Source organism: Prionailurus bengalensis, chromosome D1, assembly GCF_016509475.1.
Source record: "Prionailurus bengalensis isolate Pbe53 chromosome D1, Fcat_Pben_1.1_paternal_pri, whole genome shotgun sequence".
Taxonomy (NCBI): domain Eukaryota; kingdom Metazoa; phylum Chordata; class Mammalia; order Carnivora; family Felidae; genus Prionailurus; species Prionailurus bengalensis.
Window position 1 is genome coordinate 24,320,653 of NC_057346.1, and position 72,089 is coordinate 24,392,741.

Genomic DNA, 72,089 nt, shown 5'->3' on the forward strand with positions numbered 1-72,089 from the left:
TGGTGTCAGACATTTTTGTCTCCCTTACAGCCATGCCTCCAACTCAAGGCTTTCCCTGAATTTAATTTTTCAGAAAGTGTTAATCAATCTCTCCTTTGTATCTTGTATATATGTCTATTAAAATTGCTTTGACAAATGTTTGTTGCATTTATGTGTTTCCTTAACAGTTTTCTCTACTAGACAATAAACTCCTTGAATGATGATGTCTGTGACCTAAAAGATGCTTAATAAAGGCTTGCCAAATCGAAGTGGACTTCACACACCTGCTCTTGCCATAAGCACGCTGTTCTCAAGTAAGCGTTCTCTCTTTTGGCTCCACTCTTGAAATACAAATTGACCTCTCAGAATTTGTCTTCTAATGCCCTTGTTGGAAAATGTTAATAACTGGCCAGTGACAGGCATGATTAAGCCTTCTCTTCTCCTTTATTTACATTGGTGTCACTGCACTGGCTCTGAGAGAGCTGTAAAGAACACTAACACTGCATCCACGGTGACAGAACAAACCATTCCCTAGAAATTGATAAGGACTTTTCTTTCTGGAAATGAATTTGGTTGTGGCAAAACAAACAGTTGTCTCAACTGCAGCCCATCCCTTTTTCTTTAATAACTTCCATTTATTTTATCACATCCCTTTCTCCAAGTAGTATAATGAACGCATTTATCTTTAAAGGATGGGGATTGGCAGAATTTCCCCCAATTTAGAGGAAATCTAAATGACCTTTAACAAAGCCTCTTTACATGTTTTAAGCTGTCTTGGTTTGGGAGTTTAGGTGAATCATGTTGGATTTTGGGTCTTACGTCTTAAATAAGAATCAACGATCCTGAAAAGAAATGAAACAGCAAATTTTGTTTCGTTGACCAGGATAAAATACTCAAACTAGTAGTATATTAAAGAACTTCTCAAGATGATTTCATGTGAGTATTATTGGCTGGTATGATTACCAAAAAAAAAAAAAAAATAGAATTTCTCTCCTGGTTCTGGGGAAAAAATAAAACACAACTAGTTGGTATCTTAAAACCCTAAAGTAAATTACCTGGCAAATGAGTATCAAGCAGGCATTTGTAAACTCCTAGTATGTTCTGGAAAATGTGGATCTTTTGTTCCCTTCGATTTTATCTGCCAACAAGGAGTTAAGAAAAAAAAAAAAAAGAAAGAAAAACTAGCACATCTTGTTGGAGTGACAGCTTTGCCCATATTTCCTTTGATTTAAAAATTTCTGTTTTTTTTTTTTTTTTTAAACAAAACTTTCTGGTCAGTAGGTCTCAAACATTCCTTTTTCTCTAGAAAATGAGAAAACAGATCTCAGCAGAAAAATAGGTTTAAATATATTGCTCATCTTTGAAAAACTCTGCCTTATTTAGATTCCTTTCAGGCCATTGATTTGAGGAAATATTGACTCAGGAAAAGCACAACACACACACACACACACACACACACACACACACGCACATGCACATGCACACACACATTACAAAACCAAAGAGAAAAGCAGACAAATAACCAATAACAGCAGCAAGTAACCATTCTTATTTCAATCTCACCGAATTAACCCAACTCTGAAATTTTTCCATAAAACTTGTCAATGGAATGATTGCTTTAGAATTTCTATGTTCAATGACAAAAGAAGTAATCATGTGTGGTTTCTGGGTTACCTACGAGCTCTGGCGATCAGACACTTCAACGAAAATGCTGTTCCATGCCTTATAATATGCCTAGTTTGCATTTAGAGACTAAGAATGTCCAGAAAATTCCATTTTCCAAGAGATTCTCCACTACTCTTATGACATGCTTTTTGATATACAATCAGTAGGACTTCCAATCCCCTTCTGAAGATAAGAAAGCTTATATTAAGTGAACGGATTCTTTGCCTATGGTCACTCGTTTGAACTAGGAACAGAAACTAGGAACATAAATATTCTGATAAATTGTTTCACTGGACTCATATTTATATTTATTTAAAAGACAAGTCCTTCCTGCATCCCTGCTCTAGCTAACTAGTAGAATACAATGATGCCCTATTAATCTGGAACCATGCAGGAATAAAGACGGTGTGGGGATTTTTCAGATGCTTATAATACCTAACATCTATACAATGCTTTTCCATATACACAGGGCTTTCACAGCCACTGTTTGATTTTATCCTCAAAACTTAGGGCATTTCACAGTTGTGAGAAAGCTGAAGTTAAGAAAATAGAGGTGAAAAAGCTTGCCCATGTTACAAAATTAGTTGTCAGGGTAAGAAGTGAAATCTGGTATTTTAACTTAGAGTAAAATGTTCTTCTTCAGGGAACTCTTTTTTAAAAAAAATTTTAAAAATGTTTATTTGTTTTTGAGAGAGAGACAGAGCATGAGTAGGGGAAGGACAGAAAGAGAGGGAGACACAGAATCTGAAACAGGCTCCAGGCTCTGAGCTGTCAGCACAGAGCCCCATGCGGGGCTTGAACTCACAGAGCCATGAGATCATGATCTGAAGTCGGAGGCTTAACCAACTGAGCCACTCAGGCACCCCCTTACTTCAGGGAACTCTTAAAGGTAAATGTCAACTCTACAAGTATCAAAATAAGTTTTTGTTTACAGTTCTGTCACAAAAATTTTTAAACATTTATGGTGTCTTTCCTGGTATTCACAGAGAAAAGATACTGAATACGATTTAAACTTTTTTTTGTTTTTTGTTTTTTGTTTTGCCTTTGAGACAGGATGGTCATAATTAGCTTCCATTATTGTACTTTACTGTCACAAATACAGGGCTGTGCTTACATTTTAGCGTTTCTTTCTTATTTCTCAGTAGGAGTTTGTCAAATATCACCCCTCCTGATATGTGTGCTCACCTCAAAAAGCCTTTCATTTTCTTTTCCATTCCATCTTCTAATGTATGCTTCTAATATACTCTAGTCTGAGAGACTAGGTCATTAATCTTATTAAATGTGTTGGCTATGGTAATGGGTAAAGCGATCAGCGAGGGACTAAAATTTCCAAACGTTAGTGTGCACAAACACTGCTTGGGGAGTGTGTAAAATACAGATGCATGGGACCTACTCTCAAATCTGGAAGATCTGGAATGGAGACTAAGAATGGTAACCAATTCTCCATGTGGTTCTGAAGGACGTTTTCTCCTGTCTGTCATTTAATAACACCAGTGTAGGAGCAGGATACGTGTTTCGTGCGTGAAGCATATGATATCAATTCCATATCTTTTAAGTTGTTTACTTTAGATTCTAGAAGAGGCAACATGGTTCAGTAAATAAGATTTGGAGTCAGTCACACCTGGAATTAAAATCCAGTTCTGTTACTTTCAAGTTAAGTGACCTTGGAAACAGGTTCTTAACCTTCCTCATTATCATATCGTGTGGGAAATGCTTCCTCACCTCATGTCACAGGGCTGCTATTTATGATGAAACGCCATCATGCCTGTGACAGTATCTTCATATACTGTATAGTTCCATACAGTTATTTAGAATTTTATAGTTTGTTGCTGCCAGAACACTTACTGAGAGATGAATCAATTATTAGTTTTCTGAAGCTCAGTGGCTTTTCAATTGGTGCAGCCAAAATGCCACTAAACTAGCATTCCTAGCTGCATCAGCAACCAAGATAGGACATTCAAGACCCAGACACCCTGGCTATCAGCCCTTCAGGGCACATCAAGAGCCAAATTTGTTCAAGACCTTGCCAGAATGCGGGAGAAACACACACACACACACACACACACCCCACAAAAGTGAAGGGAGAGCAAGGTAGAGCCTGCTCTCGGTGAAATGAAAATTGAAGGGTTTTCTGCTGCAGATTCTTCCTCCAGGTTTAACACCTGCTCAGTCACCCAACCCTCCCAATTTGAATAAGTGATTAACAACTCATTAACAGATCATTAGCTAAATCAGCCCAGTGTAGTGAAGAGGACCCAGGTTCACTAATTCCCCTGGATTATCACCAAATGCAGACCAAAAAGGAAATTAAATATGGCTGATAAAAATGCGAGCAATTATGCTATTTTTATATTAGGGTGGGGGAAAGTGGTTTGTAGAAATGACTCTTCTCCTTTCCATCCAGGAAAGCAGGAGCTTGGCCCTGTACTTGTTACCTTCCTGAGTGTAATTCAGGAACCGTTTTACTACCCACCCCCTCCCCCCTTCTCAGATTTTCCCAAGTGGCTGAGTGGATGCCTGATTACTCCTGGACCATTGGGTATTTCAGGTTTCCGGGGGGGGGGGGGCGGTATTTCAGGTTTTGAAAAATTAATTTATTTCTAAAATTCCAGCATAGTTAAAATACAGTGTTCTGTTAGTTTTGGGCATACACTGTAGGGATTCAACAATTCTGTGCAATTTTGTTCAATAATTCTATTGATGAACACTTGGATTGCTTCCATATCTTGTCTATTGCAAATAATGCTGCAATAAACTTAGGGGTGCATATATATCTTTTTGAATTAGTGTTTTCATTTTCTTTGGATAAACACCCAGTAGGGGAATTACTGGACCATATGGTAATTCTACTTTTAACTTTTTGAAGAACCTCCATACTGTTTTCCACAGTGACTGCACCTGTTTGCATTCCCATCAACAGTGCATGAGGGTTCCCCTTTTTCCACATCCAGGTTTTTTTAAAAGTTTATTAATTTATTTATTTATTGAGAGAGAGAGGCAGAGAGAGAGGGAGAGAGAGAATCCCAAGCAGGCTCTGCAGTGTCAGTGCAGAGCCTGATGCAGGGCTCGAACTCACCAACCATGAGATGGTGACCTGAGCCGATGTCAGACGCTTAACCAACTGAGCCACTCAGGTGCCCCTCTCCATATCCAGTTTTAAGTCTCTTCTCTCAATAGCTCCCTGTGCACATGTCAGATGTTGGTCTGGCTGCCTAATGACTGCTTTCTGCACTTCATATAAGAAATTAACTTTTCCATTTGGTTATAGTCTGGTGAAAGAAGGGGGCAGATGATACAAACTGAGCCAGTCAGATACTCCCTTCCTGGATTCAATTTCTTGCACAGAGGTTCAGAAACACTGAAAATGGTGGCCCGAATTAGTCACCTGTCTTTCCTGCCTCGTCAGGTACCTTGGTTTCTGCTTATTTCCAAACCTGGATCTCCAACTTCTCCTTGACTCTGAATCCCCATTAGCTTTTCCATCCATTGCTTTTACCCAAGCCATTCTGAATCCATTTCTCTTGCTTTCCACTAAAGAACTCTGATAATGTGGATGTTTTCAAGGAAAAGAGGAGAAAGACTGAGTTAAGTCTTACAAACTGGAATCAATTGCTCTTACCTTTCATATTTTGATGGCTTTTTGTCTGAAAGTCTTCTCCAGCTCAGAAGTGGTCACCACACTCCTTACATTTGGCCGTCAGCATAGCTGATTGTTTTATCTCTAGGTCGTACATTCATTCTGTCCATTTGTCTCAGTCTTTGCTGCCACCTTTGCCCCCCTGCTAAATACTTTCACAAGACAGCTCCCAGCCCCCACCCACACATGTTAACATAAATTGGATTATCTCATTAGATTAGTTAACCATCTCAATGACTTCCTATTGCACTTAAAATAAAAATCCTGTTTGACCTACTGGTTGTCTCTTTATGCCCAGCCTCTCTCATGCCTTTCCCTCATTGGGGCCGTCAGACCCTCATTGGGGCCGTCAGACACATAGCACCCTTTCAGTTCCTTGGACAGGCAGAGTTCTTTCCCAGATCAGGTCATATGAAAACGTGATGCTATTCCCTCTTCACATGAATATTTCCCTTTAATCCTTTAGATAGTAGTTTAATGTGACCTCCAAAAAGAATCCTTCCCTGATCACCCTATGCAAGTAAATTTTGTTTCTATTAAGGGACTCAGAAACTTGTAATTACATAGTTATTTATTTTTGTCTGCTTATTGACTATTTTCTTCATTAGGAGGATGAGCAAAAATTATAGTTTGTTCACAACAGTCTAAGTCTATGCTGATTATCCCAGCAAATTATTACAGGTCATTTAAAATACCCAGGTTTGAAAGGTCACCCTAAACTTCAGATGATAAGCATCATGAGAGCAAAACCTGGTATGGTCTTTTTGTTATGTTGTTCTTATTTCTAAAAATTTAACCAAGACCTGTTAAGTTCTTGGGCAAAGAGTCCTCTTAGGGACCTCGTGAGCTTATGATCAAATTATCACCATGAAAAATCTCACAAAAGGCATTTTCTGGAATATTGTAACACTGTAATCTCCATCCCTAATTTACAATGGCCTGCAAGATTTTTTCTCTCCCTCCCGATAAAATCTTGTATTTTCCCACCCTTCCTAAGCTGTTAAAATCGGATTAAATGAATAAAAAAAAAATAATGCCACATTCTCCTTTGTTTCTTATTCACCATCATCTTTCTCTTCCTCTTCTTTTTAAAAACTAATACAATCATTTATCAGACCATCAGAGCTTTGCCTCTCTTAATCTTCCACAATGTACTCATCTTTCCTATATCATCTCTTTAAAATTATACCCTTCTAGAGTGCCTAGGTGGCTCAGTCAGTTAAGCATCCAACTTCAACTCAGGTCATGATCTTTTGGTTCATGAGTTTGAGTCCTGCGCCCGGCTCTGTGCTGACAGCTCAGAACCTAGAGCCTGCTTCAGATGCTGTGTCTCCCTCTCTCTGCCCCTACCCCACTCACACTCTGTCTTTCTCTCTCTCAAAAATAAATGAACATTAAACATTTTAAGAAATTATACCCTTCTAGGTTCACACGCTTACTTCCTTACTGACTTCAGGCTTCCCACCCGATTTCCAACAATTTGAGCTTTGTAGCAAAGCAGTTAAAACCGCAAACAGGTTCCATAGTACCCCTTTCCAGATTACTATTATTTCTGTGCTGCTTGTTAGCTTTGTGACCTCGGGCAGGTTACTTAAACTTTAGAATTCCTAATTTCTGATATGTGAAGTGGACATAATATTACCATAGTGTTATTATGAGGGTGAATCAAGACATGTATGTAAAGTATTTAGTGCAGAGCCTGGAACAAACGAATTGATTGATGAATGGCATCACCACCACCACCCTCCCCCCTACCCCATCGCCATCATGATCATTATCATCATCTTCATCATCTCCATAATTGTTATATGAAACACTTACTACAGTGCTTGGGAAAAGTAGACTTTCCATGCATGTTATCATTATAGTCAACAACACTAGCATCCATCCTGACCACCCAGATGATATCCAAGAGCTCCAACATTCACGACTTCCTGCGTCTCCATTCACATAGCGACTACCTGAGTCTTACAGCGGTAACAGCATCAGACTCTAAATCCCATCTTCACATAGTGGCTCAATTTTAATTGTTTCTTTCCCTTGCTTCCTTGCTTTTTGTCCCTTCCTATTTATCCATCTGTCTTCCCTCCTGATATTTACACCTATGCCAGCATAGTTTCAAAGATTTTATATATATATATATATATATATATATATATATATATCCCCAGAGACTTAATTTGCTTTAAATTCTTAGCAGAAGCATAATTAAAAAAAAAAACAAAAACAGAATTAGAAGCTCTTTAAGAAATCAACTTGGATAGTTTTAAAAATACTTACAAAGTCGTATTTAGTATAATCCTAACCTAATAACCAGACACTAGGATGGCCCCAAGTGGATCTCGCCTCCTGTATCCACACCCTGGTCTAGTGCCTATCTTTGAGTGTGGGCTGGACCTAGTGACTCGTTTTAGTCAATGGAGTAAGAGAAATTTGATGGAATGTCACTTCCATGGCTAGACAGCAAAAGCTTGTGACTTCTGTCTTGCTGCCTAAATCTCTTCTATTGTCTTCTTAGACTGCACGCTTTGATGAAACAAACTGTCACAGCGTTTGAGACCAGCATGATAAGGAAATGAGGGCAGTCTTTGGCCAGCACCCAGTGAAGAACAGAGGACATTAAAACAGCCAGGGAGCAGCTAAATCCTGCAAACAACCACAGAAGTTTAGGAGTAAAACTTTCCCCAGTCAAGCTTTGAGATGACTACAGCCCAGTCAATACCTCTATTGCAGCCTCTAAGACACTTGAGTGGAACGTCTAGTTGAGCCGGGCCAAAATAGTGTGACATTTGAAGCTGCTAAGCTTTGGGATCATTAGCAAGAAGACCACTAATGGACCAGGGTAGCCTTTTATATTTCGTCTTTCTTATCTCAAAGGCAGGGTGTTACACATACGTGTTTCAAAACCCTGCTGCCCAAATGCCCGATGTCTCTCTTACTATCAGCCTTCATTTTATCTTCACTGCTGCCTGGAAAGAGTTGGACCTCTTCATGAGTTTCTTTCTGCGACTCTACACACATTTCGAACCTGCTCTACACCAGCATTCTCAGCCAATAGCCCATCCTGCGTTTTTAGTGAGGAGTTTAACCTCAGGCATTCCTGACTCTCCCAGGTCTCTTCTCGTAACTTTGGTGTCTCCCTGTGCTTCTAAACATCCCCCGCCTTAGCTCTCCTCCTTTCTGACGACCATGCTTCTACTTCTCATTATTTTATTCCCTTCTGCCTTCTCCTGGGCTTTGTTATAGCAATTCAACTCTCCTCCCTCTGTTCATTTTTCCCCGTCCCTATCTAGCAACCCCTATTCCTTTGACACAAATATTGTTATATCTCCCTATCCTTTAAAAAATAATAATAATGAGCCCCAGCAAATACAAGTTATCTTTGTACCCTAAGTTCTTCCATTCTTTATCAGGAGTGCTTGACACTCACTCTTTCCCCCCTACCTTGGTTTTCTCACTTCTTTCTGCAACCATTTAAAAATGGTTTAGCCTACTTTCCTAGCAGAGCTGCTGTCCCAGCGATATGTAACTTCTAATAGTCTCTCTTCAACTTCCATCGTATCGATACTCTATCCCCTACAGTCTCTTTGAAACTTACAATTATGTATTTGGGTCCTCTGATCATTGCATTTTTATCTCCAGTTCTGGGCCTTCCTTTTCTGTTCGTTGAAAGGAGACCCTAGAAAATATTCTGTCCTCTGCTCCCCTCCTTTGAAAAAACATATAGTAAGCACTTTCTGTGTACTAGACATTGTGCGGTACTATGCCTATTTGTTGCCTTAGATTTTTTCCCTTCTCCTTTGCCTGCATCCTTATTTTGTTTTTCACTGTTGCCTGGAAATTGATATATGACTCTCTTGTTAATGCTCCATGGAAGCCCTTTTGATCACTCAATTTCACATTTTGTCTCCTTCAAACATCAAACTTTCCTCACACTCTTCATCTCTCTTGGCTTCTGACTAAATCAGTGTGTCCCGGGCATTATTTCTTGCACTGTTTCCTCCATTCCGTCCCTCTGCCATCACCCTACCTTATGTCAATCCCTTATTGATCCCTTCCTAAGCCTCTGTGATAATCTAACAACTTCTCCTTCCTTCAGCCTCCCTGTGTTCCGTTCTGTTCTTTTCTGTTCTAGCCCATTCCAGTTCTTTCTATTTTTTCTCTCCCTCCCCCCCACCTTGCTCCCTCTTCCCTCTTCATTCCCTTCTCTTCCTTTTTCCTCCCTACTACTGCCATCAGATGAGTTTCTTTTACTTACGATATCTCAAAGGATTTGTTCTCAGACTTTGTTTACCAATGCAAGTCGAGAGACTCTGATTTAACTGGTCCAGGATGGGGCCCAAGCATTGGCATTTTTAGTTTTAATATGCAGCCAGAGTTAAAAACCACTGACTCAGGTCATAGGAGAAGCACTCGTGTTTTCCCATCGATCACTGAATGAAGCCCCACTTTCTTATTCTGGCATTTAAAAAGGTCCACACTATAGTTGCAAAGTTTAAAAAATCTTAATTCTTGGTACATTTTCATACAGATACTTATCTGAATAAACTATCTGCTACAGTCATACATCACTTGAGATCTCCTGTAAGTATATGTCTGCTCATAAAATTTCCATCACCTAGAATTTGCAATTATAGCAAACTTGATATCACTGCCTCATCCTCATTTCTCCACTTGTCAAAATTCTGGTTCATGCATTCAAAACTCTTACAAGGTGTTAAGAAACAAACTAAAACTCCAGCACTTAAAAATTTGGGTAAAGGGCATGGACAGATATTCATAAAAGATAAATTGCTCATGGCTAATCAACTTATGGAAAAAATTACTGAATCAAGTACAGATTTAAATGGCAATAAGATACCTGCTTATTTCAAATAAAATAATAGTGTTTTTTTTAAATAAAATAATATTTAGTTCTGGCCAGGAGCTCCTGAGACTAGGAATTTCATTTACTGTTATTAGGAATATAACTTGTATTTTCATTTTTGCCCAAATGTAATGAGAATCCTAAAATCATTTTTGATCTAGTAATTTCACTCATATAAATTTATCCTGAGGAAATGATCAGAAATTCAGACAAGGATTTATATGTAAGTTAGTTAGAAAAATGTTATTTATCATAGCAAAACAGTGGAAAAAATGAAATGTCCAATAATAGGGCAATAGCTACATAAATCACTGGAAACATGTTGGAATGTTTCCATTAGAAATAACATTTACAAAAGACACAATGATGTAGTAAAATACGTTTGATTTCCGTGATAATCATCTAACAACTTCTGTACAATATTGTTTGCAAAGGGGACTTATTCCTTACTCACAATGTTCTCTTCCTTACATGGAATGAGAGATACATCCATTAAGGATACTTCTGGTCTTTCTCTGCTCCCTCACACACTTACCTCTTGAAAGGAATAACTTGAGGGGCACTTAGGTGGCTCAGTCGGTTGGGCGTCCGACTTCAGCTCAGCTCTTGATCTCACGGTTCACGAGTTTGAGCCCCGCATCAGGTTCTGTGCTGACAGCTCAGAGCCTGGAGCCTGCGTTGGATTCTGTGTCTCCCTCTCTCTCTGCCCCTCCCCCTCTCATGCTCTCTCTCTCTCAAAAATAAATAAACATTTTTAAAAATTAAAAAAAAAAAACAGAAAGGGGTAACTTGAGAGAGGGGTGAATTTGAACACTCAGTTCTTCCTTTGTTTTTCTCTTTTCGTATCTTTTGTTTCGGCTCAGAGAACTCACATTCTGTAATTTCCTGTATGTTAAAGTTTTACAGGGGCAGTCCCAAAGATAAGGAGTCTCATAGATGTCCAGCATGTGGGTAAATCTTCCAAATTTTGTGTTCAAATAGGCTGATGTGAGCCAGTACGTATGTATGTACATAACATTACCTCACTTAATCCTCACAGAAGTTCAGAGTAAGTCACTCTTCCCATTTTGCAGATGGGGAAATTACAGCTCTGGAACACGTTTATTCACCTAACGTCCCCTAATTAGAAAACAGACTGAGAAAATAGTAGGCTTTCGGTCCGTCTGCCTGCGGAGCTTGTGCGTTTAACTTTTAGTATCGCCGTCTTCCTGGCTGAAGCCGCTGGGTCCCACTTACCGGGCAGCAAACAACAAACAGGCAAACAAACAAAAAAGACAACACAGCAACACCTGAATGTGGACTGTAGGAAAGGGACTTTCAAACACTTCCGTTTCCGGAATTTCTAGGAGCCTTCAAGTGGAACTTGAAGTGTGGGAAAATTACACAGCAAACATTCAACTTGCAGGTGCTGGCGGTGCAGGCTGAGAAGCCTGCGGTGAGGGGTGATTTGTGGGAAGCGCTGCCCTTTCCCCTTCCTCCCGCAATGGTGGAGAAGAACAAGGCCCCGGGAGTTCCCTCTGCCACTGGGTGTTCTTGGGTAAGAAGCTGCCTTCAGAACTCCAGTAATTGCTTGTAAATCCTACTAAGCCCTGGAAACTCTTGGTCCTTTTGTTCCGCTCCGATGCGCTGTGAGCTAATAAAGCAGAACGAGACGCCCGTTCCTGGAATCATCTCTTGAGAATTAAACTCCCCAGTCAAATGCAAGTTCGTTCCCATCAGACGTGACGGCTTAGAGCAAACATCCATTGTCCGGGGGACCAGTGCGCAAATGTGTGCGCAGCATGCTTTCATTTGCACGGGAGCAAAAAGTCCCCGGCGCCTTGTGTGGTCACATGATCAGCGGGGCGCAGCGGAACACAGATCAGAGACTAAGTCCAGGAATAATCACACGTCTCCGCAGTGTCAAAAGGCGTTTGAAAAGGGCTCGTTTGCGCATAGCACTGAGCTGCACACGGAGCCTCAAGGACTGTACCATACGCTTACCATCTCGGAGTTTACAAAGTTTTCAACATGGCCACACTCCAATTGAGAAAATGGAGGGCGAGCTCCAGAGTAAAACAAAAGCAGCACCCCCCCACCCCCACTTTGTCTCTGCTCCTATTAGATACTATGAAGTAATAAACACCAATCCACACTCTTGTCCGCTTACAGCTTTCACTCCATACCCACCATGGATCCCATTCCAGATGCAAAGTCTCACTGGACGGGCTTCCTGGTTCTTTGTATTCGTCTGCATTTCTTTCCTCGACTTGTAACCTAAACTCTATAGAACCCTTGAGAGAAATCTTTCAGAAACAGTACTTCCCATCAAGCCAGCCTCCTACCTATAAGCTATCAAATACTCGTTCTTCAGTTATTTGCAAAGTCCAGACATGTCAACCTAGCATGCCAGCTTGAAAAATCATCTAGGGGTATACTTTATCACCAATATTTCATTTCATGCTATTGTTACACACAAAGTTTTCCAGCAGGGCTAGATTTTTTATTGTCTCCCAAACATACCAGGTTGTGTTCTCTTAATATATATATACATATATATACATATATATATATACATTACTATTCTATCATATTTTATATATTAGAGCTCAGTATATTTTCATCAGCCTAACCTTTCTTCTCCCATCTTTTCTGCCCATCCAAATTCCATGCTGCTTTAGTATCTCAAACCTGAGTAGGAAACACTATCTCACGGAATAGCCTAGTAAGTATGTAGATCTTTCCAAGCATGACAATGTTGAGTCTTTGGGAAGCAATGTCTTGTGTTTCGCAGGATAGTTTAAATTATACACAAATACTAATGCAGATTGGTGTTTTTCATTATCGTCTAAAAGGAAAAGAAGAATTATAATAATCGAGGCTTTATTCTGCAGGAGAGATAGACGAATGAAAGTAAGGCTGACACAGGAGGTGATCTTATGATCCTTCAGGTAGATATCCAAGGGCATACGGAAATAGAATGTTTCCCAAAACGCATCAAGCGTGTTGACTTACTTTTCTGCTGGCTGACATGAGACCAAATGATATATGTAATCAGAGCAAAACTGATAGGTGTCCTTAATGATTCTGATGTTCTGGATATGAGATTTTATTTTATTTTATTTTATTTTATTTTATTTTATTATTTTATTTTTTAATGTTTATTTTTGAGACAGAGAGGAACAGAGCATGAATGGGGGAGGGTCAGAGAGAAGGAGACACAGATTCTGAAACAGGCTCCAGGCTCTGAGCTGTCAGCACAGAGCCCGACGCAGGTCTCAAACCCATGGACCGCGAGATCATGACCTGAGCCGAAGTCAGACGCTTAACCGACTGAGCCACCCAGACACCCCTGGATATGAGATTTTAACAAAGAAAATAGTGGGAATAGCAAGTGTTGCTTTTTCAGCTCCTTTTCCAATTCAAAGTTTGAAGTTTGGCAGGGAAAGTAAGACGTGAGTAGGAAACAGCTGGCTGTAGAGATGGTGTCAATGCAGGATTTGTTTTCCTGGACCACAGCTTTCCAGAACAAAGAGTTCCTGGCAGGAGATGGTGCTCATCTCACAGGGAACATGGGAGAAGAGTGGCTGACCCGACCAAAGTGCTTGAAAATGAAATTTGTAGAAGAAAGTGAAAAATGTCCAAATAAAACTGCAGAGCCGGATGCTCTTGAGAATAACAATGACACAGAAAGAACCATCACGATGCAGGTTCTACTCTGTTATTTTTGAGAGAAAATGAGAGGGCAGAAGATCAAGAGGCTCTGGCCCCAGATGTCTATATTCCAGTAAAGGTCAGCCCCTGTCTTCTTCCCCCAGGTTTGCTCTTTGCCAGCCCTTTGCAACTCTACTTGTTGGCGTGCTTTGGCTGCAGACCCAGACTGTTCAGACTTCGGATTCGATTCTGATGGGGGTGAAATGCAAGTCATATGCTTAAAACGTCTCGGTCTTGAAACCAAAGGCATGGTGCACCTTGTGGCCCACCTCCATTGCCAGGCTTCTAAATGTCTCTGCTCCAGGCTTTCTGTGCTATCAAGGAGACAGATCTGAAGGGCCTAGTGGTGAGCTTGGGACCTGTGGATAGATCTCAGCTCAACCTGTGCTGACCTGCTCTGTTGAACTGAGTTTCTGCCTTGGTTGCCTTCTTTAAAATATCCTTGGTTGAATCACTTAATATTTTACCCTTCCTTTTTAGGGGTCAAACTGGCATGGAATCCCACGCATGCCATTGACTGGTCTCTATGTCGATCTCCTTATTTATAAAATGTGGATTATTGAATACTGTAAGTCTTAAGAAGTTACCACCTGTAACAGCTTAGTTCAGTGCTTCATTGATCCTTCACTACTCCTATTCATTTTATTATGATTTTCATCATTATTATCAACCCAAGGTTCTTCCTGGTTTTTCTTTTTTCCCCAAAATTGGTCAGATGCTGGAAATCCAAACACTTATTTATGTATGGATCTCTCATTGCTTCTGAAAGCCCCACCCATTGGCATATTCATTTGCCACTTGGAATTTGTTCATTGGGTGCTGTTCTTGCATCCTGGACATTTAATACCATTGTCCATCAGATCCGTTCCTACTTTAACATTATGCAGAAAATTGTGGTCCATGCTTTTCAGCTAGGTAAGAGCCACACAGCATTTCCTTACACCCACATAAATGGGTCTCTACTTACCCCCAGCATTTTACTCTACTCTGCTGGCCTCATTAAGTCAGCTCACAAGCATGGGAAAAAACAAAATCAATGGGGATTTTTTTTTTCACAAGACAAAAGATACCATTTCATAGTCAACCCTGAGGTTTTAACTGGGTGACATTAATGACTGGAATGTGGTAAGAAAGAAGAAATGCTTATTTGAGAAGGGTGGGGGGAAAGATCATGCTAAGTGTATCAGAGATTTATATTCAAGTACTTGAGGACTTGTCACAGAGACTTAGCCATGTATTTGTTTTGTGTGATTTTAGCCAGCAGATCTAGGACCAATGAATAGAAATTGTAGGGGGTCTAGTGTCAACTAATAAAAGATGAGCTCTCAAAGTTGGTGAAGGGTAGTATGAGACGGCTCGAAATCTTGATCTTTCTTCAGGATACAACACAACAATAACAACTACCTTAAATAGTTATCATGATCATAATTAATTAATTCCCCCTTGAGTTTAGGGCCAGTTTAACAGTGTGATCTCCATGTTATATCTTCTGTGCCCACACCTGGGCCTTTCAGCCTCCAAAAATAAAGTTATTTCTGAAGGCAAAAGTGTTCCTAATGCACATGAACGCTATAGGCGTAGAAATAAAAATATACTCTGAAAGAGGACTTCAACACATGGGGAAAAGTCAGCAGAATATCCTACATCCATAACAGAAACCAGTTCTTCTTTGAAGCCTCCAAAAAGTATGCTTACCCCTCTCACTACTTTGGGTGCTGAATTCTTTTATTCTACCTAACCTCAGGACATGGCTGAGATTGGTCTAGTTAAAGGAATAGTTAGCAGATGTTTGGAGACCTAAAGCCAGATCTGCTCACTTGGTGAGACAGCTGCTGGGGGCGGAAGGTCGGTTCGGCACACAGAGCACTGTGTCCTAATATGAGGCTGGAGCAGAGCTTTCTTCCAGCCCAGGTCACAGGTGACAAGCTCAGCACAGATCTAAGTTGCCAGACCAAAGACTGGTTAAGAATGTGCCTGAGAGCAACGATAAGGAAATCCTGGAATGGATGGTATTCAGAAATCAGGGTGGGCAAGAATCTGTTATCAGCCACCACTCTACCTCTCCAGCCCCCAGCCTCTGGTTTAGGGGAGGAAATCAGTCACCTGAAAAGGATATTGAAAGAAATCAAGACCTACAAGGACAATGGAATTAGTGAGGCTATGATAACACAAAATCGGGTAAGGTGCCAAAAAAGCAAAAAGGCAATAGCCTTTATTGCCAGACACCAGGTATCGGGTAAGGGGATGGGGGAGGGTTTAGGTATGAAAAACCAGGTAGAATCCCAGTTACCAGGATCCAGAGCTGACCACAGACATCCATATATTTCCCTGAATCTCCGTGTTTCCCTGTCTCAGTTCCCAGTCCTGATCATGGGACTAGTGAGACAGGCAATACCTCCATTCTACATTAACTTGGGCGGGGGGGAGGGGGGCGGTGGTTAGGCACTATTTTGTCATAGTTGAGAGCACAGACTCTGCAAGCCAAATTGCCCATTTCAAATTCCAGCTCTGCAAGTGAGTGGTCTCAGAAAGCTACTTAACCTCTCTGTAGTCCATTTTCCTCATTTGTGAAATAGTAATAGTAATAATACCTATGCTATACGCTTGCTTCAGGAGTAAATGAGTTAATGTAGGTAAAGCTATAAGAATAGTGTCCAATACATAATTGGTTATGATTGCTATCTAACAAATGCAACAAAAAAGGGAAGAGGCTTCTGCTGAGAGTAGTTATGGTACAAACACTTAGGTCCCAAATGGGGACATGATAAAGATAGTGGTCATCGTTGGCAAACACTTTGCCATTATGAACTTCATCACCTCTCAGGATCTTCTTCATTTCCTCTAGGTGTGTGTCCTCTGCCCCCTGTTTACAATTTCACTTAATCAAGGAAAGCTTGACTATGGTATCTTAAGAGGTCTCAGTCATGTAACATTCTACTCTAAAGGAGGCCACATACATGAGACCCACTGATGAATGGGTGGAAGAGGGTGGGACTTGGGGGATAACCCAAGCTCTTGATTGTGCAAATGGGATACAATACCTTCCAATCATCTTTGATGTTCTAATCCTTTAACACAGAATAGAAATAGAAATATATGTGTCCTGTTTGTGGTTTTATGATCCTTGTACTAGGACATACAGAGAAACAGAACCAATAGAAGGTCTGTATCCACATCCATATCCATATCCATAGCCTAGCCATAGCCATAGCCATAGCCATAGCATATCCATAGCCATATCTATATGTATATCTATACTCTATCAAAAAGAGATTTCTAGGTATCTATCTATCTTCCTATAGATATATATCTAGAAAGAGGTTTATTATAAGGTGGTGGCTCACAAAATTATGGAGGCTAAGAATTCTCTTCATCTGCCATCTGCAAGCTAGAGATCCAGAAAAGCCAGTGGTGTAGCTTAAAGGCCTGGGAGATGGAGAGCTAGTGGTGTAGATTCCAGTTCAAGGCTGAAGATCTGAGAACAAGGAACACCGAGGGCAAAAGAAGATCAATGATCTAGCTCAACAGTCAGGCAGAGGGTGATTCAGTCCTCCTCAATCTTTTTCTTCTATTAAGTCCCTCAGTGGAATGTATGATGCCCACCCACAATGGGAGGGCCAGCTGCTTTACTTAGTCCCTCAATTTCAATGCTGATCTCTTCTAGGAACAGCCTCACAGACACGCCCCAAAATAAAGTTTAACCAGCCATGTGGGCATCCTTGGTCTAGTCCAGTTGACCCATAAAAAAAAAACATCACAATCCTCAATGGTCATGACAGAGCCAATGTTGTTTAGCAGGAAGACCATGGGCCCAGCTTAAACCCTGAACCAATCTTAACTGGGTATCCTTGGGTGAGTCACCTCATCTTTCTGAATCTCCATTTTTTTAAGTCTCCTAAGTGAACTGAACATTATCCATTTTCTGGAGTTGTGGCTGTTAGATTATATCAGGTATACGGGGCTAATAGTCAAGTGCAGACAATCTTCCGTCTCTTCTATTTAATTATTACAGAAATGGATATAGAAGCACAGACAGTTTTTCCAAGTGCTTCTGTCTTCAAGCATCCCTATTCCAGGTGTTAGCAAAACATCCTGAAGAGAGGCAGATTTGATTAAGTAGAGACAGTTGATGTCTAGGATGCAGTGACTGAGTGCTCCATATTTCCTCTGGGTCTTTGGGCATTTTCTGTAATGGAATGGAATATAATCAGAGAAGGGCCACTTCAGTGATCAAGGAGGTAGAAAGATTGACAATGAGAAGATACTTGTTATACACGAAGGGTACAGAAATAGGTTTATGGGAACTCTGGGAACTGTTGGCAAGGCTTTACTGTAGAAGAACGAGGGGCCCCCTCTGGAACCAGGAAGAGGCCATTCGGTAGTCAAAAATATTTAGTGTGTGGTAGGAGGTGAGCTTGTGCAATTCAGTCCCACAAAAGGTAGTACAGGTTAAAAATGTCAAAAGTTCAATGAGGGTGAGACAGACTCACTGGGTCATTACAGAGGGAAATGAGGCCAAGAGGGTTCATGTTTAGTCACGTGTTTCTGCTAGACAGAATACTGTTAATGGGTCTCATGGCTGATTTGGATCCCGTCTTTAAGGGCTTTTGTTATTGGTGTAGAAAAGGGCAAGTCTTTCCATGAATTTCAATGCCATGCCCAACGAAGTAGACAGTATAGAGGCCTGGAGGGAGGCCTAACAACAGGAATTCTGGAATTTGATCACACAAATTCACATCAAGGCTCCAACTCTCACTATAAATGTGATCATGACAAGTTTTTAACGTCTCTGCTTCAGTTTGCCCACATGTAGAACAAGCATGATAGTGGTACTTACCTCCTAGATTTGTTGTAAAGATTAAATAAGCTGTCTCATGGAAAGCCTTTATCACAGTGTTCACTATGTAGTAAGCATCCCATCAATGTTGACAGTTGTTACGGTCGTGGTCGTTATCATTGAGATTGAATCAAATACTAGAGATCAAGGCAAAGTCAGGGAAAGAGGGATCCAAGCTCTCCCAAACAGTTTTTAGCAACCCACCCTACCTATTTTGTTGGGATCACTGGAAGTCCTGTGTAGTATGTGGAAAACCCAGACTGAAAGCACCTTGCTAAAGGAGGTTCTATGAGCAATACTGCTTATGTGGTTTGTCCTGTTTGGGCACCAAAATCTGTATTCTAAGGGTCAGGTAAGGTCAACCCATTTTGGAGTATCACCTTTAAAACTACCTAGAGCTTTATGAACACACACAAAAAGATTTTGTGAGATTATATGGGCCATCCCTAGGGCCCGAGGACAAGATACATTTTACTGCACATTTGATTTAGGCATGAACTTGTACCATAAAGTGTAAGTTTCACAGAGGGGATTGATAAATTTCCAATTCCTCTCATTGGTTCCACCCTCAGCTCAGACTAAGAGAATAGCCTCTATCTGGTGTATTTGTGTTCTGTTTCTTCCAGGCTATTCTACCTAGTCTTGTACTGGTTACTTTCTAAGGCCGTCATCTTGATAACCATCAAGAAGTGGTTCTTAGTTTATAGCGGAGTTACGAGCCTCTGCGCTGTCGACATTTTGGGTCTGCGGCATTTTTGTTGTGGGGAACTGTCTTGTGCATTGCAAGATGTTTTGTGGCCTCTCTGATCTCCACTCACTAGATGCTGCCAGCTTGTGTCCCCCATTCCCAAATGTCTCCAGACTTTTCCAAATATCTTCCCCCACTTCACTGTGGGGGCAGGGTGCAAAATCATCTCTGAAGAAGAATCACTGGTCTCAAAGTATTATCCAAGGATCTCTTGAAGAAAATAAAATGATGGATGAAATTAAGAGAAAAAAAATAATGACAGCACAAGATGAGTGCTGTGTGGGCCAATGTGTAACAAGCAGCCTTTGCAAAGATTCGGTACTATGGCGTCGGCATCGGTATAGTGGTTGCAGAGCATGAGATGTGCTCATGAGAAGAGCCATTATAGCCTGGCATTACAGTCTGTATGCCAGTTTTCTCCTTTGTAAACTCGGGATAAGAATACTCCACAGACGGGCACCTGGGTGGCTCAGTCTGTGAGCGGTCCCACTTCGGTTCAGGTCATGATCTCATGGTTCACGGGATTGAGCCCTACGTCACACTCTGTGCTGACAGCATGGAGCCCACTCAGTACTCTCTCTCTCTCCCTTCCTCTCTGCCCCTCCCCTGCTCTCTCTCTCTCTCTCAAAATAAATAAGTAAACATTAAAAAAAAGAATACCCCACAGAAAGGATGTGTGTACACGCATATACAGTGTGCACGTGTGTGTCGTACTTAGAACACGGCCCATAAAATGTGTTATGTAAATGTTCACTCTTATTACCTTATTTTGTCACAGAAACCTTATGGCATAGGCATTACTATTATTCCCATCCTATTGATGAGGATACAGAAGTTCAGAGGGGATAAGTAATACGTGGCTTGCTCCTAGAACTACGTGACACAATTGAAATGATAACCCAGGTCTGTCTAACTTCAAATTCCGTACCCTAATGGCCCCTGTTCCCCAACACTTAATTATTTATGTCAATATACCCTGCCTTCTTTCTCCGTTTATGTATAAAACAGGGTTTATTTAAAATATTATTTTGGTTTAGCCCTTTGAAGGTATAACTGACACATACGAATTTTATGTATTCATGATGTACAAATTCATGTTTTGATATCCGTATTCATTGTGAAGTGATTACCACAATCAAGCTAATTAACATATCCCTCACCTCCCATACTTACTGCCTGTCTTTCCTTCCTTCCTTGCTTTCTTCCTTCCTTCCTTCCTTCCTCCCATCCATCCATCCTTTTTCTTCTGTGAGAGCACTTAACATTCATCTTCTCAGGAAATCGCCAATATCCAATCCAGTGTTTTTCAGTGTAGACACCATGCTGAATATTAGCTCCCCAGGGCCCGTTCATTTTGTGTAACTGAAAGCCTGGATCCTCTGACGAACATTCCTACAGATCTCTCTAATACATGCTCTGGGTTGTCTCTCATTCTTCTACTCGCCAAGGTTCCATTTTGCATTCCTTTGGGTGGGTACCCATACTCATCTCCTAGTTTTGAGGAATTAAGTAAAACAACATACTTACAGCACTAAGCACAGTGACCTGAATGTAGTCAAAACATAATAAGGTTGGCTGTTACTGTTGAAGTCACCCTCCCATGGGAGGAAGTTCCAAAGCAGATGACTCTTCCTGCATAATATTATCAATCTCTACTCTTGGCTGTAGCTCCTCCTTCCACGACCAATAAGCATGTTGACTACAGCCAGATTCCCGGAAGCTGCCCAGTCGCCTGTACTTGTGTCTCTGTATTTAGCTATGCTAAATGCAAATCCCAGAAAGAAATGTGACTGTTACTGCTGTGGGGCATTGTGACAGACCCTGTTCATTGGTTGACACTGCATCCCTACCCTCCTCGTCCCCCATCCCCAGCCCCCCCCCCCACCTCCTCCAGTATAGAGACAGGGAAAATTAAATATAAATTTTCCGCTGACTCCTTTGCAGCTTGCGGTGCCGTAGTCCTTTACCATAGTTCTGACCTGGAAGTTGCAAGTCAAAGTTTTCTGGGATTTCTGGGAAGACTTTAAGTTCTCCTGCTTAAAGAACGGGCACAGCTACCAGCTGTGGGTTTGTATTGGTTCAATGCCTCTGCCGTATGCGAAGATGCGTCAACCGTCTTGCTCCATGAAGGACAGACTCTCGACAGAGTCTGTTCACGAAGACGTGGCCATGGACCAGATCAAGGAAATCAGGGACAGCTGCCCTGACCCGTACTGCTACTGAACCAATGCCAACCAAGCCCTCATCCAGATTATTGTGTGATAACATTAAAGCCCTATTTCCTAAGAACTCAGAGTCTCTGTTATTTGTAGCCAAACACATCCATAATAGATACAGACACGCATTACGCATTCTCATGGGGCAGGAAGGCAGTGGTTTGGAAGGATACGTATTGGGGGTGAATTCCTTCCCTATGAATGAAGAGGCAGAGGATGTGCAGAAGGAATTCAACAGTTTTTCTCGTGTTCCTGGCAGACATACAGTGATTTTATCATTGTGACCTTCCTGGTGTTAGGTATTATTTTCTCCCTTTTACAGATGAGAAAAGCAAGGCACAGTGAGGTTGTATAAGTTGCTCAGAATCACACAACTAATAAGTGATAGAGTCAGAATCAGCCCCGAGAACTAAATCACGATGGCACTTGTGCACAAAGCATGCTTTTCCTGGCACATCAGAACGAATGCCTTAAATCTACCAGATGTGCAAGAATTAGACCGAGGAATGTCTGCACCTAATGACCCAAAATGACTGCCTTTATCACGAGTGGGGCGTCATCTCATCTCAGGCACACAGTTTTGCTCCCCACTTTCCTCCAATAAATTCTATGAAATCTGAGGATCTGTATCAGTCTGAATAGAAGGAAATCTTCCCAGGCTCATGTGGCTGTCCTCAGAACCATTTTGCCAGTCTCCCTCCCTGCTAAGTTCTGGCTGGAACCCACGCTTTTCTTGGTCCCTGCAGTAGATATGCTCTTTTCTGATGAACAGAATTTACAAACCTAGAAGCTTCGTATCCAGATTCCCGAACAGTCTCAAGGAAATGATTTTGACAGCTGAGTGATGTCAACCAACTGAGAAATGCAAAATAGAACACGAAGGAAAAACCCAAGGGATGCTGTGCCTGAAGGATCACAGCAGTTTTATTACACCCCAGCAAGTGTCTCCGGAGGACAGGCATGGGGCTGGCATGAAGACAAGCCTCGCCACTTTTCCTGGATGGTCATCACAGTCCTCTTTTGGGCAGCAGGTGCTCAGAAGAAAAGAGGATATCAGCACCCTGGGTTTCTACACTGGGGGAGGGGCGACCATTCTCTTGGAGCTCTACAGAATTGTAATGGGTGTATATTGCCTTCACTTGATAGGGGATGGAATTGGAGGTGGGGGACACAGGTGGGGGGTGGGGGGCTTCTCTTGGCAAGCCAAATCCAAGCAGAGTCTGCCAGAATCTAATTAGAGGCTGACAGCTTTCTAATGTCATCTCAAGCCCGGGGTCAGCTCCGTAATTATACTTGCCATAATGCCGGAATGCACCCTTTAGAAAGGTAGCTTGTCCCCAGCTCTGCTTCTCATCTTTTTTTTAGTCCTTGGATTCAGCCTGAGCCCTCTCTCAGCCCTCATATCTGCGGGACAGCCGTGCTCTTCTCTACCCCAATCTGGTACTGCCATATTTTCAATGGATTGGTCTTGGTGAGATCCCAGCTTGGCTTTGGGGATCACTTCTCGCCGAGTAGCCCCAGGACCAGTCTCCAATGAGTGGGTGGGGGAAACACAAACCACAGAGTGGAGCCGAATGCGAAAGCTGCCACATCATAAAGTATTCTGAAATAATTTTGACTTCTCCAAGCCCAGTAGTCACCTCTATGATATTCTGGGTTTTTGTCCTGGTATGGAGGCAGATAACTTAAAATTGGAAAGGTCATAGAAACCTTCTCTCGTGTAATCTGAGAAACAAAGCTCACAATAAGACATCCAGTTGTAGCTGGAACATCTCCAATGATCAGAGATTTTAAAGAAGGGGTTACGGAATGCTGGCAGTAGTAAGATGGCATTAGGGGTGGGGCCAGAGATGCGTTGAGCTTTATTATTATCTTTTTTTTTTTTTTAGTGTAATGACATGGAGAAATGCATTAGGCATTAAGGATAAGGACCATGCCTATTTACTTGGTTGTAGAATTTACATGGCTACAAGCATTTAATTATTTATTATTTTTTAAATGTTTATTTATTTATTTTTGAGAGAGAAAGAGAGAGAGAGAGAGAGAGAGAGAGACAGAGAGAGACAGAGAGAGAGGGAGACAGAGAATCCCAAGCAGGCTCCACACTCTCGGTGCAGAGCCCAACACCGGGCTCGAACCCATGAACTGAGCTGAAATCGAGACTCCTGATGCTTAACTATCTGAGCCACCCAGGTGTCCCAACAAGTATTAAAGAAAAAAACATAACAAACCAAAACACATCACTGTACTTGCCCCGGGCATAAAAGAAACTGAAATTCCTTCCTTTTACATACGTGGTGCTGCATCCCGCCCGCACTTGAGACTTTATGGACCTTGCAGACCTAGGTCCCTCCTTCTCCATTGTCTGGCATGGTCTTCCATGCCAGCAGTTTGGGGATTCTCGCTTTAGAGAGCGGAGGCATTGAAAGGACAAAGTACCCCTGAAGGAAAGAACCCAGAAAATATCATGGGAGGAAGACAAGGGCTGGGTGGGGGAATCTTCTATCAGGCTGCATCTTGGCCAGACCGTTACTCCACACTTCAAGTCAGTGCTTCTCAGGTATGGTTCCCCCCAGCAGCAGTAGCAGCGTCAACCAAAAATTTGTTAGGAATGCAAATTTTCAAACCCCAGCCCAGACTTACTGAATCTACCACTTGGGGGGTGGGGTGGGAGAAGGCGGCGGCAGAAAGTTTGACAGCTTCTCTAATGCCTTGGTGAAAAAAAACAACAACTGGCCATTTCTAAAAGCAGCCAATTCTCTGTAGAGTGCCTTTGTAATTATATTCTTTCTCCTTGTAAAACAAGCCAAATGGCATTTATTTCTCCGGGACTCCACGTTCTTTCTTTCCTTTATTGAAATAATCCGGAGTTATACTTTATTTTTATTTTTTTAGTTTTTAAAAAGTGTTTGTTTTTGAGAGAGAGACAGAATGTGAGTGAGTTAGGAGCAGAGAGAGAGAGAGGGAGACACAGAATCCAAAGCAGGTTCCAGGCTCTGAGCTGTCAGCACAGAGCCCGACGCGGGGCTGGAACCCACGAGCTGTGAGATCATGATCTGAGCCAAAGTCAGACGCTCAACCCACTGAGCCCCCAGGGCGCCCCAGGAGTTACACATTAATTCGGCCACTGAAGCGACGTCCTGCATTTGGCTCACCTTCGTTTACAATCCTTTTCTTATCCCCATTTTCAAGAGGCAAAAGACAGAGACCCAGATAGATGGTTCGTCTGGGGAAGCACCCACTAACTCAGAGCTCTTTGCAGTAAATGATCAGAATTTCTTGTAACGCTAGCTGAAGCTGACAGTCCTTACAGGATAAAAATACCTAGCAAATAAAACTCTTAAAGGGAGAAACAAACGCTAATGGAAGAAAACATTCCTCGCAAATATGATGCGAATAGAGTTGACGCTTGGTGAGTGTTACTGAATGAAAATATTAGCTGAATAAAAATGCTAACTACAGACACAAATGTTAACAGCTGAACATTGCTGGTAATGCACAGCGAATAATATTCACTGAAAGGAAATATATTAACTGCGGGAGAAAGGAAAGGAGAGGAGTGATTTATAACCAACCAACACTAGCGTGGAGGATGCTTCCTATGGTAATAGATTGTTGTAGCCAGCCCTCGAAGCTTCGGTGTCAAAATGCCTCTACCTGCCTCGGCAGCTTTATTATTATTATTATTATTATTATTTTTTTAACTCAGTACTCTCACAAGATGGCTTAACATTCCAGCCACCAACAGCATGTATTCATTTATAAAAGAATTGTTTCCTACCCTGTCCTAGATCGTTTGCCAAATCGCTCTCCTGTAGCTCATACACCTGGCATCACACACGTGACTGACACCGCTTCTCACCTCCAGCACCATCAGGGGACAGACCTGCGGACACTGAGGTCCCCCATGCTTGGAGCCGCGTGGTGACCTTTTTTCAGAAATAGTCAAATTGAAACAAGGTCCCCCATATTCGGCAAGCAACCTCCTTGATCACTCCGCTCAAAGGAAATTTTACAAAAGGAAAAAAAAGAAAAAGTGTGTTGCCAGTCGCTGTCTATATGAGGTAATTGTTTTGACACGTTGGCTTAATTACATGAACGAAACACGGGGTTTGCTGCGATCCACCGTCGCAAATGAAAAGAGCCCTTCTGTGCATGTCTACACAAATTGACTTTGCAGTGCATTGTGGGAAGTGTCAACTGATATGGGCGAGGTGGATTTGTTGTTGTTGTTTGTTCTCATTTATATTTATTTATTTATGTTTTGTGGGTTTTGTTTTGGGTGGGGTTTTTTTTTGTTTTCTTTTGTTTTTGTTTTTTGGGTGTTTTTCTTTTCTTCTCTTTTCTTTTCTTTTCTTTTTTTTTCTTCTTTTTTTGGGCGGCAAGGCAGAGGTTTTGCATGTCAGTTACAGATACAGTCTTTGTTCCGAGTATGGCGTTTGCCTTATCAATCTGATTTCCAGACTTTCTCTGGGCCTTACCAGGACTTTAAAGGCTTAAATAGGTGGGTAATAAATTATAAGAGGAAATTGTGGCAGTCTGTCTTACTAGATAGTCAACCCCTGTACCAACCCTCGACAAATCTGTGCCTGGCACATAGTAGGCAGACAATAAATATTTAAGGAATAAATGAATGGACGTGTGTCTAGAGCCAGGTATTTTTCACTCGCTCTCAAGGTTAGTTCCATCCTGTCAAAATACTAAAGGCAGGCAAATTTCACTCTTCAGTGTATCAGATTGTAAACCGTGGGGCATCTCGGGTGACTCATTCAACGGAATGTTGGTTTAATGAATTCTTCCTGTGCTCTCCAACTTGTTTGGCAAGGGGCCTGAAGGGGTTAAGGTCTGCAGAGTGCTTGGAACGTAGCTAATGTTGTGTGAATAGCAGAGTAAATGATTACTGCTCTGCTTTTATGAGACAGCTTCTAGACAGAAAGGAGCAGGAGGATCTCGGTGTACATCTGCCAGGGCTGGGGAATCCAGGCCTTGGGCAGGCGAGAGCAAACTCAAGATATGTAGACGCAGCTTCAGGCACCCACGCTGTCCCAGAGGACATGAATCCTGGTGGGGAGATGGTCCCTATGGAGATCTTCTGGATGGGAAGCAGTGAAAGATAAGCTATTACCTGCCCACAAGGTTAACTTCTCATATTTATCTCAAACACAGGTAAGCAGGGGGCAGGACTCTGGTGGTATAATTTTTATCTTTAGAGGTAGGATTTAAAAAATGTTTTTCATTTTATTTATTTGCTTATTTGATTTTCTTTCTTTCTTTCCTTCTTTCTTTCTTTTTTTGAGAAAGAGAGAGAGCACAGGCAGAAGAGAAGGGCAGAAGAAAGAGAGAGAGAATCTCAACCAGGCTCTACGCTGTAGGCGGAGCCCAATGCGGGGCTCAATCCCACGACACTGGGATCATGACCTGAGCCCAAACTGAGTTGGACGCTTAACCGACTGAGTCATCCAGATGCCCCTAGAGGTAGGATTTTTCAATAAATCTTTAGGATTTGTATTTTATTTGTTCAGGGGTTAGAAAGTTGTCTATGGCAGGAACACATCAGGATGTAAAGAATCTGACATCCATGCCCTGCTTTGCCAGAATCGCCCCCCCTTCTGTCTCCACTTCCCTAAACAAAGCCACAGCCCATCCTGTTTGCTCCGATAGTCTGACAATCTGAAGCTGGGGTTGGGTTGGGCTGGATCTAGACTGGTGGAGAGCGTTAACCCCAGTAGTCAAGCAGTTGGGTGCAAGTCCTGATTCTTTCAGCAACTTGCTGTATGCCTCCAGTGGGAGGTTTCAGCCCACTTGACCGGAAAATGGGAAATCATGGCACCTGCCTTCTTGACCCACACAGGGATGTTGTCAATATGAGATAAAATAATAATTGGGAAAGCTTTTCAAAAGATTTGAAGGCTTCGGAGGTAAGGTGCTCTATGAGGGGGGAAGGCGGCTCTAGAACAGAGGCTCAGACTGCAGTGCCAGACTCTGTGGAGACAGAAGAGAGTTGTGAGGGTAAACTGAGGGTCAGTCACATGACTGTACCAGCGACGACCATCCGAACCAAATTAGAACCAATCTCCCCAAACCGGAGGATGTAGGAAGGTCATGTATACAGGAACAACACGGGGCTGGATACTTGAGTCCTGATTCTCTCACCTGTGAGGGTTTTTGTGTGTGTGTGTGTGTGTGTGTGTGTGTGTGTGTGTGATTCTTGGACTGCCCCACCTAACTTTCCTGAGCTCCAGTTTCTTCATTTATTGAAAGGAGGCGATTTAGAACCTTCCTGAGAGAGTTATTGAAAGGGACTGATGCAGTAATTTGTGTGAAACCCTGGTATTTTTTAGGATCTCAGTAAGAGTTGGCTCCGTCAGTGATCCACTTACCCATTCATTGATTCCCTCATTGATTCCGAACATCTCACTGCCTTGGGTTGGTGCCTTGTCTCAGGAAGTCATTAGCACTTGAGGACTTTTTCGATGGTAAAAGTTGCTGGCTTATAAGCACCATCACCAGCAGTAGTTAAGGGAAGTAAGAATACATCCCTGCTCCTTTGTCTGTACATCAAATTATTCTTATTGTTCACAGGGCACCAGAAGCTTTGGGTTCCTCTGTCGGCTCAGGATCCTCTCTCTTTCGCTGCCTGGGTGCGGGGAGGGCTCCACTGAGCCAACTCCCCCCACAAAAGAAGGAAGAACAATAGGCTTGTTGCCTTTTCTTCCATACAAATGCTCCCTGAGGTACCATATAATCAGAGCAGGGTTGTGACAGTCAGCATGTCTCTGCTCTCCCCATATCCCAGCCGTAATACAACATTAGAAGCAATTAGAGCTTGTTCTAGGTTGTTTGTAAGATGATTATTATAGCCATTGCAGGGACGTCTCAAAACAGTGGAGTTAAGGATTACAACGTGTTCCACATTTCCGAAGCTGCTAACCGGGGCGGTGCAGAGAAGAGCCTAAGACACAGAGACAGACAAAGCCCAGCTCATCAGCCCTGCCAACAAGGCTCTGGGCCTTGACGTGCATTCTCAGTGTGGGGCACCTGAGGGCTGATGGGAAGCATTATCTCCTTTGCAGAGCGACTGAGCAGTGGGGGCTCAGCCCTGGGAGGATGGGCTGGACCGGAAGCTCAACTGCCGTATCCTTTTCTTTCTTCAGACATGTCAAAAAGCCCCCTCTCCATCAGACAGCCAAACATCTGAACCGCAAAAGGGCTCTGGCCACAGTCCCTTTCTCTCTGTTCTGTTTAGCAACACACACAAATACTTGACCGCATTTGATGTGGAAAATCTGGAATGTCAATCTTCCACAATTGTACTGAAGCCTACTTTTATTTAGAGGAAACTAAAAACAGCTGGTCAGCTTGCTGTCCAAACTTGTTCACCTGCCTTTCCTCTATAATGTTCTGTAAAGCATCCTTCTAGCTACCGAGGCAAAGAATCATGGGGCCGTTTTGTACTTTTTCCCTTTCTTTTCATTCCAAGAAGTGTTGAATACGCTCCTATTATATGCCAGGCAAACAAAGACCCTTGACCTCATGAAACTTTATGATTTTAATTTTTTAAAAATTTTATTTATTTTGTGTGTATGTCTGTGTGAGAGAGAGAGAGAGAGAGAGGCAGAGGTAGAGGAGAGAGAGGATCCCAAGCAGGGTTCATGCTATATTAGCGTAGAGCCCAGCACGGGGCTTGATCTCACGGACCACCAAGACCAACACCTGAGCCAAAATCAAGAATCGGTTGCTTAACAGACTCATAAATTCTGACTTGGACTATAACAGTGGACTTTTTCCTGGGGTTTGCCCTCTCCTCCTCAAGCCTACTTCTTGTGTCATCATTGACCCAAGTATACGTCTCAGACTCTCCCTCGTTCCTATACAGCCTTGAACCCTGCATCCCAGGCCCTGTGTGTATTATCCCAAGCCTTTTCCACTTGATCTCCCTCTATGTCACGAGCCCCCGGCTCTAGCCAGAGTGAATTTTCCATTTTTCCCCAACACACCCTGCCTTTTCTCACCCTAGAGTGTAGTATTTACAGGAAAAAGAAGCTAACATTCATTGCACTCTGCTAACAGACAGAGCTTTGTACACCTTTTAGATTTGATAGCAATCCTATGATGTATAAGGCGGGGGAACAGAGTTGCCTTGTCTGAAGTCACACGGTAGAATGTGCCGGAGGCAAGATTCAGATCTCCAACTGTCTGAGTCCAAATCCGGTGCTCTTCCTCCCAGATCACACAGTTCCTTATGATTTATTCCCTGATTCCAGACTGGAACCACTGGGAGAGCCATGCGTGTTCACTTTTGTGCTACCTCCAGTGCCTGGCACAAAGTCTCACAGGGGCTGGGTGAGAACATACTATCTGAATTAAACTTCTTTGAATATAATTGAATTAAGCCGAACAAGCTTTTAAAAGACTATTCATTAACGTACGTTTTGGCAACTTCTTGTTGAGATTTAATCTGCTAGTCTGTGTGTCAGCCCTCTCATAATCTGTGGCTTTCTCTCCTGAATTCTATCCTGGTTCTCTGCAACTCTCCACGGTTCTTGAGCTGCACCCAGCTGAGAGCCTTTAGAAGGCCAGTGACAGTAAATTTCTTTGTGTGTTTCAGTTGTCTTTTCTTCCCATTCTCCCTACCTGCCTCATTTCTTCCATTTGAGATCCCCTTATGGACGTCCATTCCCCTGTCCAGATTTCATTCTTACCGGTGTGCACACCTAGGCAACCTTCAGGGGTCCTTGGTTCTGGCTCTGCGTTTCCTGGGGAGCAGGGGGATCGGCACCCACCGCTTCTCTAGTGTATGGTTTCCTTACGGGGAACTGCACATATGGTTTTAAAATTCCTGCCAGATCTGCTATGTGCAATCCTCATTGTTTAATGTACCATAATTAATAAGTAAATATTTTTAGATCCTATTGATGTCGAGGCACTTTAGATGTTCTCTCCAGACTGTTCTTTCTACGGGATACTTGGTCAGGCAGCTTGCTTTATGACCCCTCAAAGCAGTTCTGCTTTCCCTCCCAGGCCCTTAGTGATCAGCACACATCTCCTGGGAAGACACACAGTCCATGGAAGGAGAAGAAATAGAGATCTTGGTCTTTTAAATGAAGATGTTGAGAAAGAGAAGGGGGAAGTACCCGGGGCATTTCTTACATTCCTTTGCCTCTTGATGTGAAGGGCCCTGTGGGTTCACTGTGCCACACACCTTTGGTCATCTTCAAGTCCCAGTTCTGTGACTTTTACACCTTCCAACGCCCACCTACCACATCTGACCACCTCCCATAGTCCTTCCTTCGGTAGTTGTCAGACCACAAAAAGCCACCAGCGGCATGTGGCCCCAGTCTCAACCCCACAGATGGAACTTTTGGTAGAAGGGGATGAGTCGCTAAATAAATAGAATACATTGTAAGTGTTGATAGATTTTCTGTTCTGTCCTGGCATTGTGCTCAGTGGAGGATTACCGCTGTGTGTGTTTAAATGTGACAGCTGTTTCATTCACTCCCTGGCGTGTTGGAGAAGCCGTGATAAAGCCAGCGATACGCCTTCAGAATCCTTAAAGTGAAATCCTCCAGAAAAAAAAAAAAAAAAGTTCCCCTCCCAACCCTCCCTGTCCCCATTTCTCCGCTCATTCTCACATGCATTTCTGGTTATTGCACTTTATTTCTGCTTTTTCTTTTTTCTTTTCTTCTTTTGCACGTTCTGGATGAGAAATACCCTCTGGAAGACCTTCCACCTCTGGTTGTTGGGCATCCCCGAAGCAGTCAGCTTCATTTTGGTACCCTGGTTGCAGAGGGAATGCAGAGCATTTAGAAACCTTAATTAAGGAACATTTAGGAAGATAGGCTGATGAGGGGCAAGATTAGCAATGGATTTCACTGTTGCCTGCCTACGACTTTCTGTTTAATTATTACAAGAGGAGCTGCCAGCAAATGCAAGAGCTGAAGGTCTGATCCTGAACCACACTGACCTGGATTTCTGTTTCATTAGATTTCATTTAATTCTGGCAAAGGAGGCAATTTCTTAGACCCTAGTATAGTTGAATGTTAACCTCCAGGCCACAGGAATGAAGGGGCAAGAATGCATTTCACCCTGAGCTCTGCCAGTTACTCTCCTACATACCAGATACACAGTCCCGCCTGGATCCCAACACCTCTTACTGTTTGGGGAAACAGAGGGGATGGGGATCTGGCGTGTCTCAGCGAGGGCTCAAATGAGCTGAATAATTGAGTCAACAGTATCCTCTTTGAACTGAAGAGGGAGAGAGAAAAATTCTCCCCGCTAGATTTACAAGAAAGGATCTTCCTTTCTCTAAGTCTTTCCGGCGTTTTCTGAAATGGCTGAGTTTGTTTCCGATGACCCCGAGGGACTGCTCCACTGACCAGCTTGTGCCTAAGAAGTGCTGTGGTCAGGTGCTGATCGGCCTGGTATGGGGTGAGGGGTGAGAGAAGATGGTGAGGGACGGAAGGGTGGTAAGGGATTCTCCGGGGACTACAGGTTCATCACATATCTATATATTTCTCAGTGTTCACCTCCTACCTCTTCTCCATCCTAGGTCAATGGTCAAAGTTGATTGAGGGATTCTAAAAACTCAAGCAAAGATATTGAGGTAAGAGGACTTGGGTTCTGCCTTCTCTGTACCCTAACTAGCAGTTAGTCTCTCTTGGCATCCTGTACGAACAAAATGGGAATGTTAATTCTTATTTCACAGAAAGCTTCCAGAACTAAGAAAAATGCCTCACACAGCATTCCACACATAACAGGGTCTCCATATATGTTAGTTGCCACTTCTACTCCATGCGCGTGGGGGGAGTAGGAAGACCATGCTCTGAAGAAAGCCAAAGATGACCTACCCCACTCCTACTGGTCTTATATTAAGCTGAAACAAAAGAATCAACATAAAAATAAAACATGTTATTAAGGACATAAAAAGTTAGCAAGTTGTGTTATATTCATAGAGTGGAATACTTCTCAGCAGTAAAAAAAGAACAAACTTCTGACTTGTGCAAGAACATGCACAGGATAGCAGTCTCTTCAGTAAGAAATCAGCGACCTATGGTAACTTGATGACAAGCTTCAGGGATGGACCTCAAACTGTCGCTCCCCTGTATCTATGTAGGATGAGCTCATTCACTGGCTCTCACTTTATTTTGGATTTTCCCTTGGAAAAGGTCATGAGCACCATACTAATTGACTTAAGTCAAACACAAAGAGCTAGGGACAGGCACACCTCATTTTTTTTTTTTTCTTCATTTCATTGCACTTCACAGATACTGCATTCTTCACAAGTTGAAGGTTGGTGGCAAACTTCTATGGAACAAGTCTATCAGAGCCATTTTTCCCATAGCATTTGCTCACTTTATGTCTCTGTGTCCCATTTTGGTAATACTTGTAATATTTCAAACTCCTTCATTATTATTATATTGGTTATGGTGATCTCTGATCAGGGATCTTTGATGTTACTATTGTCCTTGTTCTGGAGTGCCACAAACCATGCCCACCTAAGACAACTAACTCAGTTGAGGTATGTGTGCTCTGGCCTCTCCACTGAGCAACGATTCTCCATCTCTCTCCCTCTCCTGAGGCCTCCCTATTCCCTGAGACACAACACTATTGAAAGTAGGCCAATTAAGGGACGTCTGGGTGGCTCAGTTGGTTAAGCGTCTGGCTCTTGATTTCAGCTCAGGTCACAGTCTCCTGGTTTGTGAGATCGAGCCCTCTGCGTCGGTCTCTTTGCTGACATTGCAGAGCCTGCCTGGGATTCTCTCTTTCTTTCCCTCTTTCTCTGCCCACCCTCCTCTCAAAATAAATAAAGAAACTTAAAAATCTTTTTAAAAGAAAGGAAAATAAAAGAGAGGAGGCCAATTAATAACCGTACACTGACCTCTAAGTGTACAAGTGAAAGAAGGCTCACACATCTCTCCCTTTCAAGCCCAAGCTAGAAATGATCAAGTTCGGTGAGGAAGGTGTGTTGAAAGTCAAGGCAGACTGGGGCGCCTGGGTGGCGCAGTCGGTTAAGCGTCCGACTTCAGCCAGGTCACGATCTCGCGGTCCGGGAGTTCGAGCCCCGCGTCGGGCTCTGGGCTGATGGCTCAGAGCCTGGAGCCTGTTTCCGATTCTGTGTCTCCCTCTCTCTCTGCCCCTCCCCCATTCATGCTCTGTCTCTCTCTGTCCCAAAAATAAATAAACGTTGAAAAAAAAAAAATTAAAAAAAAAAAAAAAAAAAAAAAAAAAAAAAAAAAGAAAGTCAAGGCAGACCAAAAGCTAGGCCTCTTGTGCCAGTCAGCCAAGCTGTGAATGCAAAGGAGAAGTTCCTGAAGGCAATTAAAAGCGCTACATCAGTAAACACAAATGACAAGAAAGACTTCTTGCTGACGTGGAGAGAGTTTTTGTGGTCTGGATAGAAGACTTAACCAGCAACGCCTAATCCAGAGTAAGGCCTGACCTCTCTTCCGTTCTATGAAAGGTTGAGATAGGTGAGGAAGCTGCAGAAAAAAAAAAACGTGAAGATGGCAGAGGTTGGTTCATGAGGTTTAAGGAAAGAAGCCATCTGTGTAACTTAACAGTGTAAACTAAGACAGCAAGTGCGAATGTAGGAGCTGCATCAAGTTCTCCAGAAGATTCTGCTAAGGTAATTAATATAGGTGTCATCGCTACACAACAGATTTTCAATGTAGATTAAATGGCCTTCCTTTGGAAGAAGATGCCACCTAGGACTTTCACAGCTAGAGAGAAGTCAATGCCTGGCTTCAATGCTTCAAAGAACAGGCTATTTTTTTTAGGGACTAATGCAGTTTGTGACTTTAAGCTGAAGTTAGCACTCACTTACCCTTACGAAAATCCTAGGGCCCTTAAGAAATATGCTAAATGGACTCTGCCTGTGCTGTATAAATGGAGCAACAAAGTCTGGATGACAGCACACCTGTTTACAACATGGTTTGCTGAATATTTTAAACCCACTGTTGAGACTTACTGTTCAGGAAAGAAAAAAAAATTCTTTTTAAAATATCACTGCTTGTCGACAATGTGCCTGGTCACCCAAGAACTCTGATGGGGATGGTACAGCGAGCTGTAATGTCGTTTCATGCTTCCCAACACAGCATCTGTTCTGTAGCTTATGGACCAAGGAGTAATTTCAACTTGCAGTCCTATTATTTAAGAAATACATTTTGTAAGGCTATAGTTGCCATGGATAGTGATTCCTCTGATGGATCTGGGCAAAGTAAATTGAAAACCTTATGTAAAGGATTCACCATTCTAGATGCCATTAAGAACATTTGTGATTCATGGGAAGAGGTCGAATATCGACATTAACAGGTATGTGGAAGAAGTTGATTTCAATCCTCATGGGTGACTGTGAGGGGTTCAAGACTTGAGAGGAGTAAGGAGCTGCAGATGTGGTGGAAATAGCAAGAGAACTAGAAGTGGAGCCTGAAGATCGGACTGAATTTTTACCAACTCGTCATAAAATGAGGGGATCAGGAGTTGCTTCTTATGGATGAGCAAAGAAGGTAAGGTTTCTTGAGATGGAAACTACTCCTGGTGGAGATGTTACGAAGATTGTTGAAATGACAACACAGGGTTTAGAATATTACATGAACTCGGTTAACAAAACAGAAAACAGCAGCAAGGGTTTGAGAGGGTTGACTCCAATTTTGAAAGAAGTTCTTCTGTGGGTAAAATGCTATCCAACAGCATCGCGTGCAATAGAGAAATCACTCATGCAGAGAAGGGTCAATGTGGTAAATTTCACTGTCGTCTTATTTCACGACATTGCCACAGCCACCCCAACAACCACCCTGATCAGTCAGCAGCCATCAACATCAACATCAACATCAACATCAATGCAAGCCCTCCACCAGCAAAAGATTATGACTCGCTGAAAGCTCAGATGGTGGCTACCATTTTTTAACATAAAGTATTTTTAAATTAAGGTATGTACATTTTTAGACATAATGGTATTGTGCACCTAATACAGTATAATGTAAACATAAATTTAAATAAAAAGGGGGGACACATGGGTGGCTAAGTTGGTTGAGCCGTCTGACTCTTGGTTTCGGCTCAGGTCATGACCCCAGTGTCATCTGGGATCATGCCTCATGTCAGGCTCTGCACTGAGTGTGGAGTCTGCTTAAGATACTCTCTCTCTCTCTGCCTCTCTCTCCCTCTCCCTCCTCCCTCTGCCCCTCAAGCACTGTCTCTCAAAAAAACAGAACAAAACAAAACAAAACAAAACAAAACGTAACTTTTATGTGTACTGAGAAACCAAACAATTTATTTGACTTACTTTATTATGATACTCATTTTATTGTGATGTGGTCTTTATCGTGTCTTTGTTGTCATTTCCTGACAGTCCCCACCTTGCACTTTATCTTCCAGTGGTGGTGATGTTTTTGCACACCTCGCTCACGTTTCTTCAGGTCTCATATCCTTGTTCACCCTATTCCCGTGGTCTCATCACACCCTCCAAGTTTCCTTTGCCAGCGTCTCACACGTCCTTCAGACTCCGCAGAGGGGTCTTCTGATCTCTGGAAACTTTCCCTTCGCTTCTAGGTTGAGCTGCCCACAGTGCTTTCCAAATGCCTGCTAAACATCCTCCTCTTGGAGCACACTGGATCGGGAGGTCCTCAAGACCAGGAACTGGACCCGTAATATCTCCGAGGTATGCCTGTGCTCTATGGGTCAACTTACACGGCATTCGATAAAAGATAAAACTTTAGAGACAAAACTCAGATCAGTAGTTTTCGGGGCAGGAGGTGAGGGGTGGCGATTTACTACAACAGGGCACAAAGGAACTTTTCAGGGCTTGGGAATATTCTATATATTATTTACGATGGCGGCTCTGCTTACAATGTACACCTAGAAATGGTGATTTTTACTGTATATAAGTTGTACCTCAATAAGCATGATTTTTTACAGAGTTGGTAAAGATGTAATTTTCTTTCTCTATTTTTCCTTTCTGGAGGGATGTGACTTGTCCACGTTGTCAGGTACTAAGGATCCCGCGGAGGCCTCCCTAGAACCTAGGGCCCGTTGAATCCCTAGGGATCCCATAAATGGACATGATGGGGCTTTAAACAACCTCTAATTCCATGCAAATGTTTGCATATGTGTACAAATGAATTTTCCTGGGGAGATGTCTCACAGTTTCAAATAGATTAAAGGTTACTGTGGCTCACTGCCCATTCCTCATATGAGAACAACCAGAGAGAGAGAGAGAGAGAGAGAGAGAGAGAGAGAGAAACTGATCCATATTTCCAGAGTACAAGATAAAGTGAGACTATTGTATAAGTTTGTCACCAGGGATGGGCACTGGGAGGCCATAGTTTGAGGTCAGTCCCTGCACATTATCATCAAGTGACTATCATTAGCCAGTGTTCTTATTAAAGAGAACCATACTTTATATGCAGGCTCATTTCTGAGGACCTATAGTGTCACTCACTGTGATTCCCAAGCTCATAGCAGGGAAAAGAGAAAGAGACTTGCATAAATCCTCCTTAATTTGGAACACTTAATAGGTTCCTTGTACAGTGTTGCAGAGGTTTGAAAATGGAAGCAGGGAAAGGAGGTCACCAATGATAGGTAGAAAGCAGGATGCCAGGCACAGCTTAATGGAATCTGTGGTATTGATCCAAGTGGCAAATGCATCGCATTGTAACAGTATTGAAAGCTTTATGCTGGGCTCTAGCTCAGAAAAGGCCACAGCTGCTAATTTGCAAAAATATCAGGGTTTCAAAAGTTACTGGGGGCCTTTGAAAGATAAATCACCAGGTGTCCCTTTAATAACTGCAGCACACTCCCATGCCTTCATGAGGTATTTCTATCTAGAAAAGTGGGCCCTGAGAACACACTCTTGCTAGTGACAGTGTTACAGCACAAGCTTCCAGACAGGACTATCTCTCCAGGCCTCACACACTGTGAATAATTAGTCAATCTGCGGTGCGAATGGAGACAGCATCAAGAGTGTTGCAAGGGCAGGCCAGCTGTGCTCCTCACGGGCCTGAAAGCATGCGCCATTTTGGACAAGGCATGTTCTGTGCTGGGGTATGCACCTGGCCACATGGGCTCAAGTCATGTTAATGGAATGCTGAGGAATGTTCTCTTCTGACATAGGCAGTGCGACAAAAATGATGGGCGTGCTATTTCCACTGAGCCGTCCCGAGCTCAGTGTTTAAAGATGTGTTTGCAAATAATGATTCACAAAACCCTCATATACTGACCCACCTCCTACTACACAATATCCTCTCCATGTTAATGGCCCCATCCCAACAAGCTGGGTGCTACTTTTATTTCTAAATTGGTAAGTCTGAGAAGAGATCTTTTGGGCAGATATGGTCCAAATGGGGATGAAGAGGCCTTGCTTGTAACTTCCAATCCTATCAGTCATTTCCAAATAGAACAGTGAATACATAGGTTATGAAGAAATGAGTGGCAGTGCTGGGGAGCTAGTGACTCACTTGAACAAGAAGGGTTTGAAAACAGTGTTCATGGCCTCAGAGGCCCAGACATGGGCGTGGAGAGTTTGGATAAGTAATAGAGAATGGGGGGGGGGGGGGTGTAGCATCTGGCAGTACAGTGGAAACTTCTGAAATGCCCCTAAAGCCTGGTGGTCATGGGTTGCAAGACTAAAGTATCATAACAAAAGCAAAACAAGAATTCAGAAAACACCAGGTCATAGGAGTCACATATGCCAAGAAGATACATTTGTGTGGATATTCGAGAACCCGAGGATGGAAATTTCATGGACATAAGAATACATAAGTAAGAAGTAAAATGGACTAGAATATTGTTGTGGGAATATACTATGAATTGCAGAGCCAGACAGATGTAGTGGTAACTAAACCAGCACAGAAGCATGATACACGGGCAATATTAGAAACTTCAAACAGGTGTACATTTCCAGGGCATCTCACGCTGGTAAAATCAAAGGACACATCAAAAAACCAAAGGACATTTCTGGTAATTTTCTTTAGAATATGGGGGGCGGCAAATGGCATGGATACTACACAGTATAAAACCAACAAGAAAACTTTGCTCGGGACATGAAACTGAGAAAAATTGGGAGAGAGTGACTGTTTCGTCTTGGTGTCCCTAATGTCCAGAGAACAAAACACTGAATATTCTAGATTTTTAGAAGGGATATATCAAAACATTGAAAAATAGACACAAATGGAAGGCACAAGATGAAATTACAGGGAATTCTTTCAAAGACGCAAAGAAAGGCAGGTGGAATTCCCCCCACACCTCAGTGTTATTTTGCACTCTGAAAAATGAGGGAAATAAAAGGAAATAACTAATTATGACTATAAAGAGTCAGCATACCTAATTGGTAGGCAGGTTAAATTGCAAAGGGAACTGGGGTCAATGGCATCTTTTTGGAGGCAAAAAGTATTGAAATGGGACACACCCACTACTTAGATCACATGAGAAAAATACTGTCATATTTAACATAGAACTTCACATCTCTTAATTCTTAGATTTTTCTCTTTTTGTCAGAAAGCATGATATCTGGGCTGAAAATGGCAGATCCAACAATTTTAAGAGTTTATGCCCACGATATCCTAAGGCAATGAGAAATTTATGTCAAGGAGATTCGCACAACTGTAACCATGATCAGGAATCTTCAAGGAATCCTGGAGAATGAGAGAAATTTGCCCCCCCCCCCGCCCCACCAACAGGAAATTAGCATATTTGTTTGCCACTTTCAGAAATAAAAATTTTCCTTTGGTGAATCTAGAAAACGCTATAGCCTGTGTATCTGGACTTTTGTTCGCTCTGACTCAGCTCCTATAGGAGATAGGTTTTAGCAGGGTATTAAGGGGTCTTATCCTGTTAAATATTTTATCAGTGACTTGTATAAACAGCAAATCTGTGGATGCTTCACAGTAGAAAGTTATATGATGTGTTGAAAAGATAGAACTGAGATCCAAAGAGATTTAAATGAGTGATATTGGCATGTCAGTTCTAACAAGATAACATTCAATAGATGATGAGCTTAAGGTCCCTAAATTTAGTGCAAAAATCCAATCTCACTTATTCATGATGGATGAGATAAGGCTTAATAGGAACATGTGAAACAAATAAAGAACAACAAGAAATGTAGCGATATCTGATGTCAAATGTGCAGTATGAATAAAAAGGCTATGTGCCTGCCAAAAAATTCTAATGGACTCCTAGGAAAAAGAAGATGGGGCCCCTATACTGTACTAATCAGACTGTATCTGTGATATCATGTTTCCTTCCGGGGGGGGGGGCATTGTACACCAGTGAATGGAGTACCATAAAGACCAATAATGGGTATATTAGAAATGCTGTTTCAACTACAACTATGTATCACTCTATAAATGAGAAACGTTACAGAAGTTGAGGATATTTATATAAAAAAATGGAAGCTTCTCCTTAACTATCTGGAAGGCTAATATAAGAAAGATTTTTTTTTTTTTAAATTCTATGTGGTCTCAAGAGGACAAACATACCACTGTGAGGAAGTCTTAAGGAAACAAATTTTCGGAAATAATTTAGTAACAGATGCTTTCAAAGATAGAAGAGGTTCTTTTTTTTTAAATTTTTTTTTCAACGTTTATTTATTTTTGGGGGGGGACAGAGAGAGACAGAGCATGAACAGGGGAGGGGCAGAGAGAGAGGGAGACACAGAATCGGAAACAGGCTCCAGGCTCTGAGCCATCAGCCCAGAGCCTGACGCGGGGCTCGAACTCACCGACCGCGAGATCGTGACCTGGCAAGTCGGACGCTTAACTGACTGCGCCACCCAGGCGCCCCTAGAAGAGGTTCTTTTAAGAGTTCCAAGTCCCTGCCTTACTGGAAGCAACCACAGACATGGTGACCACGTGCTATGGATTCTGTGCAAGGCAAAGATCAGATGGATATTGATGCTGACTGTTTGTTCCCAGTTCACGGTCCAAGAACTTCCTACTCAAATTGTAAGCGCCTGCCAATTTTCTTTCTCCCGAGTTTCAATCCTTGATGATAGCTGAAGCTCACTTAATTTTCCCCCTTCTTCACAGCACCTCCTCTCTTTCCTATTCAAGACTTTCAGTAGGGGTGCCTGGGTGGCTCAGTGGGCTAAGCTTCTGACTCTTGATCTCGGCTCAGGTCTTGATCTCACCACTCCTGGGATCAAGCCCCATGTCAGGCTCTGTGCTGACAGCGCAGAGCCTGCTTGGGATTCTCTCTCCCCCTCCCTCTCTTGTCCTCTCACATTCTGCTCTCTCAAAATAAATAAATATTTTAAAAAAGATTTGCAGCAGGAAACATAGATCTTTTTCTACTGGTTGTCAAACTTTCTGTTTCAGGAACTGTTTGCCTTTGTAAGAAACACTGTCCCATTGAAGAGCTTTTGCATATGTGGTTAATGTCTATCTATAGTCACAGTAATAAACATTTAAAAATTGGAATTAAAAATGTATCTATTAATCACTTAGCAACACTAAATCCATTACATATAAAAATAAATATATTATGAAAAATAGGTATATGTCTTCAACACAAAGAAATAAGAAGAAGAAAAGTGGGATTCTATATTTTTGAAAATCTCTTTAATACCAGGCTCGAAAGAACATAACCTTCTCATATCTGTTTTTACATTAAATTACAAAATATGTAGTTTGAAAAGGAAGGAGCATTTTCATAGCTTTTTGGATAATTGTGGATATTCTTGGATATAACACCCAAATCAAAGAGTGGTGGTTTCTTAAAGGTTAGTTGCAATGTGGAATTTGAAATCATATTAATGAATACTTCATAATTTGCTATGCTAAAATCCATGAGTTTTGTCTTGCATTCTGAACATTTTTCTTTAAAGTTTATTTAAAGACAGAGCAAGTGCAAGCGGGGGAGGGTCAGAGAGACAGGGAGAGAGAGAATCAGAAGCAGGCTCTGCACAGCGGAGCCCAATGTAGGGCTTGATCTTACGAACCTTGAGATCACGATTTGAGCTGAAATCAAGAGTCTGCTGCCCTGGGAGCCACTCAGGAGCCCCTCTGCCTAGCATTTTGGATAAACCTTTTATCAATGCCTGGTCATGCCCTGCTCCTTTAGGAAATAATGGTTTGCTGACTTTATGTAGATTTCCAAATGTTGACACCTTCCGTTATAAAACACCAGAAAACTTAATGTTCCTTAGTACAAGGTATCTGTCAAGCTCCTGGTAAAAGTTTTCCAAAATTCTGTTTTCTTTTGAATGCTCTGGTTTTATCATTGGCAATAAGTACCATCAATTGTTACCCTTAAAATGGGACACACAATCATTCATTTAAAAAAAAGAAAAAAGTCTACTAGTTCAATCATAGTTTGAACAATCATAGTTTGTCAGTCAGTCACCCAAGAAAAAATGCAATTTCATGCAAAAAGCAGCTTGCAACTAAAACAATTGCACAGTTGCATTTGTTCAGGAAAATCACCACTCTTGTTAGGCAGAGGAAGTGCTTTCTTTGTACTTCCCATTTTGTCAAATATTAAAAAGGCATGTAATAAGGATCAAGATTTAACAAAATTAATTTTTTACTAGTTTTTAAAATTATTGTTATGTGAAACGGGCAATGTTTTTTTGTTTTTTGTTTTTTCGTGATGTAAGTACATGAGGAATACAATGACTACAGAGACAGTTTAGTGCCAGCGCCTTAATTCTTCTTATGGTCCCAGCGCTGCTTTGACCTATTAGAGCAAGTAGCAATGCAGTGATAAAGGCAAATAATGTCTTGGCAGTTTTAGAAAAAAAAAAAAATTAGTCTTGATCTCATGAACTCCTGAGAAGGTCTTGTGCACTCCCAGGGGTCTCCAGACCACGCTTTGAGAACTATACTATGGTAAAATGTGGCTTGGAAATCTTGTGTCAGATCATTTTTGAGAGAGTCTCCAGCCTTGTTTCTCTGTGATTCTAGAACTGTATTCCTTCCCCTTCTCATACAGCCTTTCCCCTGGTCATGTGGTTGACACCTTCCATTTAAGAACACAGTTTTCCAATTCTCAATTCTGGTCATGTCCTGAGAATGAAATCTGTCTGTTACTTTGGTTTTGGAGGGAAAAAACAGAAAGATTGGGGGGGAAAAATGATATGCAAAAGGAAGGCTTAAGTATACAGTTTGCATCTGCTCAGAACTAGAGATGCAACAATGAGCACAGTCCTGTTGGCTGTTTCTGGCCCTTTGGGAGCAATGCTCTCCCCCTTGGGTCACATGGGATATCACTGTCCTGCTGGTGGCGGGGGGGGGGGGGGGACTGTGCATCAGAAACTCCTAGAGATTCTTTTTTTTTTAAACGTTTATTTTTATTTTATTACTATTATTATTATTTTTTTTGAGAGAGAGACAGAGAGAGACAACACAAGGAGGGGCAGAGAGAGAAGGAGACACAGAATCCGAAGCAGGCTCCAAGCTCTGAGCTGTCAGCACAGAGCCTGACGCGGGGCTCGAACCCATGAACTGTGAGATCATGACCCGAACTAAAGTCAGATGCTTAACCAGCTGAGCCACCCAGGTGGCCAAGAGATTCCTTATAAAATGCACATTCCAGAGTGCCTCGGTGGCTCAGTCTGTTAAGCGTCCGACTCTGGTTTCAGCTCAGGTCACGATCTCATGCTTTGTGACTTTGAGCCCCGCACTGGGCTCTGCACTGAAAGCATGGAGCCTGCTTGGGATTCTCTCTCTACCTCTCTCTCTGTTCCTACCCAGCTGTGCTCTCTCTCTCTCTCTCTCTCTCCTCTCAAAATATATAAACTAAAAAAAACCCTGCACATTCCTGGGCTATGCACTTGGAGCTTCTGAGTTCGTATGTCTCTGAGGGTGGACATAGGAGCTTTGGCATCTTTAGCTAGCAAAAACTCACATGACTTTTATCGGCATCTCAGTTAAAAACCATTGCTCTGGGGGATAGTAAAGTAGAAGCATAACCAGGTAAGCACAGCTGAGCCTAAAGATGCTGGGTTTATCTGTTTTGGTATTAAGCAAAGGACCGGTCAGGAGAGTGGACAGGGCAGGCTTGGAAACAGTCACGAGTAGTCAGGGGAGTACCTTCAGGAATAGTTTGATCTGAATTGGTGGATAGAAGAAGAGATCTCCCAAATCCCAGGAGCCTTTCTTTGGTTGTCAACATCTTTATCCAGTATCGCTTCACTCTCCAGCAGGATAGAAGTAAATGACAACTAAGAATCTTAAAAGAAAAAAAAAATTAAAAAGTGGCTGGGAGACCAATAGCTGTCCACGAGAACATGTCTGAGTAGTAATTGCGACTTCCCTTTCATCAATGTAACTTGCAGTCGCTCAAGTAAGAACACTTGGAGTGGAAAATCTATTAATACTGAAGCCTGGGACTGGCTGGAAGCACAAAATGTGCAGAGTGAGCTATCACAGCTCCCTGTTTTCTCGGTGTCGTAACTCTTAATCTGCTAAAGACATTGCAGAGAAACTAGAAAAGCTTTTCTTTTGATTTTTTCCAAGTGACACCAAATACGCTGTTCCTGACCCTACACGCGCCTGGTTTATTTTGGAAGAGACTTAGGATGATGTGCTTTCTTGGGCTCAGCCTGATAGATTAGAACCCAAAGAGAAGCTCCACCACTCACAATATTGGATAAACACAGCTCATCACCCATCTCTTCAGATTGTTAAGACACCCAGAAAATGGGGCATCTAGGTTTTCTCCCTTTTACCGAATTCTGCAGTTTGGACGATGGCCACTTGGATTTACATAGAGGTATCATGCCATCATTGTCTTGTTGTTGTTGTTGTTTTGAGTTTTTATTTACATTCTAGTGAGTTAAAAAAAATAAGTTCTAGTTAGTTAACACATATGGTAAAATTGGTTTCAGATGTAGAATTTAGTGATTCATCACTTACAACACCCAGTGCTCATCACAAGTACCCTCCTCAAGACCCATCATCCAATTAGCCCATCCCCCACCCACCTTCCTCCAGAAACCCTGGGTTTATTCTCTATAGGTAAGAGCCTCTTATGGTTTGCTTCCTTCTCTCCCCCTCTCTTTTTTTCCCTTTCCCTATGTTCATCTGTCTTGTATCTTAAATTCCAGGTATGATGAAATCATATGCTATTTGTCTTTTCCTGACTGACTTATTTCGCTTAGCATAATGCACTCTAGCTCCACCCACGTTGTTGCAAATGGAAAGAGTTCATTCTTTTTGATGGCTGAGTAACATTCCATTGCATATATATATATACCACATCTTCTTTATCCACTCATCAGTCATGGGAATTTGGACCCTTTCCATAGTTTGACTGTTGTTGATACCGCCATTGTTTTTTACATTTTCAACCTCAAGGGAGATGGCAGCTCTTCTCTTCTAGAAAACTGCAATTTAGCCATGCTGCCACAAGGAGGTGATAGCGTGCAAACCTAATGTGGTCCAAACTATACGGTGTACATTTTTCCTGAAATATACGATGGTTGCTCTAATACAACACTTATTTGCATTAAGACATCAATTTTCCATAAGCTTTGCAAATATCTTGTTAAAACAGTTAAAACAAAACAAATGTCAAAATAGATCATCTTTGTGAGTGACATGACCTAAACTCTAAGCTAATGACAAATAACGTCTGTTTAAAGCGTGCTACTTGCTTCATCAGTCAAAGCACTTTGCAAGTGGTAGCTCATTTAAAAATGTCAAAAACCGTATGAGATGGTTACTATTAACGTTAGGATTTTTAGATTAAGAAACCAAGGCATAGATACAAGAAATAATAGGAGTGAGTTACAATGCTAGTAAGTGATAGAATTATGTGTCATATCTCAGGTATTCTGCTATAGAAGTTCCTATGGTAACAAAGCTACCTTGCCTCTATTTGACTTCTATTACTCTATGGCTATTATTGCTTTTACTGAATATTGTACCTTCATCTTAATATACTAATTAGAACACTTTTTCCAGGTTTATTTATCTCCTGACTTCCCCAAGATAGTAAGTTTCATGGATGTTACAAGTAGCATACTATTTCTTAACGAGGATCCTTGGATCATGTGAAATGTGAGAATGGTGCTTCTATTATAAAGTTGGATTAAGGAGTTTAGTTAATAGAAAATACCATACAATATATGTGTTGAACATTATATTGGTATTATGTGACACTGGCTGTCAGTTGATAAGAGAACTTGCTGGATGAGCTTGTTCACGTCCCACAGACACTGGGACACTATTTCCTTTCCATAGTGGGCATGTGATACTGAGGATGCTTACTTTGAATTTAGTTTCTCACCTTTCGTGGGTGTCCGCAAAATATATTACCTTACAAGAAACAACTGTTCTTTCCTTGCTTTTTTCAACAGATTCAAGATCTCTCTGCCAGCACTGGCCTCTCCCTCCTGATGTCTCAGGCTGTAATCCTCTTAGCTTTTGTCTGCTTTACAGCCCTCTCTCTATCAGAACCACATACATCACCCAAACCATCTTGGAAATTTCTAGAAGGGAAAACCAACAACAACATCAATTTGTTTAGTCTTTTTCCGGTGGTTCCCAATTACTTTCTTTCTTTTTCTTTTTTTCTATTTGTAATCTTTTCCCCTTACTTAGCCCATCCTTCTTGAGGGCTCTGGAGAACTTTATGACTACTTGGTCCTTCAATTCTCTGAAACTCCACCCTGTATTCCAGAATTGACATACATGTACTCTATGAGTACAGTCTTACTCTGATTCCATCCCTGACATCCAAACTCTTCCAGCTTTGAACTAGCCTGGTGTCAAAGTCTCATATAACAGCGTGCCCTCAAGTGCAGGTGTGGGTACAGCAGCCTAGGGAATCTGTTCTGCGACTGATCTTTTTTCCAGATTTAAAATAACTGTGTCATCGTGTGGCCACAATAATCCTGGCACCCCTCTGCCCCCGGGATTCATGCCCTTGGGTATTCCCCTCCTTCACTGAACAGGGCTTGCCTCCTCACCCACTAGAACAGTGATGGAAATGATGTGATTTCCAAGGCTGGGTCATAAAAGCTATCCTGGTTTCTGCGTTGCTGTCTTTTAGATCACTCACTCCGGAGCAAGTCAGCTGCCATGTAATGAGGACACCGGAGCAGCCCTATGGGGAGACCCATATGGCAAAGCACTGAGGCCTCCTGTCCAAACCCTACCCCGACGTGCCGGTGGTGGGAATGAGCCACCTTGAAAGCATATGGGGGACTGCAGCCTCATGAGAGATGCTGATCCAAAACCACATCTAAGCTGCTTCCAAATTCCTGATGCACAGAAACTATGATGCACACATTTTGAGGCAACTGTTTATGCAGCAATAGATGAGTAATGGATGTAGCATTCTCCATCATCAACTAGTTTCTTTTTGCTAAAAGCTGTTTGGCAGTCCCTAAGATTAGTTTGCTGTAATCACAGAATTTTCTATGACTTCTCCCTCTAGGAGAGGAATTGAATAACCTTTTTCCCTACCTCCAAATCCACCTTTCACGCCTGTAGCTATGGGACTGATTTGCATAGGATACTGAGATTACTTATCTAACAAGCTTTACCAAGTTGCCCTTAGCAACAACTTTGGATACTGGCTTACTTTAAGTAGTTTAGAGTGGCCACATCCCTTATAAAAATAAAGGCAGGAAGTGTCTCTGCTGCACTGTGGAAAGAACTTCCACAGTTTTAGAGCCACGCATATTTGGTCTGGAATCTCTGATTGGCCACTTAGTGACACTGAATATTAAAAAGTGCTTCCAAAGAATCAAAGGTTACCTTGAACAAATGATATAACATCTCTGAGCTTCAGTTCTCTGTCTGTAAAATGGGGGTAGGGTTTGCCCTGGAGGGCGGTATCAAGATCAAATGATATATCTTTTGAAATCAATCTCACAAAATACGATGCCACACGGATAATGGGAATTTAATAAATGATAGCCACCATTAATATTAAAAGAGGATCCTTGAACAACAGAAAACCCGGAGAACTAACTTATTTGAGGTCAATGATCCAAACTGTATTTCAGTATCTTTGATTCTGAGGCAGTGTGGACCTGATTCAGAAGTAAGACAGGAAGGAAAGCCCCCTCCCATTTGGGATGAGGAATGGCCAGTGTCTCAGCAGCAGGAGGAGGGTGTCAAGTAGGGCTAGGGAACAGCATGAGGAAAGTTAGAGAGGTGGAAGAGGGGCTCGTGTTTTGGGAAGAAGTGTGGGCACAAAGTAGCATAGACTGACCTGATTATGGGAAACAGGCAGAAAACGGTAGGGCGTACCAGTAGGAAAGGACTCGGAAAAACCCTTTGCGTTAACTCTGGATTAAATTTCTCAACCGCTAGGGACACTTTGTGCTGGATACATTATTGCTGTGTTGTCCCATCCTGTGCATTGCAGGATGTTTGGAAGGATCCCTGGCCTCTACGTACTAGATACCCATAGCACCCAGCCCCCACCAGTTGACGGTCAAAAATATCTTCAGACGTTGCTAAATGCCCCCCTACCCCCCGCCATAGGGGGCAAAATGGTTCCTAGTTGAGAGCTACGCTAGATCCTTCCAGGACTGTATCCTTATCTAGACACTTGAAAAGCAGCCAGATGGTCTTTGCCACATTAAGTGGAAGGAGTAAGAAAAAATATCCTATTAAAGATACTTAGGTGTAAAGGAGCAAAACATATCATTAGGCGGGGTCTCTGATAGGGACAGTCACAGATGCCGTCTTATTTAAAAAGCATTAATTTGGGTATTAAACGAGTTAACACTGGAAAGTGTCCAGCACAGCGTGTGATGCCTGGAAAGTAACCAGAAATGATGAGTTTTCTCCTTTCTTTCCTGATAATAGTTTGGGCTTAATTCAGGAGGCCATGGGGAACGGTAGGCTACTCTTTATAGGTCAGTGGCATTATCATAGTGGGAAAGTGACATTCTACCTAAAGCTCAAGTCTATTGCTTTATCCTGGGAAGGTGCCCTATCTCTTGGGGATAAATGCCCCCAGGGACTGGCAGGGTGCCTGCTCCCTAAGTGTCCTCAATTACCATTTCTACCCACCAAGGAGGCTGCTCTGTCCAGAGATGATCAGGACATAATGAGCCCAACGCCAGGAGTGATTAAAACAAATGACACCGCAGTGTCACAAGGTGGCAGGGCAGGGGGGAGGTGGCTGAAGTGATTGGCTCCTCTTAAATGCAGCCCAATTTTGAATAATACAGCTGCTTACCCGATAGCTGCCTGAACGCAAACCTGTGGCAGCTGGTCACCCTCCAGTGCCTCCGGGATGGGGTCACCAAGGGCTGGAACACACTTTCTGAATTGAAGCGGTGGACTGTGAAATAGGAATTACTGACAGCTCTTAAGTATATCAAGAGAACAGCCCTATTCCTTAATACAGAGCCACTAATAGACATCTAGAAACCTATAAAACAGACAATTCCTCTATATCATCCTAGTTAAATCAATGTAGTTATATTACCCTCATCATTTTCCCTTTAACGTTTATTACATTTTGCCACAGTAATTTATTTTTTCATATCCATCAGCCGATTAAAGACTTTATTCTGAAGATACACACATCCTTGTGACCTAGTTGAAACTGACCTAAACTGTTAAGTAAAAGCAATTTGGTGGCGGAAGTTATTCTCTCTTTCTCCCTCTTTCTCTCTATGTGCCTCCTTCTCGGTCTTACACTTCCCTCTGTCTGGGGGGATTGTGTTCTAGCATTTACAAACAATAGTGTAAGCTTACACTTTTTGTCTTCTTCCTTTCGAGGTAGGAAGGCAACTCCTGAACCTCTGCGAGTGTATCTTTTCATCAGCTTTTCTCCTGGTGTGTTCCTTTCTTGCCTCCTCTCCCGGTCAGCCCCTTCCTCTTCTTCCTCGTCCTGAGCATCATGGAGTTTCTGATTGGGCCGATATCTCAAGGCCTCCTGTCAAGCGCAGGACTCAGGGGCCACTCATCTTGAGGACTTCCTGCACCTGCTGCAGCAAGAAACCTCAGCCAGGGCTCACCGTGGTAGACAGAGGAGGTGGCTGCTTTAAATATACCATCTACGTAGTCAGTAATATCGTAATAATGTTGTACGGTGACAGATGGGGACTACACTTCTCGCGGTGAGCTGAGTAATGCGTATCATTGCCGAATTAATATGCTGTATACCTGAAGCTAATATAACACTGTATGTTAATCATGCTTCAATAAAATATACATATTTTTATTTCAGTATGTTTTTATATACATTATATAATATACATATTTATATGCAATGTATATAAATATTATATTTACACCATATTTGATTGAGAAATATAATCTGGAGTTATCACAATACAATGTAAACATTTACTATAAATATGAATATAAATATAAATATAAATTTAAATATAAATTTAAATATATATATATATATGAGCATAATTAACATACACTGTTATATCTATCTATCTTACTCCATTTAAACCACTTTCCCTACAAAATTGAACAGGGCTACCAATGCCATGTTTCTACTTCTTTAAGAGGAAACTTTGACAAATTCAGCCAAATGGAGAAGGGGCGCTCTCCTGGAAGGGTAAAATGAGAAGTTGTAGTCATTTGCGAACCATAATTTATTGTGAAGTTTGAACAAAGAGCAGAGTTGTGTTATCTTTGGGAGAAAACACTTGGGGACATCTGTCGTGATGTATGTCTGTGTGGTTAGTTTAAGTAGGGCAGATCAGAGAGGTGTTGGGGAGTCAGGGAGAATCATGAGCGCTCTGACCTAGACAGGAAAAGAACACGTAGATCCAAGGAGATGGCTGATTTCTTAACTAAGGCAAGGTTTTCCCGAACACTGTTCTCGGACTTTCTTTGGCTACAGAATCCTTCTTGAATTGGACTCATGCAGGGATGGTCCAAAGGGTCGGCCTTTGCAAAACTTGTAAGCTAAATACCTCCCAACGTTCTGAAGCCCTGGTTACTTGCCTCCATGTCTCATATGGAAAAGTGTCTGTTAAAATTTTAACCTCCCTTACTAGAGAGAAAACTCACATAAACATATAAGCCATAGGGGTGGAACTCAGTTAGTTACTGCGCTTGGCTGGCTGAGATTTTTTCATACCTCGAATTCTCTCCATGAGGCAAACCCTGATTTATCCTTCAAATTCAACTCAAGCATCATCTCCAGAAATCGTGCTCCCACCCCCGAGTCTGATTTAAAGAGTAGTGTCTCTTCTTTGCTCTTATAACACCTTTGTGTTTGATTCTACCATAACACTTAGGATAACCTACTGCGATTATTATTTTCCATGTATGTCTCCACCCCTTCACTATGGGCTCTTGAAATGAAGGACAATAAATGTCTCATTTGATTTGGTCTTTCTGGTATACAGTGCACCACTTGAAGTTTTGCTGAGAAAATAAGCGAATGAAGAAATCCCCGCCATCTATATTTAATTCTACCACTTTAGATTGACAGGCCCCATTAACTAGCCCCCCTCCTCCGGCTCCTGGACCCAACACGCCATCACTTTTAAATCACACGTTCATACTGCCTATGTGCTAAACTTTCCCTCATCTTCCTGCAGGGTACCACCTTTCTGTCACTCACAGAGTAAACACTTTGCCTTGCAATATTTGTCATCAATTTTCTCTGGCATTTACTTCTGTTCCAACTGGCATGGGTGTATGTAAACATCCCTTTGTCGTACACGTTTCTTGGTGATAGTCCTTTGCAACTATTTCTAAACCGTAATTAGTTTGTGCCAGAGCTTTGCTGAGGTGAGATGGGCATCTTTAATCCTTCCTTTGCACGCAGGGAACTGGAGAGATGAAATGATTTAAAAGTAACCATGTCTTAGATCAGCGCTCAGGATTGGTAAAGGGATTTAGTGCTTCCTAGACTTATGCTTTAGCCTCTAGGCCCTGCTGCCTCAAATAAATTATATATTTGTTCAGGGAAACCACATTCATAACATTTTGCTTACACAGAAATCCTGTTCGTAGTCAAACTTCTCGTAGTCAACCTAGATTCTGCCACTGCCCCCTCACTCCCCAAATGTAATATTTTTCAGACTCAAACGTTTTCGATCTTTTTGGCCAGGATTTAACCCCATAGGAATTGGCTGTAATTTGTTGTAATTAAGTATGTAACTGTCTTGCTGACATTATTCATATGATCTTAACAGTAGTAAGAAAATTAAGTGTCTAGGGGGCCTGGGTGGCTCAGTCAGTTAAGCTCCTCACTCTTGATTTCAGCTCAGGTCATGATCTCGCAGTTCACGGGTTCGAGCCCCGTGTCCCAGCTCTGTGCTGACAGTGCAGAGCCTACTTGGGATTCTCTCTCTCCTCTCTGTCTCTGCCCCTACCCTGCTTGTTTTCTCTTTCTTAAAATAAATAAATAAACTTAAAAAAAAAAAAGAAAATTAAGTGTCTGTAACAGAAAACACACACATACACGCACACGTAGTTGGTTCCTCAGTTTATCCTGAAACCAGATATAGGCTCAAATTCTAACCCTAACTGAAATGCAAAGAATGCAAAATTTCAGAAAAGAAGCTAAACATGGTAAGTTAATACTTTAATCAATACCATCAATTAAATGACTTTACAATTAGCCAATTACTGCTATTAATAGTATAATCTTTAGTTGGGGGTATACCCATCTTTTGAGGTATACACATTCCTACTTATGTTCTTGTCTATATTTATATATTGATATTCATGCCACCTGTTATGGATATGGATACTTGAGAAAAGCAATTAACAACCAGCTGCCTTAAATCATTTCCTGAATAAAGAAACATGAATAAATATGTATTCCTCAATCCTGGTTTCCAGATCCCTAATAATATCTCCTACTGCTTCAATGGAGGTTTTAAAAGTCTACGCTTGGAGTAGTAACAACGGACATTTACTGAGCTCTTCTTATGTGTCAGGCGGTGCTCTATGCATTGTATGTATATAAATTCATATGCTCCTTATAACAACATAAGGAAACTTAGTTTTCTTCAGGTCACGTTAATGGTAAGTGAATGGTCTTGGATTTGAATCCAGGCAGTCTCGTTATATAGCCCACATATCAAAATAACTTACAATAATGGTAATTAATTTTATGTCCTCTGAAACGCAGCACTGATAGACTATTAGGACCTTGCTAATCAAAGGTGGTTTTATAAGACATTAGTATCACCTGAAAACTTGCTAGAAGGGCAGCATGCTGGTCCCTCCCCAGGTCTACTGAATCATAATCTCTGTGTCATCAAGGTCCCCCAAATGATTCATATGCATATTAGTGTTTGAGAAGCATTGTTTTAGATTTCCCATCGTTGTGCAATTTCATCGACCCATTAAGAGGTCCTAAGTGTACAGGCGTATTTGGAGGGAGTTGTTTTGTTTTGTTTTTACTACACATACATGAGCACGGTGTGTTTTATGTATAAAATTTCCAATTTAACCGTGAGGAATTTTATCAATGATCCTAAAGCACAGCACGTGAGCAGATGGCCTTGGGGTAAAATATCCTTTCGTTACACATTTTCCAGGCCTCTACATTTGTTTCTTTGACCCTGTCATTCATTAGCAAGACAAGAATTGCCTGAGGATTGGGTTTGTTGGGAACACTGGTGTCTAGCGTTTAATAATATTTGGCAAAAAAAAAAAGGTGTATCTACTTAATAGAGTAGAACAGCATATGGGAATTGAGTTGAGTCAATCCAAGGCTATGGTACTGGTGTGAATTCTGCCTGGGTCTTGAACATGCTGGATGGTCCAGGATCATCTGCCATTGACTATAGCAAGTGACAATGAAAGCTGGAATAGCTAAGGCTTTCCTGTTGATGTGTGAATGAGGTAATTGTCCTGAATCTCTTGAAGATGGGTCTTATATTACTAAATTATCTTAATCTTCAGATGTATACACTTTAGGGAGAGTCCTTAGAGGTCATCTGCCTATTCCAAGGTTTTCTAAGTGGCAGGTAGATGTGTGAGGCCAAGTTTATCTGACTCCAACCTCTGTGCTCTTTCCTTTTTTTTTTTTCCTTGCTACCAAGTGCAATAGAATTACCTTCTTTATTTCCTGTGAAACTGCTGTTTATATCTTTTGAACCTCAGGCAAGGGCAACCAGAATAGAACGCACAATGTAATGGGACAGAGCTGAGAGCTGGGCTCGGAACGGGGGAAAAAGAAATATACATATTGTTTTTCCCCCCTCCTTAGGCTTGGAAATGGCATTGAATTCCTAATCAAATTTTTTCACATAGCTTAGGGTAAACACTGAATTCGTTGCGGGTGGAAGAGATCTTTCTGATCATGTATTCCCAATGAATAATTCTGGAGTTTTAAAAAGGGACACGCAGGCAGGCGAAATCCTATACCTAGCTAGTTTGTGGCAGAACCAAGCCCCAAACTCAAATCTTCTTCTCACGCCCAAATAGGACACTTTGCATTAATCTGCACTGCCCTTCTGTCTCCAAGTGAATCACAAGACACTTATCTAGTGACCAAGTGCACGAGAAAATGGACCAATAATGGTTACATTTTATGATGATCACTAGATATATGTACGAGAGCCCCTCTGGATTTCCTTCTAGTGTTTCTCATGCCTGACCACTCACCTGCTTTGCACTCAGCACACTTCGTAGGGTCCCACTGCATCCATTTGAGTGACAAAGGGATTTAGAGGTCACCAGCCCAAGGATTTTCAAATTCCATGTGTCAGAGGCTGAGATTCCAAAGGAAAGGTTTTAGAGGAAACCTTTCCCAGGTGTGTGGGCGGTGAGTCACTCCCTTCAACCAGAGCATCTCTGCTGTCATCAGTATTACGTATCATGGTTCTGTTCAAGATACTATTTTAAAATGTGTCCCAGTGCTTTAATTAAAAATGAAAACAAACAGGGTCACCTGGGTGGCTCAGTCGGTTGAGCATCCGACTTCAGCTCGGGTCATGATCTCACGGTTCGTGAGTTCAAGCCCCATGTCGGGCTCTGTGCTGACAGCTCAGAGCCTGGAGCCTGTGTTGGATTCAGTGTCTCCCTCTGTCTATGCCCCCCCCCCCCCCCGCAGCTTGTGCTCTGACTCTCTCTCTCTCTCCTCTCAAAACTAAATAAATGTTGAAAAAAAATTGAAAACAAACAAACAAAACATGGAAGGCGCCTGGGTGGTTCAGTCAGTTGAGCCTCTGACTTCAGCTCAGGTCATGATCTCGAGATTGGTGGGCTGGAGCCCAGCATCTGGCTCTGTGCTGGTAGCTCAGAGCCTGCAGCCTGCTTCAGATTATCCTGTGTCTCCTTCTCTCTCTGCCCCTCCCTCGCTCGTGCTCTGTCTCTCCCTCTCTCTCAAAAATAAATAAACATTAAAAAAAAGTTTTTAATTGGCTAAAGAAAAAAACAAAACAAAACAAAAAAAAACACGGACATGATGGACCCTGGTCAGTCCCTTCACTTCTCCAATATTTTTCAGATAAGAAATTTTGAGGCCTAGCTAGGTTTTAGAAACTCGTGCAACGTTACCCAGCTCAATTTCACTATGGATATGATGAGAAACAAGCACAGAGAACATATTTTCTCAACCAAAAAATCAGGACACAAAACCTGACAAGTCTAAGTACACTTATGGGGACAACAGGACAGAATATTTGAAATTGAGACTGTCCCAGAAAACCCATAATATATGGTCACTGCAGGAATAAGGCAAGAACATTTCCTGACTTCAAGCCTAGCTTGAGTGGCAGGTGAATGAACTATGGTATAAAGTCACAGAGGGTGACTGTTACTTCTTTCCTGCTTTCTGCATTCTTTGATATATGATAGGACCTGCCAAATCCTATTGATTTTAGTGATACTTTCTGTATTAAGATTTATGTCCTAATGGCTCCTTTGGACTTCTTGGGCCGGCTAGACTCTCAACTTCTGGAATGCTTTGGGAAGGCAGAGGCCAGGAAGAAATGATTCAGTAACTAACCTGACTTCCGATAAATCCAGTAGGAAAAAGTCCTACGGTGTGGCAGTAACTAGAATTTTAATGCCAATAGTTATGAGTAGCTATAGGTAATATACGTGTCCCTTAAATTTTGTAAGAGCTTCTAGCTGCCACAGCACAGGATAGTCAAGGAATGTGTTCTAGAAAACAAATGAATACATACAACAGAGAGAATGTGTGGCCTTGGCACCATATTCTATCAGCTTTGGTAGCTCTTTCAAAATACTGCGACATATTAAAGATTTTACTTATGTAATAATACAAAGCATCCTTAAGGCCGAAATCTCAGCAAATGTGATGACCGTCAAATGGCAGTGACTGAGCCATGAAATCACTATGCTAGTCTGCTGCACAGGCCAGCTCAGGCATTCATGAGTACCATTTTAATCCTGGAGCACAGAGTGACAGATCTTTCTTACCAGAAAGGGATTGTATTTTTGTGTTCTGTCATTGGTGGTTTTGTTTTGTTTTGTTTTGTGTTTGCTCTTTTAGTATTATCCCCCTGCTGCCCCACCCCCGCCAAAAAAAAAAAAAAAAAGCCAAAAAAACAACAAGGTTGTTTAAGGGACCATTACATTGAAACTCAAGTCAATGTCATTACTTCAGAAGCATGGCTTTCTCTGGCTGGTAGGAGCCACGGAGCAGGTCTAGTTTTTCTCAGCTTGCCATTTGAGCGAGCCCTTCTTCCTCCCACTTAAGCATACAAATAAGGCCACTAAAAAACATTAAGGAGACCAAATAAAAAAAAACAACAACACAACAAAACTTCATAATTAGGAAACCTGTCCTTGGGGAAGGTAAGCCCATTGGATAAACTTTGGATGTTAGAGTCGGAAAACCAGAAGTGACTTCACTGGGGATGGACCTAGGTAGATACGCAGGACTCTGCACTTAGAAGGTCCCTGTGCTTGGCTTAACACTCTGTTGTTTCCATAACCAAAGTCTAAATAATTTATGAACAAGGCACCCTGCAAGTTAAGTATCCAATCCTGCAAAGAGCCCCATACACATTCTTCAGGGCATTTCTGGTTATACTCGATTACCATTTCAACACTGTGATCTGGAACCCACGATCTGGAATCAAACACTCTAGCACTAACTAGCTGTTTGTTTAGAACAAGCTACTACTTCTTTAGGGTCCTCAGCTTCTTGATCTTTATAATGGGGATGGCAATATGACCTATCACATTCCTTTGGAGGATTCAGTGGAACAAGGTACCTAAAGCACCCACCTTAGCTACTGTCCAGAGTATGATCTCAGTAAATATTTATTGAATAAATGAACAGGTAAAATCATCCCCCAGAGACCTGGGATTTCTATAGACCTTTGACTGTCCCAAATTAAGAACCTTTAAAAATTAAGGAGATTAAAACAGGCTTTCGCCATCCTGTTCGGTCTGTCTATTCCCACTTTACTATTTTGATCCCCAGAGATCTCACTGAATGGTCCAATAGTCAGCAGGCTCGGCTGTTAAAGATTAAGAATGAGGGAGCCGAAAAAGTTTTCAGTAGACCAAAACTGAGCAATGAACTCTTGCAACCTACTGGGAGCTTGAGGACATTTCTATCATTGTTTCCCACATGCCAGGCTTCAAGACCACAGATCAGTTCCCGGGATGATGGGTGGGGCTGGCATACTTTTGTGGGTGGGCATGTCCTTGAGGAAGCATTTAATTCCAAAAATAAACGTTGCCTTCGTTGGCTTCTCTGGATCTGTATGCTCTTGATCACAAGATGGAAACTGTGGTCTCTAGTAGAATTTAATACTTAGTCATATATATTAGTGTTTCAAGATTTGTGACCTACAGATACTCATCTCAAACCAGCCAAAGAAGAGGCTTTGAAATAATTCAAGAAGAATTAGAATTAGAAGGGAACATACAGGCAATGGCCATGACTATAAATTCTAGGTGATACACAGACCACAATGATGTCTCCCAAGCCCCCATCTCTTCCTCATCTGTTTTCATCATTCCCTGCTGCCACATGTACACTGTTGCTCCCCAGCCTTAGCCTAAGCGGTATTTGTTCTTCCATTTCTTCTGCTCTCCAAATCCAGCACCAGAAAAGGCCCAAACGTTATGGCGACAATGCGCAATGCTTTTTCAAAAACTGGGAAATGAAAGACTTTGTTGCAGAGGACAGTGGAGGGAAAAGACAACGATATGGTAAAAATTCTGTCCTGTTGCATATAATTACAATGACATGTATTATAATAGTTCACCTGCCATGTGGAAGACACTAAAACTACATTTTATAAATCTCATCCTAATTATCTTCACAATTCTATAAAATGGGTATTATTGGGTGTGATTGCAGGATCATTTTCCAGCAGAGATAATAGTCAAACCAAACCCAAGAGAGACAGACTCCAAAGTCCGTGGTATGGTCTTTCAACTTGTAGCGGGCATTCCGAACACACTTGCCCGTGTGACTAACACATGTAAGAGTGTTTAATGGGCTCTGTGTTGTTGCACAGAGGTTCAGTGTGAGCCCTGACTTTCAGGAGCTTAAAATCAAGTAGGTATGGGCAAAAATGTCTGAAAAATAAGGCTGTAAGTGCCATATGAGTAGTCCAGACAACAAATGCTACACACAGTGATATTCTTTTATGGGTGGGGGGATCTAAATATGCCATGTGGAATGTCCCTCCCAGAGTTATGCAGAACAAAATCGCATACTGGAAACTGGACATAAGCAGTGTCAGTTGCCAAAACAATGAAGCATGTTATGTACCAAGGTCATGTCATATTGAAAATAATTATTCCAGGGAGCCTGGGTGGCTCAGTCCCTTAAGCATCCAACTTAGGCTCAGGTCACGATCTCGCAGCTTGTGAGTTTGAGCCCTGCGTCGGGCTCTGTGCTGACAGCTCGGAGCCTGGCGCCTGCTTCAGATTCTGTGTCTCCCTCTCTCTCTGCCCCTCCCCTGCTCACGCCCTGTCTCTCTCTTCCTCAAAATAAATAAACATTGTTTTTTAATTAAAAAAAAAAAGAAAAGAATGAGTCCAATGGTTTTCTTTTGGCCAGACTTACAGCTTCCCCTATTACAAAATGAAATACATTTTATCAAATGTTACTCTCAAGTTAGGTATGCGCCTTCCAGCTTTTGAGTGTAATGTCAGAGTAAGGTAGCTCATTTCACAGTTTACGGCTCCAGAAGGAATTGGGAAGACAACAGATTGAGGATTTGCTAGTTTGCAATACTCTTTAGCCCAAGGTAACTATGGCATCATGTTAGTATCAATGATTGTGCTGTTCTGGGGCCAGACCTAGATTCTATACTAGACATGTTGTATCCTTTCCACATTGTCTTAATTCTAGCGTGGTAGGAAGGACGAGCTGAGCTTCGGACAAATTTAAATGTACGTTGAGCCATAAAGGATGGTGAAGTGAACTTAGTAGATATGAAGAAGAGGTGAGCAAAGGCATTTAGACAAAGGCACAGCTTCAGAAAAGGGCTGGATGGAGAGGTTCCCAACATGTTGACAAAATAGTTAATAACAGGGATAGAGAATGAATGGGGTAATGCGATCAAAATTAGAACGTTAGATTGACAATGGTTTTCGAAAATTTAAATGACAGCAATGGAATTTGACACAGATTTTGTGTGTGCGTGTGCGTGGCGGGGGGGGGGGGATGTGAGTTTTTAAAGCAGGTGCCTGATACGATATGATCTGTTTCAAGGCGATAACAGCAACAGGTTGTTCTGAATGGAGTGGGGAAAATACTTGAGACAAAGGGCAGGGGCTTAGTACTTAAGAGTGTTTCTATGAAGAGTAGGTAAGGGATCTGAATGTCTGGTTTGGGCCAGATGCGATGTGAAAAGGACACCAAGCCTGGTGGTGGCCGCCACTGGACCTTAGCAAGACGTGCTAGGACCTCAGTAGCACAAGCTGGCCCAGGAGACCTTAATATAAAAGAGATCTAATTTGTTAGGTAAAATACAGCTCAGGGAGTAGGAGCGGCAATAATAATAACAAAAGCAGTGGCGTTGTTAATAGCTAAAATATACTTTGTGTGCTCCTGTCACTGGGCTGATTCCCCTGGGGTATCTCTTATCCTCCATAAATCAGGTCAGGTGTGTGAATCAGGTATTATTTTCTCTGCTCTACAAAGAGGAGAGCCAAGACTTGACCTGGTTAAGTAAGTCCTGCGACCTTGGCAAGTGGTAGCGCAGAATCTCGACCTGGAGAATTTCTAAACCCAGACACTGAGAAGAACCAGTTCTCCGGACTGTGTTGTATGGTCCTTGGTCGCTAAAGCCGGGGTATCATGGTTTCATCCTGCCTATATGGTGAGAACACTACTTCTCGCCACGTCACCACCTGTGATACTTTGGGAGAACTGTTAAAAGTCTATTGAGCCTCAATGTCTCCATCTATAAAATGGGAATGATGAATAGTTGCTCTGGAGGGATATTTTGAAAGGTAAAATTGATAATGTGTGTCAAAGGCCTGGCAAGATAAATCTTTCTATCAGTCCGATGAAGAATGGCTTTGGGATTCCAGGAGGGAAGCCATACCCAAATCCCGGCAACGTGATCCTGGTCAATTGGCTCCTTCATCACTGTCCTCCAACAAGGCGCCGAGGAATAAGGGACAGGAGGCGGGGCTGTGCACAGTGGCCAGAGGGAGGAGGCTGTCCAGGGAAGTCCAAGTGTCATTCCATTGGTTGATTTGGCTGCAGGGACAAGGAGGGCTATAGTCACAGAACTCTCTATACAGAAGTTCAGTCCTATAGATTAATGAAAGCAATGGACGAGAGTCAGGAGGCAAATGAGGGTGGCATCTGTAAATATGCAGACACATGAATACTCAGGGTTAGCCCAAGTCATGATAGATTGGTGTTTATGTTGACACGATTAATCCCAGACCTCGCCAGAGGGCACCCGCTCTCCTTACAGGCTGGAATCCCTGGGAGTTTTTAAACCACCCAAAGGGCATTGCTGAAGCCTGGGAAAAGTGATCAAAACAGTTGAATGAAGGGTGGGTTGAAGAAACTGTGGCCTGAGGCAGAGACTTCAGGGCACTTGAAGAGAAGGGAGAAGTGACTTATCTAGCTCTGGAAGTCGTGAATGAGGCAAAGCCATAAGGATCCTGCTCTGGGGTGGCAGGCAGTGCCGATTTAGCCGCCTTTCCCATTTTCAGGAAGGATTTCCACCAATGCACACACACGCACGAGCACACGCACGCGCACACACACTCTTAACGAGGCGCAGCTGTGCCTCAGAGACCTGCCCCTGACTCAGGCACCGAAGAACTGAGTCTACGGGAGAAGAATACAACTCATGGTGCCTGGGTGGCTCGGTTGGTTGAGCGTCTGACTTCAGCCCAGGACGTGATCTCGTGGTTCCTGAGTTCGAGCCCCGCATCAGACTCTGTGCTGGCAGCTCGGACGCTGGAGCCTGCTTCAGATTCTGTGTCTTGCTCTCTCTCTGCCCCTCCCCCATGCTGTCTCTCAAAAAATAAATAAACATTAAAAAATTTAAAAAAAAACAATACAACTCATGGTGAAATAGGATAAATACACTTCATCCCTGTGTCCACTCAGATCAATGCCAGGACACATGGGTTGTGCCTGAATCCCTATCTTCAGAAGGAAGGTGAGCCCTCCGCTTGGATTTTGTCATCTTTTACTATCATTCTCTATTTATTTGTCAGTTTCTGTCTCTATTCCCGAGTAGAATGTAAGTCCCATGAAAGCAGGACATTTTTTTTTTTATCTTTCTCACTGCTCTATCTAGTATATGGTACATAGTTGTGTGCTCAATAAATCACCATGGAATGAACGAGTGAAAATACTCATGGGCATATTTAGGTCATTGTCTTCTTTATTACAGAGTATTAATTATAAAAAAAAAGTTTCAAAATTATAAAAGTGAAAACCTAAATTTAGCTCTGCCCCTCTCTTCTCTCTAGTCCTTCTCCTCCCTCTCCAAGCCTGTTTTCTCAAGAGTCCCCCACTGAGGTTAGAATCTATTCTGCAGGCATAAGGGAGTTTGGGGAGGTTTTCAAGACGTGGATTGACATGGCAAGTAGATTTCTATTTCAGAAGGATTACTTTGGAAACAGCGTGCAGCATAGATGAGAAGGAAAACAGACTGCAAGCATGGAATCCAGTTAGGGTACTATTAACGTGAGAAACCATGCAAATTAGTAAATACTGGGACAGGTTGGTGTTGGCAGAATGCTTTGGGGAGCTACATAGCTGTGCGCAGTGAGCAATTCTTTTCTACTCCATAATGAAAGCAATAACGGTAATAGGAATAATACTAAACAATACAAATAAGTACCATTTATGGAGTGTTTAATTCTCTGCCAGGGACTTTTCCAAGGAGTTGAGAAGATCGAGTGAATTGTCCAAGTTTGCACAGCTATTGGTAGGTGAAAAGCTGGGATGCAGACCTAAGTTTTGATTCTAAACTCAGATCCCTTCTCTCCGTGTTGCAAACAAGATCTGAAAGTTCAAAATACTTTGTACTTTATAAATGTGGATATGTATTCCTTATGTAAGTGCACTTTGCTTTTAGATTGTAAGCTTCCGGAAGGCAGGAGAATGTTGTGCTCTTTGTGTTTCTCTTAGGTCACACACACACATACACACACACACTCACACAAATATACCTGTACATATATGTTACATGTGGAGTATGTATGCATGTATGTACATGTGTATATGTATGTGGCTCTCCTGGGTGAATGTGCCTGTCCCACAGTACCCCATGGAGACCTGTATTTTTAACAGGGAGCCATGGAGACAGACATCACATCCGGAGGCAGTGCCCTTTCAACGGTCAGGTTTTCAGGTAGGTAATAGGAGGATTTTTTGAGTTAGGGGAGCCTTCATTTATTTCCTCAAATAACAAGTTGCAGTTCACAGCCTTCATTCTGGAGCCTCTTTACTGGACACGCCTCCCTATATATCTGTGTGGGGTGGAGGACAGAGGCGTTGACAAGGACCAAAGGCAACGATGCTGGGTCTTGACTGTGCTCTGTGAAATCTTTCGTATGTCCTCCAGAGCTCGCTAATCTGTGCTCTCTTCCCTCTGACTCGCTGTGTTCTTTACACAGCAGCTGCTTTTTCTCCCGACACTGCGTGAGGCTCCAGGGATAAAGGAGCTTAGAAGAGAAGGTAGGATTTGTACAAGGCCCTCCACATCAGGAGGGAGCCAGTCAGGAAGCAGAAGCAATTGCCCGCACCCCCTCCCACCCACCCCCAGCTGTGCCTGCGGAGGCCCTTTGCTTAGGACTGGGCTCAGCACTGCCTTCCCCATCTGTCCCACCCCTTCCCACCTCCCTCATCCTGCTGGTTTTGAGCAAGCCTTCTTTTTGGACATTCAGTGACAAACTCGATCAAAAGCTTGTCTGGAGATTTGCCGATGTGAATTCCGGAGGCCTTAGGCCCTGTTTTGTTTGCCTGGTGAGTGCGGTGCTTGGTCCTGTCTGACAAAGTATTGACAGTTCCCGGACCGCTCTGGGGGTTTGTGAGTTCCTGGAATTTTACTCACAGAACTTTCACTTTCAGCAGATATGCAGGCTTGGATTTGCCTCAGGCAAGGGTGTGACAGGGCCGATAGCAGGGATCATCCATGAATCTCTGAATTTTGGTGTTTTCAAATGCCCAAACCTTGAAGCAGATTATACTAGTGTCTGGGAAGGATGAGCGATACCTTTGAGTGAGAACATTGCCTTCTCTGAGGAAATATCTAGAATCCTACTGGGATTCTAGAATCAGACTGGAATTCCCAATCAAATTGGGAAGGAAAGGATTCCTCAATATTCCCAACAGTGAAAACAGAGCATAGGTTCGCTATTCTCCCGATAGCACAAACAGAGGGTCCCCTGGGCGAGAGTAGGCAGAGAGATATAGGAGAAAAGATGAGACATGGGTTCAGGATTGTCGAGGAGGAGAGGGCTCGGCTGGAAGCAGCATTAGCTGAACGCCCAGATGCTGTGTGGAGTTGAGCCACTGTCTGAAGGCCACCCTAGAGGCAGCCCCCCCCCCACACACACCACTGCTGGCCACCATGTCTCAGTGCCTGCCAGAGACACGGGAGGATTTCCCACCAACAGTAAACACCACCTCTCAGAGTGACTACCCAGCAGCCGTCTGCATTCGGAGACTCGGCTTGATCCCTGGCCATTCACCCCATTTGGAAAACTGCCACCTTGCAGAATTCCAAGGTGCTGGGAATCCCCAAGAGAGGGAGAACGGCTGAGGTCTCCTTGCAGGACCGTGGAAGAAAGCACTTGCTCTTGAAGAAGCAGTGTCCTGCCACAGAAATCTGTCCAATCGTAACTCTGATCACTTTTCTAGCCACGGGGCAATGGCTACTGTCACTGTATTTCCCAACTCTCAAATCAGGACACACACTTTGGTACTGAACTGCCTTAAAATAAGGTAGTTTTCGATTGGGACCTTCCCAGAAATGCGGCGTCCTGAGGCAGAGTTACAGAATACAGAAGAAATTTTTGGGCAGAATACAGAAGAAATTCTATGACTTCCTAAACTGCTCAAGTAAAACTACATCTATTCTGCCCCCCTTGCCATCCACCAACTCCCGAAAGTCTCTTGGAGATGGGATTTTCTTCTCCAGGCTCCCGTACCAAATTCCTCGAGGTGTATGTAGATTTAAGGCCAGAGTCAGACATCCGTAGCTCACAGCACAAGTTTGGCCTGCAGACATGTTTTATTCTGGGTTGTCTCACACAGAGAAATAGGTGTCGACTCTTAAAAAAATCATCCTCTCTCTCTGACCCTCCCCTGTTCATGCTCTGTCTCTCTTTGTCTCAAAAATAATAAATAAACTTTAAAAAATGTTTTTTTATAAAAGGGGTCGCCTGGGTGGCTCAGTCGGTTAAGCGTCCAACTTCAGCTCAGGTCACAATCTCGCGGTCCGTGAGTCCGAGCCCCGCGTCGGGCTCTGTGCTGACAGCTCAGAGCCTGGAGCCTGTTTCGGATTCTGTGTCTCCCTCTCTCTCTGCCCCTCCCCCATTCATGCTCTGTCTCTCTCTGTCTCAAAAATAATAAATAAACGTTAAAATTTTTTTTTTAAATCAAAAGAGAACACACAAATATCTGGGTTTCTTACTTCTTTGGGATGACAGGAAGATCTGGCCACATTACACCACATAATCACATGCTGCTTCCTTGACATCTCAGACTCAGTAGAGAGTCCCCAGCCCCTTCTAGTCTCCGGTACATCTTTGACATTGAGGTAAGGCAAGGTGGCATCTATTCCTGGAATAATGTTTCCGACTTCTTTCTTTCCCTCTCTCTCCGGTCAGCTTTTCTTTCTCAAGGTATGGTCAGTGTCTTTGAAAACATTGTGATTCTGTCTTACTGCAGGCGACTCCGCTCTTGGCTCCTAGCAAATGTTTGGATTCGGACTTGAGAGCATAGCCATGAGCCCAATGGACTCGTCCATTTCCTGCTTGTGGAAATAATACGTCAGTGTGGAGTAGGTTTTTGTTTTTTCATCTAAATCTCCAAACTATTCTCCTGGAGTCTCAAAATGGGGAGTGCAGAGACAAGATTCGTTAGCCTTACAGCTTAGAGCTTTGAACCTATCTAAGAGAGTCCCCTGGCTACAGTCACTCTTAAATTGAACTGCACCTCCCAGACAGACTACTATGGGGGCTCTACCGGGCTCTGTTGGGCTCAGTAGCGTTCTGCATATTGCCCACCCATAGGTGACTGAAGTAGTCTGCATTCGTTCCCCTTTCCTGACCCCACACATGTAAATTTGTGGCTCCTTGCAGATTACACAGGTTTAAAGAACAGACGTTTGTCTGACGCTGTCTACCTTTAGAAATGAGCACTTTGTGGCTTGGAATTATGCAAAATATATTTGATTAATTAATTGTGTGACTTTAGACAAGCAACTTGCCCTACTGATGCTTCAGTTTCCTTTTATAAAATAAGACTAGACCTGCACTGACCTCTACTTATTCACTCAAGTGATTCATTCAAGCAATGTGTAACAAACACGTACTATATCACAGTACTGTCCTGGGGGCTGAGTATATTAAAAAAAAAAGAAAAGGGGGAAAAAAAAAAGTAAGGACACCACTCTCAGACATCCTTAAAGCCTGGAGGTAGAGACCTATTACCTGTATATCGATTCACCTATTTTTTTATCTATCATAATTTATTATATGAATCTACACACGTATGGTAAAGAAGATGTATTCCTATTATTTAGAAAGCAGTGGGACACGGGCAAGGACAAATATGTACCCAAATGTGTGCCATGTCTGAATAGGAGTTCTTGCAGAGGACAGAGAAGACTCCAAAGTTAAAGGGTGAGTTTTGTGTTGGGTCTTTTTTATTTTTCATTTTTTTTTAACGTTTATTTATTTTTGAAACAGAGAGAGACAGAGCATGAATGGGGGAGGGTCAGAGAGAGGGAGACACAGAATCTGAAACAGGCTCCAGGCTCTGAGCTGTCAGCACAGAGCCCGACGCGGGGCTCGAACTCACGGACCGCGAGATCATGACCCGAGCCGAAGTTGGCCGCTTAACTGACTGAGCCACCCAGGCGCCCCTGTGTTGGGTCTTAAAGTGTGAACAGAATCTGGACGGGATTCAAGGCTAAGGGGGTACCATGTGCAGAGCCCCACATAAAAGTCAAGGTGCTTGGGGTTGCAGGGACTTTGGAATGGCAGAGTGGGGCAGGGAGTGTGAGAAAACGGGCCTGAAGATTCCATCGCAGGTGGGGTAACAGCAGAACTAAGCATTTTGGAAAGTGATTCCTCTGGAGGCCTCATACATAAATACTTAGTTTTGCATAGATCTTACACTTTTCTGGAATATTTTGGGGTTGTTCTGTTCATAACCAAAGATCATTTACCCTCGTAAGGTTCACTTCAAAACCACAATTTTTGAACAACTGCACTAACACACGAAGCACTGGTAGGAAGCAATGTGGAAATTATGGGCGGGTGGTGCTGCAACAAATGTTTGGGGTTGTCAAAAATTCTCCTCGGAGACGGATGTGTCCACCTTGCTGAAGATTAGGGAGGAAAGCAACCCAAGAAAGCAAAGCATGAAAGGCAAAGTAGTCTCAGCCTAGTGAGCCACTGAGCGTAATTTCAGATACACCGTTCCCTTATTCCTTTGGGATCACCCTGTTTGAATCGTGTCCTCTCTCTTGCTGGGTGAAAAAATACACTCAGAGTTCTTCCCATTTAGTAGCTCAAAGGTGAGAAAAAGAGAGAGAAGCTGTTTCTTTCCGGTTTCACCAAACTGGATTCCACTGTGTGACCCTCGTGCGGGTCGATTTTGTCATTGCCCGAAGCTGCCTGGTGGTCTCCTTTGGTTTTCTTTCTCCATCTTTAAATCATTAACTCTGTTTAGCTCTGAAAACATGGGGCTTCTGGCTCAGTTCTACTCCCTCTGCTGGCCAGATGTCACCTCGCAGCAGCAAAATGCTATTACGGGGTAGTGCCTTCACCAAGACTATCATACTATTTCTTTTAATTTCTTGGCAATGCAGTATTGGAATTAGAAAAAAAAAAAAAAAGCTTATTTAAAATCCAACAGCTCTTCCTCTAGCAGATTATAATAATTTTAAAACACCGCAGATTGAATTTGGGGCCTCCACTGGGTCCCTGGCCTTGGTATTAATTAACAAAGCTTGAAATGAGCCATGATTAATTGCAAGTCCAGGAGTGCAACACAGTTTGATGAATATGTTCAGATTTCAGGGAGAAAAACATTCAGACCATTGCTTGAGGCAGGAGCCTCCACAATAATAACCAGTTTGGTTTCATAAAGTGTCTTTGCCATATAAATTGCAGAGTGGATCATCCCTGGAGTGAAATCTGCTGATAATAGACTAGAAGTGGAGATCTGGAGCCATCTGCCCAGCATGAGCCTTCTAGGGATTCTTTTCTTTCTTTCCTCCTTTCTTTCCTCCTTTCTTTCCTCCTTTCTTTCTCTTTCTTTCTTTCTTTCTTTCTTTCCTTTCCTTCCTTTCTTTTTTTTTCTTTCCCTCTCTCTCTCCTTCCCTTCATCCCTCCCTCTCTCCTCTCTCTTTCTTTTTTTTCTTTTATCTTCCCTTTCCAAATGATAAGACTTAAAATAACACATTAAATCAAGGTAAGAGGGGGAGGGGGATATGAGATGTGGGATTTTAAAATACAAAGAAATGTATCCCCGAGACATTGTTTTTCTGCATGCTCGGAATCGTTGTAGAGATAGTTGCCCACGAGAGCTCAAGGCTCTAGAGGGAAAAGATGATAGAACTGTGGAAAGACAAGTGACTCTTGTGGTTATTTCCTCTAAGCCCTGTGTTTATGGCAGGAAAGGAAGTAGGAAGCAGCGTATGTGCAACACCATGCGGATGGCTAGAGGCTGGCCATGGAGCATGGCCTCTGACACGGCAGAGTTTAATGACTAGATGGGCAGATGGGTGTGGGCTTCAAAGATCTAAGTTTGAGTCGTGGTGCAACCTCCATCCAAAAGCCAGGATAGCTTCCTGAGTGTGTGACCTGTGCAGTCACACAGACCCCACACCTAGTTTGATGCTCCACTGTCTCCATCTTGAAATGCTTGGATTTTTTTTTTTTAATTTTTTAAAGAGACCTTGCATTTTCATTTTGCTTGGGGCCCCGCAAACGATATAGCTGGTCTCCTCTAGCGCTACAGGACCTTAGGCACATCATTCAACCTCTCTGAGTCCCACTTTTCTTGTCTATGAAGGGATTATAATCATGCTTGCATTGGATGGAATAATTTGGTGGGGGTAATTAGGGGGAAACACTTTGTAAATGATGAAATGCTACGTAAATATAGTGCGAAATCATTAGCTTTTCTGAGCGTCAGCAGGTCTTTCCACAGCAATATTTTTCATGTGTTTTTCCCGGAAATTTATGAGCTGTTTTTCTGTTTTTGCTCAGGGTGCTGTCGCACCTGATTTAACTTCACGCTACCTTATACAGAACCTCTGCACCCTCACACATAGAGGTTTTCTCTCTTCCAGGAAGTACAGCTTTCAAGGGAGGAGTAAGAGGAGACAGTGATGGTCAGAGAAACCTTTAAGATACAAGAAATAATTACAGCTTGGGGTGAGGGCTTCTGCAGAAGGCCACATTGAGAATGATTTAAGGGTGGTAGTTCATAGCAGTTTTTCTGCTAGCTACTCAGGCATGAAGGTCAAAAAAGCACAAAGTCTGACTATAGCTTTTATTTATCCAAGCATATTTGGACAGTTAGAGGGTAGCCTTTGATAAAATAGGGTGAAAGTGAATAAGCTGCTCTTGAACGCCTCTGCTGTCTTTTTTCTTTTCCCTTTTCCCACCTCAGTGGGGTCCCATTGCTCAGAGGCAAACGCCAGCAAATAAAGGTGCTCCAGGTGGGAAGCCTCAGAGAGCAGTAATTCTAGTAGAAGCTATAGGCCAGCCTCTTGGCTGGATTCCCGAGATTCTCACATGGAGTTGCGGTGTGGGTTAATGGCTGGTATGAGGGTATGATATGGGGATATGGCTGATATGGGGAGGTGATATGGTAGAGAAGGGGCATGAATGACAGAGAGAACTTTTAGAAAAATAGGGCATGCCTTCTATTTGTTTCTACATTTCAGTGTTAGCAGGTAAGCAAGCATGAAGCAAAGACTTCAGTGGACATGCTTTCAGGGAAATCTGTTACCATCAGTGCTGGCTATAGACATTTGACCCATAACAAGGAAAAGAGAAAAATTCTAAGATTTGTTAGAGAAGAATGTGTGCCATTGAGGTCATTGTGACATCTGTCAAATTATTTATGATTAGTTACCTCTCCACCCCCCCTGCCCCAAACACACACACATACAGTAACTATTATGCATACCCTTATTACATAGAAAATTCCACCTGTTTCAGATTTTATTTGACTGTGAGTGGTGCATTTCTAATCTCTGTAAGTGTAGCCAAGCTATCTGTATAGGACTCGTTTAAACCCAGGAAGGGGTGGAATGAGAATAGGGGAGAGCCCTTGTGAATATGATAGCAAAATCAAAGGTGTGATGGAAAAAGAAACAAAGAACGGAATAAGGAGGATTGAGGTAGGGTGGGCAGGTAGGTCCACTGAGAAGATGTTTGAGAAAAAAGCCTGAACGCTGTAAGGTACAGGAAAGGAAATGCAAATGACGACAGACTTTGTTGTTGTTGGTGTTGGTGTTGGTTTTTGTCTTATGTTTTTTTGTTTTTTGTTTTTTTGTTATTTTTTTTAAGTATGGCTATATTCAACCCTGTTAATGTTGCCCAAGTGAAAAGGCATCAGAGAGGAAGAAACACATCACCTAGACCTTGCATTTGCCTTACACACTTGCATATGAGGGGCACCAGCGATGTGTGTCTGTCATTTCCCCAGTACGTTTAGCATACCTAGCCTTGCACAGGGAAGGATGAAAGGGATCTGAGTCCGAGGGGAGCCTACTCTTCAAAAACACCTAGCGACAAACAGTCCTAGGAGGATGGCCACAGGGAAATGGTAGAACAGACTGAATTATTCTGATTTACCTTCTCCTGCTAATCAGGTCCCTTTGCTCCACAGGAGACTTAAAGGGGAAAAAAAATTTCAGCTTATTTCTCTTCTTTCATATGGAGTGTAGTTTTTTGAGCTCTCATTCTCTATTCCTTATGTATCCTTAAAGAAATACTCTTGAGATACGACCAGTCTCTGGAAGAGGTGGGCTCAGAGCCCTCCGAGCACTGGGTGAGAGGAGGAAATTCTTCCTGGCCCCAAGACACAAGATGCCTCCCAGCTTATGCTCTTATGAAAAGGTTTCAAGTCCAGGAAGCCCACCAGCTTTAGTTCTCCTCTTGATCCAACCCTGTCTGGGTCTATCTGTACTAATAGCATTGCAGCTGACGTGGACTTCCACAGACTCTCCACACAAAACCTACCTGTGGGGGCAGTTGACAATTTCAACAAGCTTCTCCCTACATTTGGGTGGTAACTCCGTGACCGGAGTATTTTCCAAGTTGGGGATTTTATCATTCCAGAGGTGACTGAGTTAGATTCTTCTGGAAAATAAATATCCTTGACAGTAAATAAATGTCCTGGAGTTCTTGGATGAGTGTACTCGATTGGCCGCGTGTCGTGATACAGTAGTCTTCCCACTTGAACGTGGATAGGATCTTATTCACCTTTCACTTTTGATCAAGGGAAGAGAGGACCAATTGTGCGTGAAAAAAAAAAGGTGGGGGGGCTTGCCTCAGGCATGCATTTGCATCCCACCCACTCTGGAATTTTCACTTCTCTCTTTGTTTGCTCTCCGTGTCGTATCTTCATCTCTGATTCTCTTACAACGGAGCTTTGGTGACTAATTAAGAGGGTGGAAAAAAAAAAGAGAAAACAGGAAAATGATTTTCAACCTAGAGGTTCATAGAGATAATTAGAAAGTCCATGAGTCATTTTCACTTTTTCAAACATGAGGAATAAATATTTATTTGGGGAAGGGTATAATAGGTTAACTAAAGTGTCGTGAATCTTTCCTTTCTCTTGGAATTCAATCAGCTCAGTGTGGCAATTCTGGTTATCAAACCTGACCAGGAAGTTGTGATTGGCTCAGATGCCACCGTTTGTTTCTTTTTCTATAGTATATCTTCTAACATAGTCTATTATTTGCTTTTTGACAGTGTTTATTTTGTTTTGTTAGTCTCCTCCCACTAGAATATGAGCTCCATGGGGACAGAGAGATTTTAATATTTTGTTCACTGTTAGAACCTAAGCGTCTCGGATAGTGCATGGAGTGCATTATTTATAGTACAAAAAGTGGAGATTTACAGAAAGTTTCCATTGAAGTCGATGATTTGTTACTTCCTGTGCTGTTCCATATCCTGTTCTAGACACAGAAATAATCGGTTCTTCAAATCCACCTACCCACCTACCTGGATTAACTATACTGGGTGACTGTCCAAAGAAGTTATAATGAAGGCAGCAGACTTTAGGGAAGGGGTATCAGCTGGGTGATTCCAGGTCTTTCACTGACTACGTGCGTGGTGATCTGAGGTATATCCCGGGGCATATACGTCCATGTGCTTAGTTTCTGCATCTCTAATGAGTGATACTAATCCCAGTCTCCCTGGGTCCGTGAGAGACTAAAATGAGATATCGCATGCAACAGGCACCTAGCTTATTGTTTGTCATATAACTAGCATTCAACAAACGTTAATCCCTCTCTTTTTATTTTGATAGGCAATAAAACCAAAGGGAGAACAAGCTAGAAAGTAATGCGTTTTCACAGCAACAGCTCCTAAGGGGTAAGCATTATTTCTTTTATGAATTGACAGCTTCTTACTTCAGAGTATTTAAAGAAAATACATCATCACTAACAATTGCTTCTCAGGCCATTAACCTACCTTATTGGGGCAACCAAAAAATATCATTATTTGATTATTGAATTACTATAGCTATTTTTCATCTGTGTGTGGGTACCCTCTCCTTCTTAACTAGATGACAAAAATGACCTATGTCCCCATGGCCTTACAAGACTTTTGCAGAATTTGTGACATACTTTGTTCATAGGTTGCTTAAATGAGGACTTTCCACCCTTTTGTTCAATTTTCCACACTGTGATTTAAGAAGAGAAGCTCCCC

General features: G+C 42.4%; 1 long non-coding RNA gene across 1 annotated transcript; it reads left to right on the forward strand.

Moving 5' to 3' along the window:
- Positions 1–26,542: 26,542 nt before the first annotated feature.
- LOC122483136 lies at positions 26,543–39,382 on the forward strand. The gene is made up of 3 exons (XR_006297313.1): positions 26,543–26,808; positions 36,190–36,298; positions 39,133–39,382. It is a non-coding gene; the product is annotated as an uncharacterized LOC122483136 (long non-coding RNA).
- Positions 39,383–72,089: the final 32,707 nt, after the last annotated feature.